The 72,089-nt window shown below is 45.1% G+C and overlaps 1 protein-coding gene and 2 pseudogenes across 1 annotated transcript; 2 read left to right on the top strand and 1 right to left on the bottom strand.

The window, feature by feature from the left end:
- Positions 1-31,590: 31,590 nt before the first annotated feature.
- Positions 31,591-34,211, top strand: LOC147988268 (protein FAR1-RELATED SEQUENCE 5-like; annotated as a pseudogene).
- An 8,331-nt stretch (positions 34,212-42,542) lies between these two features.
- Positions 42,543-42,641, bottom strand: LOC125533308 (small nucleolar RNA Z247; annotated as a pseudogene).
- Positions 42,642-43,733: 1,092 nt separating this feature from the next.
- LOC147988267 (uncharacterized) lies at positions 43,734-50,306 on the top strand. Its single transcript, XM_087534416.1, has 5 exons — positions 43,734-43,796; positions 46,440-46,472; positions 46,591-46,692; positions 47,032-47,082; positions 49,104-50,306. The coding sequence occupies exons 1-5, from the start codon at positions 43,734-43,736 to the stop codon at positions 50,304-50,306; spliced, it is 1,452 nt and encodes a 483-aa protein (XP_087390542.1).
- Positions 50,307-72,089: the final 21,783 nt, after the last annotated feature.

The raw sequence follows: 72,089 nt of genomic DNA, 5'->3' as shown, positions 1-72,089 counted from the left end.
TTTAATCCTATGTGGACCGCACGATGAGCAATAAATCGTGCAATTACGATATCTTACACTGGGCAGATGGCTGCGGCATATGCCAAGTCAGCCTTTCGTGGGACGAAGTAATACAGCTTGAACTTGCTGAGAAACTTTGCTCTACTCTGCTGTTTGGAGCCCCGCGGAAGGATGTCGTGAAAGAATTTTTTTGGATAGTAGGCCTCCCCGATGGCTGCTGCTCTGCCCTGGGAATGTCTTGTGATTGTTTCTGCAGCTGTGTTGTACTGTACTTCTGTCGCTCTCAATGGAGAATAGTTGGGGCCTGTGGTGTGGTGCGAAAGCTTGGCGTCGATTCAAGTCGGGCATCGCTAAAGAGCAATACATCGTGCAATACATCGGGAAGATGTGTTTCCGGCATGTAAAATCATCCTTCCGCAAGAATATAGTTTGGAGCCATCGGGAAGGATGTTTGTATGAGTTTAATGGATAACAAGTAGGCCTCCCTGATGGCTGCTCTGCTCTGCTAGAGTTCTAGGAGAATGCTGGCTTATCATTGCTTCTACAACTGTACTGAACTATCCTGTACTATACTGCAGTCGCTCTCGATGGAGAATTGTTGGAGCCTGCAGTGTAGGGCAACTTCTTGGCTTCAGGACAAGCATCACTAAATCATATCCCATATCCCAGCCGACACCATCTGCTCTGGATTTGGTTTTCTGCTGGTCAATTGGGTCAGCACCAGTTTTCGTCTGTCATGTTCTTTGCTGTAGCCCAGTGTAGTGTTATAGATATCTGAATAATTTGTTGGCTTTCTTACTAGGGAGGGCATGCATGCTGGTGCAGGAACCAAAAGAGAGTATGCGCAGGGAGGAGGTGCCGTTGGGCGCCGTGGTAGCGTCGACAATAGCTAGACCGAGCAAGGTTGATGCATCAGTACAGTTCTGAAGATGGAGCGGTGGCAGTTGGCGGCGGCGGCCTCTGAGAGCACGCCGGAACGGCGAGACCCATGCCCGGCAGTCGTCCTGAATGGGTCCTCAGGTCTTAGATGTTAGGTTTGGCTGCGATGTCTGTTTGGTATTAGGCCCGGCTATCTACGCCCCATCATCAACTGGATAGGTGTAGCGGCAGTTTGTTGCTTATACGGCACCTTTAGTCTTAGTGTGGTATTACTTTGTAAGGTCTTGTGAGAATAACTAATAAAGTGGCCGTATGCATCGCCCAAATGCAGAGGTCGAGGTCATCCTCCTTTTCTAAAAAAAGTCATTGAAGAAGCAACGGAGGTTCGGTACTAGTATTATATAAGATTTTGTGTCCTTTGGTTGCTTTTCGTGCAGCTTCAGTTGATTTACCACTGTTTCTTAAGTTTCTTTATTATAGCCTCATGTAAACAGTCAGTGAGTCCTCTGCGTTTCATAAACTTACTGTTATTAGTAACGCCCTTCATCCCAGAATATTCATTTTAGATCTTGTTGCATGTTGTGCCATATGTATGCAAGAAGTGGATGTGTCGGGCACCACCTAGCTGTGGTGTACTGACCAATTTAAACTGGGATTGAACAGTCAGCATAGCATGCAGTGGGTGGGTTAACATCACTGATCATAGTTGTTAACATTGGGAGTGAACTTTCAGCACTGCAGTGGGTTAGTAGCCCTTTGAGTAACAAGTAACATGTGTCACTTCCGCTTTGGTAGACCCCCTTAAACACATTAACGGTTGAGATTATCTCATACCCCTTCATAATAAAGGGCACGATGATCATTTTGAAAGTACATCACCTTTGTTTTGTTTTTTTTGAGTAATTACTATGTCAGCACGATGTGTTTAATCCTATGTGGACCGCACGATGAGCAATACATCGTGCAATTACCATATCTTACACTGGGCAGATGGCTGCGGCATATGCCAAGTCAGCCTTTCGTGGGACGAAGTAATACAGCTTGAACTTGCTGAGAAACTTTGCTCTACTCTGCTGTTTGGAGCCCCGCGGAAGGATGTCGTGAAAGAATTTTTTTGGATAGTAGGCCTCCCCGATGGCTGCTGCTCTGCCCTGGGAATGTCTTGTGATTGTTTCTGCAGCTGTGCTGTACTGTACTTCTGTCGCTCTCAATGGAGAATAGTTGGGGCCTGTGGTGTGGTGCGAAAGCTTGGCGTCGATTCAAGTCGGGCATCGCTAAAGAGCAATACATCGTGCAATACATCGGGAAGATGTGTTTCCGGCATGTAAAATCATCCTTCCGCAAGAATATAGTTTGGAGCCATCGGGAAGGATGTTTGTATGAGTTTAATGGATAACAAGTAGGCCTCCCTGATGGCTGCTCTGCTCTGCTAGAGTTCTAGGAGAATGCTGGCTTATCATTGCTTCTACAACTGTACTGAACTATCCTATACTATACTGCAGTCGCTCTCGATGGAGAATTGTTGGAGCCTGCAGTGTAGGGCAACTTCTTGGCTTCAGGACAAGCATCACTAAATCATATCCCATATCCCAGCCGACACCATCTGCTCTGGATTTGGTTTTCTGCTGGTCAATTGGGTCAGCACCAGTTTTCGTCTGTCATGTTCTTTGCTGTAGCCCAGTGTAGTGTTATAGATATCTGAATAATTTGTTGGCTTTCTTACTAGGGAGGGCATGCATGCTGGTGCAGGAACCAAAAGAGAGTATGCGCAGGGAGGAGGTGCCGTTGGGCGCCGTGGTAGCGTCGACAATAGCTAGACCGAGCAAGGTTGATGCATCAGTACAGTTCTGAAGATGGAGCGGTGGCAGTTGGCGGCGGCGGCCTCTGAGAGCACGCCGGAACGGCGAGACCCATGCCCGGCAGTCGTCCTGAATGGGTCCTCAGGTCTTAGATGTTAGGTTTGGCTGCGATGTCTGTTTGGTATTAGGCCCGGCTATCTGCGCCCCATCATCAACTGCATAGGTGTAGCGGCAGTTTGTTGCTTATACGGCACCTTTAGTCTTAGTGTGGTATTACTTTGTAAGGTCTTGTGAGAATAACTAATAAAGTGGCCGTATGCATCGCCCAAATGCAGAGGTCGAGGTCATCCTCCTTTTCTAAAAAAAGTCATTGAAGAAGCAACGGAGGTTCGGTACTAGTATTATATAAGATTTTGTGTCCTTTGGTTGCTTTTCGTGCAGCTTCAGTTGATTTACCACTGTTTCTTAAGTTTCTTTATTATAGCCTCATGTAAACAGTCAGTGAGTCCTCTGCGTTTCATAAACTTACTGTTATTAGTAACGCCCTTCATCCCAGAATATTCATTTTAGATCTTGTTGCATGTTGTGCCATATGTATGCAAGAAGTGGATGTGTCGGGCACCACCTAGCTGTGGTGTACTGACCAATTTAAACTGGGACTGAACAGTCAGCATAGCATGAAGTGGGTGGGTTAACATCACTAATCATAGTTGTTAACATTGGGAGTGAACTTTCAGCACTGCAGTGGGTTAGTAGCCCTTTGAGTAACAAGTAACATGTGTCACTTCCGCTTTGGTAGACCCCCTTAAACACATTAACGGTTGAGATTATCTCATAACCCTTCATAATAAAGGGCACGATGATCATTTTGAAAGTACATCACCTTTGTTTTGTTTTTTTGAGTAATTACTATGTCAGCACGATGTGTTTAATCCTATGTGGACCGCACGATGAGCAATACATCGTGCAATTACCATATCTTACACTGGGAAGATGGCTGCGGCATATGCCCAGTCAGCCTTTCGCGGGACGAAGTAATACAACTTGAACTTGCTGAGAAACTTTGCTCTACTCTGCAGTTTGGAGCCCCGCGGAAGGATGTCGTGAAAGAATTTTTTTGGATAGTAGGCCTCCCCGATGGCTGCTGCTCTGCCCTGGGAATGTCTTGTGATTGTTTCTGCAGCTGTGCTGTACTGTACTTCTGTCGCTCTCAATGGAGAATAGTTGGGGCCTGTGGTGTGGTGCGAAAGCTTGGCGTCGATTCAAGTCGGGCATCGCTAAAGAGCAATACATCGTGCAATACATCGGGAAGATGTGTTTCCGGCATGTAAAATCATCCTTCCGCAAGAATATAGTTTGGAGCCATCGGGAAGGATGTTTGTATGAGTTTAATGGATAACAAATAGGCCTCCCTGATGGCTGCTCTGCTCTGCTAGAGTTCTAGGAGAATGCTGGCTTATCATTGCTTCTACAACTGTACTGAACTATCCTGTACTATACTGCAGTCGCTCTCGATGGAGAATTGTTGGAGCCTGCAGTGTAGGGCAACTTCTTGGCTTCAGGACAAGCATCACTAAATCATATCCCATATCCCAGCCGACACCATCTGCTCTGGATTTGGTTTTCTGTTGGTCAATTGGGTCAGCACCAGTTTTCGTCTGTCATGTTCTTTGCTGTAGCCCAGTGTAGTGTTATAGATATCTGAATAATTTGTTGGCTTGCTTACTAGGGAGGGCATGCATGCTGGTGCAGGAACCGAAAGAGAGTATGCGCAGGGAGGAGGTGCCGTTGGGCGCCGTGGTAGCGTCGACAATAGCTAGACCGAGCAAGGTTGATGCATCAGTACAGTTCTGAAGATGGAGCGGTGGTAGTTGGTGGCGGCGGCCTCTGAGAGCACGCCGGAACGGCGGGACCCATGCCCGGCAGTCGTCCTGAATGGGTCCTCAGGTCTTAGATGTTAGGTTTGGCTGCGATGTCTGTTTGGTATTAGGCCCGGCTATCTGCGCCCCATCATCAACTGCATAGGTGTAGCGGCAGTTTGTTGCTTATACGGCGGCTTTAGTCTTACTGTGGTATTACTTTGTAAGGTTTTGTGAGAATAACTAATAAAGTGGCCGTATGCATCGCCCAAATGCAGAGGTCGGGGTCATCCTCCTTTTCTAAAAAAAAGTCATTGAAGAAGCAACGGAGGTTCGGTACTAGTATTATATAAGATTTTGTGTCCTTTGGTTGCTTTTCGTGCAAGTTCAGTTGATTTACCACTGTTTCTTAAGTTTCTTTATTATAGCCTCATGTAAACAGTCAGTGAGTCCTCTGCGTTTCATAAACTTACTGTTATTAGTAACGCCCTTCATCCCAGAATATTCATTTTAGATCTTGTTGCATGTTGTGCCATATGTATGCAAGAAGTGGATGTGTCGGGCACCACCTAGCTGTGGTGTACTGACCAATTTAAACTGGGACTGAACAGTCAGCATAGCATGCAGTGGGTGGGTTAACATCACTAATCATAGTTGTTAACATTGGGAGTGAACTTTCAGCATTGCAGTGGGTTAGTAGCCCTTTGAGTAACAAGTAACATGTGTCACTTCCGCTTTGGTAGACCCCCTTAAACACATTAACGGTTGAGATTATCTCATACCCCTTCATAATAAAGGGCACGATGATCATTTTGAAAGTACATCACCTTTGTTTTGTTTTTTTGAGTAATTACTAAGTACGGATATGGTGAACAACTGGGGCCGGTCCATCAGGCGAGAGGCCACTTGCCATTTTGAGCGCGCACGAGGTAAAATTGCTGAAAACATTAAGAAAACTAGCATATGGGGTCGAACTCATAACCTCATCGTCCAGTTCAGGGGAGCAAGCCAATAGACTACGCCACCGATGCTGTAAATGCAAATCACGAAATATTATTGCTCCCTGTAGTCCTTTGTACTACTTAAGTTTTTTTTTTTTGAGAATCTTTGTACTACTCAAGTTGTTCAAGGGTTCCGTGTGTGTATATTTATTTTGTGTGGAGAAACGTAGTAAGTACCACTTGCATGCATGTGCAAATCTCAAATCGATTTGTGTAAGCTATATTTGTACACGTGTGTGCGTGCATGTCATTTCTGCTGATTTCTTCGTGATAGATTCATGCATGTAGTCTAGTGTATGTGTATGTGTCTCCAAGCAGCCATTGTATCATGTATGTATGTTCCCATTTTTTATATTTTTGTTCCCAAATTTTAAAAATGATTGCTTTTTGAAAAAGTTGATGAATTTTTTAAAAAATACGTAGTATGCAATTTGTCTTCAACATAAATTATTAGGAATTTGTTAAGAATTTTGGAAAAATGTTCAGCTTTATAATTTTTTCATACACAATTTAAAACTTCAAAATTATTGACAAAATTTCAAGAAGTGGTTACGATATGAGAAAATATTCATGTTAATTGATAATGATGAAAACTGCAAATAACTAAAGCATTCAAATTAGGAAAAACTACATGCTTAGAGATCCATCCGTCTGGCCTAATCTAGCACACTCCTCTCAACTGGTGTTTTTTTAGACCATGGATAAATGACCCCAACTTCTGGCAGCAGCCTGACACGAACATATGAAGCATCCGAGCTAGGTTTAAACAACTTCTGCCACTGTTTGCACGTTGCCATACGCCCGGCAAGATATCAGACCATTTTCATCAAGAAAACTCCAGAAAATACAAAATTGGTCAAGAATCCAAACGACTTGGCATAATTCCTTGAATTGGTCACATAAGTTGGTGAAAAAACTAGGACATTTGACAGATGTGGAAAGACAACGTGTTTTAAAACAGACTCTTCTAGCTACGAAACACCCTCCGTTGAACATGATCTAATTTTGGACATTCTTAAAAAATGACCTCAGCTTTTGCAAGCAGGTGGGCCTGTCCGTGGTACACATCCATGCATGGTTTAAATGATCTCCCACACCATATGCAAGTTGCGAGACATCTGGTCATTTATCTGCCTTTTTGACTTAGAGAACTCCAGAAGATGCAAAAAAAAGTCGAAGACCAAAACAACTTGGCAATGTGCCCTGAATAGGTCATAGTTGATGGTAGAAATTATTTCGGGGCCATTCGAAGGATGTCGAGATACAACGTGCTCACAGATGGAAAAAAATAACTTGACATGATGCCTTGAATTTGTCATAAAAATTCATGGAAAAATATTATGGTCATTTAAAGGATGTTGGGAAACAACGTGCTCTGAGGCGGAGCCTTCTAGCCTAACCGAACACCATCCCTTAAACATTGTCTATGTTTGGACATTCTTCAAATGACCCCAACTTTTGTAAGCATATGGGCATGCCAATGGTTGGCATCCATGTCAGGTTTCAACGACTTCCAATGGTTGGCATCCTGCCATTTTTCGTTCTTTTTTTGACCGAGAAAATTTCAGAAAATGCAAAATTTTGTCGAAAACCAAAATAACTTGGCATTGTGCCTTGAATTGATCATACAAGGTCATGGAAAATTTGGGCCATTTCAAGGATGTCGGGATACAGGGTGCTATCAAGCGAAACCTTGTGGCCACCCGAACACCCTCCGTTGAGTTAAAAAAAAATTGCCATTCATGAAATGGCCTTAACTTTTGCTACCATGTGAGCATGGCCATGATAGGCATATATGCCAGGCTTGACGTAAAAATATATTTAAAATTACTCCCTCCAGTCCTTTTTAGTTCGCATATAAGATTTGACCAAAGTCAAGCCTCGTAAAGTTTGACCAACTTTATAGAAAAAAGTATCAACATTTACAATCTGAAATCAATATCAATAGATGTGTCATGACTTAAAGTATCATATCATATAAATTTAGCATGGCAGATGTTGATGTTTTTTCATATAAATACGGTCAAACTTTGTGAAGTTTGACTTCAGAGAATTCTAATATGTAGAGTAAAAAGGACCGGAGGGAGTACTATCTAAAAAAGTAACCAAGTTTTAAGACAATAATAAAGTTCAAAAGGAAGAAAAATGAATTAACATGAAAAGAGAAGAAAAAATATAAAAGAAAAGAATGCTTAGGCTTTGGCCCAACTACGCAACAACATTGCTCCTGTTAGGCGCCTATTAGGCCGGCCTAAGGGTTCGCAGATTTTAAAAAAGCACATCAATTTTTAGAAAAATGTTCATGGATTTGAACTTTTTTTATAGATTAAAAAAAATTACCAAAGAAAGATGCAAAAAGATCTTCCGGATTTCGGGAACCTCAGCTTGCCAGCTGGATTTAAAAAAACCTCATCGTATGTGAAAAAAGGTTCATCAATTTTGAAAAAGGGTTCACGGATTTTTTTTAAATAAGGATTCAAAAAAGTTCACAGATTTTGAAAATATTTCGTAAATTTAATAAAAGTTCATGATTTTTAAAAAGAAAGAAAAATGGGAAAAAATAGAAAAAACAGATGAAAACTCGGCAAAAAAAATGGAAAACCACTGCGTATTATAACTAAGATACCTGACATACCTATAAATGTCACAGCTAGGAACGTGGTCTGTTGGTTACCTTGCTGGCTGCACTTATTTATACATTTGAAAAAAATGTGAAACTTTAAGTGAAGAGAAGAAAAAAGATAAACATACTGGCCTATACGTATATACATACCTACGATGGCTTATTATTCGAAAGTGTGAAATGTCCATATTAGCCTTTATACGGTTTGTAGGGGAGGTCTACCCTCAACATATGTGTTAGAATAAATCCGAGGCGCTCCGTCGATCTACCGAGAATCAAGCAATCACACAAGCACGACACCGAGGTTTGTTAACGAGGTTCACCGATCTGGCTACATCCCCGGGGCATGACTACGGGCGCTCCTTCCCATGACACCATCACAATACTGCACCCCGGCCGCCCGGGCGCCGGCACACGCCGCCGGCTCCCCCGCGTGCCTATGCTATTATGTTGGCATAGGTTACATCGTGTGTCTATCCCCGATATATATGAGAGGCCTAGGATACAGGTGTCCTATTAGGACACAACTCCTACCTTGTCTACACACAGTCCAAACCAAGTCCAACTGTAACCTACCTTGTACAATAATATTCGATATAATTCTAACAAACTCTACCTTGGCGAATATTCTTCACCATCTTGGATTCATTCATGCGTCGAACCTCCATGTACATTGGACTTGAGACACGCCATGAGCACCGTTGCTACTCCCAGACTCCATGTGACTCCACCTGCAACTATAGTCCCTTCTCATCTTCTTAGCAGTCAACTCTCGAGCAAAATTAAGTTCCTCGTTACTCTACCTTGTGCTCCCAACTTCCGGAGTATCCGTCCAATGCCATCACACACCGATCAATGTCTGCGTGAAAATGAACAACTCACATATTGGATGCCACATATAAGAGTTAACCGAACTCAACGTCATCGCTCTCCCTGACTGTCTGTCTGAAACTTGAAGGAATTTCACCGTCACCCTGTGTCATCCTGAGTCAAATTCGCAGTTGTCTCATCTTTTTTTCCCGGATAGTCTCTGGCATGTCCCACAGCTATAGCACTCCACCTCCTTCTGTCTTGTCATCCACACTTTGCCATGTGCACCGAGCACCACAGAATATACGGCCATGTACTCTCTCCGTTTTGACAATTTTAGACTTTCCGCCACTTTCTAAGATTCTCCACGGTCAACTCCTTTCCATCAACCAGCGTCGATAGACCCAATCACCAACTTGAATCTGGTACTTGTCAACACTGCTTCAGCACCCTCTGCACACTTTATCTGACCACATGTCTGATGACCAATGCCTTGGCCTGTCACTGTGTCCCGTGCTTACCGCATGTCTCGTCGATATCACCTCGCCGAGCCTCTGCTGTCCTGGCCGAGTCTCCCGGGTAGCTAGCCCCCAATTCCTCAACCCCCACTGCAGAGAACCACCGATCATCACCGACCGATGCTGAGTATCATGTCTCCATCAGACCATTGGGCCCCAGTCCGATCCACGTGTCTCTCGCTATCCCGCTAAAATAGGCTTCGACTCTCCATGCATTTACGCCGTAGCCCCTCCATCAGCACAGAGTGTAGTCCACTAGTAGAAAAAGGGTCAAACGTGAAGCACATTAGTGCCGGTTTGAATTTGAGCCGACACTAATGTGTACATTAGTGCCGGTTCCAACGGCTAGCCGGGCCGCTCTCATTAGTACCGGTTCGTGGCGAACCTTTAGCACCGGTTCGTGCCACGAACCGGTACTAAAGTGAGTGGTGGCAGGATGTTGTCAGTCCGGGGCCCCTCCAGCACCTTTAGTACCGGGTCGTATCATGAACCGGTACTAAATGTCGTCCTACATAGACCCTTCGTCCACCCGAGCTCGCTCTGTTCTTCCCCTTTCCCCTCTCCTCTCTGTTCTTTCCCCTCTTCCTCTCAAGCTCATCACACATTTTGCCCAAGATTTGAAGGCCCCCATCCATTCAAATAATCACAAAGGTTAGCAACTCTTTCCTTTCACCTCTCATTGCTAGATTAGCTCGTGCAATGCTTTATATAGTGATTGATTTTTGAGTTTAGTAATTTGGGAGGAATTATATATATATGTGCTAATATTTGATTTATATGCAATTTGAGGTCAAAAATAAGACTTAGTTTTGCATATGTAGGTGTGGTTTACTTAGTACCTTCTAAATCTCCGTCGTAACCACCGTCGATCGCTCGCAACGTCCCGTCGCCGGCACCACCTTGTGGTGAGCCTCTTGTTCATGAAGTTTTATAGAAAAAAATGATGTTTGTGTGATTTGGATATATAGTTACTCGTATAATTATCTTACCCATACGTTGTTTGTTATGCATAGTGCCATGGTTTTGATATCCGTCCCCGTCGGCCCTCGTCCGGGTTATGATTCGGATGTGGTATATTCTCTTTTAAAACTATTCATTGCATTTCGTGTTTATGACAAATTATGCCCATCAAGTTGACATAGATATTTGTATGTAGGAGGTAGTTGAACCCGAAATTCCAACCGACCCTATTGTCGAGAGGTTAAATTTAGTTGAAAGAGAAAACGAGGATTTGAAGGAAAAATTGAAAAGAATTGAGGGGGAGAAGATGGAATTGGAGTTGCATGTTGCCGATGTCGTCGATGATCACAAGATTAAGATGGAGAAAATGCGCTTGAAGATTAGAAAGATTAGAAAATATGCCATTCATAGTGAGGCTTGGTATCATTATGCTGTTGGATCAATTGTTACCTTAGTTGCGATCTTGATCGCATTTGTTGTTGCATTTAAATTCTTTAGCTAGAGAGTTATTTGTTTGTTGCATTGAAGTGTTGTATGCTCTTTATGTATGAACTTTATGTATTGTATTAATTTGATGTTTTCGGTGCTGTGTATTGAAGATGAGCCAGCAATGGATGTACGATGACCGATGCTCTCCCGAGTTCATTAATGGCGTGCGTACTTTTCTGCTTGCGCCTGAGGCAAACAAGAGAGCGGATGGTTTTATGCATTGTCCATGTGCTGGCTGTAAGAATTGTTGCAATTACTCTACGTCAAGAACCATTCACGTCCACCTGTTTGAGTCCGGTTTCATGCCCCACTATAATGTTTGGACCAAGCATGGAGAAAGAGGGGTTATGATGGAAGACAATGAAGAAGAAGAGGACGACGACAGCTATCTTGGCCATGGGTTCCCTGAATACGATGATACAACAATGAGGGAAGAAGCTGAGCCGGTAATGCGGGAAGAAGCTGAGCCGGCAATGCGGGAAGAAGGTGAAGAAGAGGCATCGGATGAGCCCGTTGATGATCTAGGTCGGGCCATTGCCGATGCAAAGAGAAACTGTGCAAGTGATTTGGAGAAGAAGAAGTTGCAAAGCATGTTAGAGGATCACAAAAAATTGTTGTACCCGAATTGCGAAGGTGACAAGAAAAAGCTGGGCACCACACTGGAATTGCTGCAATGGAAGGCAGAGAATGGTGTATCTGACAAGGGATTTGGAAAGTTGCTGGTAATGATAAAGGATATGCTTCCAAAGGACAACAAATTTCCTGAGAGTACGTACCAAGCAAAGAAGGCTGTCTGCCCTCTAGGGTTAGAGGTGCAGAAGAAACATGCATGCCCTAATGATTGCATCCTCTACCGCCGTGAGTACGAGGATTTGAACGCTTGCCCGGTATGCGGTGCATTGCGCTATAAGATCAGCCACGATGACCCTGGTGATGTCGAGGGCGAGCGCCCCAGGAAGAAGATTCCTGCCAAGGTGATGTGGTATGCTCCTATAATACCATAGTTGAAACGTTTGTTCCAAAACAAAGAGCATGCCAAGGCGATGCGATGGCACAGAGAAGACCATAAGAAAGACGGAAAGTTGAGAGTACCCGCTGACGGGTTGCAGTGGAGAAAAATCGAAAGAAAGTACGGGAAGGAGTTTGCAGATGACGCAAGGAACGTATGGTTTGGTCTAAGCGCAGATGGCATTAATCCTTTTGGGGAGCAGAGCAGCAACCATAGCACCTGGCCTGTGACTCTATGTTTGTATAACCTTCCTCCTTGGTTGTGCATGAAGCGGAAGTTCATTATGATGCCAGTGCTCATCCAAGGCCCTAAGCAACCGGGCAACGGCATTGATGTGTACCTAAGGCCATTAGTTGAAGAACTCTTACAACTGTGGAATGGAACAGGTGTACCTGCGTGGGATGAGCACATGGGGGAAGAATTTGACCTAAAGGCGTTGCTGTTCGTGACCATCAATGATTGGCCTGCTCTCAGTAACCTTTCAGGATAGACAAACAAGGGATACCGCGCATGCACGCACTGTTTGGACGATACCGACAGTATATATTTGGCTAATTGTAAGAAGAATGTGTATCTGGGACATCGTCGATTTCTTCCGAGCAGGCATCCCGTAAGAAAGAAAGGCAAGCATTTCTCCGGTGAGGCGGATCACCGGACGAAGCCTCGCCACCGTACTGGTGCTGATGTACATGATATGGTCAAGGATTTGAAGGTGGTCTTTGGAAAGGGTCCTGGTGGACAACCTGTTCCGAATGACGCTGACGGACGCGCACCCATGTGGAAGAAGAAATCTATATTTTGGGACCTGCCCTATTGGAAAGACCTAGAGGTCCGCTCCGCAATCGACGTGATGCACGTGACGAAGAATCTTTGTGTGACCCTGCTTGGCTTCTTGGGCGTGTATGGGAAGACAAAAGATACACCTGAGGCACGGGAGGACCAGCAACGTATGCACGGAAAAGACGGCATACATCAGGGTCATGCAAGCTACGCTCTTACCAAAGAAGAGAAGGAAATCTTCTTTGAATGCCTGCTTAGTATTAAGGTACCGTCTGGCTTCTCGTCGAATATAGAGGGAATAATAAACATGGCAGAGAAAAAGTTTCAGAACCTAAAGTCTCATGACTGCCACATGATTATGACGCAACTGCTTCCGGTTGCATTGAGGGGGCTTCTACCGGAAAACGTTCGATTAGCCATTGTGAAGCTATGTGCATTTCTCAATGCAATCTCTCAGAAGGTAATCGATCCAGAAATCATACCAAGGTTAGAGAATGATTTGGTGCAATGTCTTGTCAGTTTTGAGTTGGTGTTTCCACCATCCTTCTTCAACATCATGACGCACGTCCTAGTTCACCTATGCGACGAGATTAACATTTTGGGTCCTGTATTTCTACACAATATGTTCCCCTTTGAGAGGTTCATGGGAGTCTTAAAGAAATATGTTCATAACCGTGCTAGGCCAGAAGGAAGCATCTCCAAGGGCCATGAAAATGAGGAGTTCATTGAGTTTTGTATTGACTTTATTCCTGACCTTAAGCCGATTGGTGTTCCTGAATCGTGGCATAAGGGCAGACTGGATGGAAAAGGCACGCTAGGAGGGGAACAAATAATATGTATGGACGGACATTCTCTCATTGAAGCACACTACACAGTTCTACAGAATTCCGCCTTGGTGGCTCCGTATATGGATGAACACAAGAATTTGCTACGCTCCAAACACCCGGAGCGGTCTGATGACTGGATTACATGTGAACAAACTAGGAGTTTTGCCAGCTGGTTGCAGACACGTACCATGTATGACACCTCTATTGAAGATGACCTGTACTTGCTGTCCCAGTTACCATCTTCGAATATAATGACTTTCAAAGGGTACGAGATAAATGGTAATACATTTTACACGATCGCCCAAGATAAGAAGAGCACCAACCAAAACAGTGGTGTCCGCTTTGATGCAGAAACCAAGACAGGAAAGGAAACATATTATGGTTATATACAGGACATATGGGAACTTGACTATCGACGTGGTTTGAAGGTCCCTTTGTTTCGGTGCAAATGGGTCAATATGAAACGAGGCGGGGTAACGGAAGACCCGCAGTACGGAATGACAATAGTGGATCTCAACAATCTTGCGTATGCAGACGAACCATTCGTCCTAGCCAATGATGTGGCACAGGTTTTCTATGTGAAGGACATGTCTACCAAGCCAAGAAAAGGAAAAGATAAGGAAGCGAATGCATCGTACGATGAGCCAAAGCGGCACATAGTTTTTTCTGGGAAGAGAAACATCGTGGGAGTGGATGACAAGACAGACATGTCAGAAGATTATGAAAAGTTTGATGAAATTGCTCCATTCACAGTGAATATTGACCCGAGCATCCCGTTAAATGATGAAGATTTTCCATGGTTACGGCACAAAGGGACACACGCGAAGAAAAAGTTTCACACCCAAAGATCTAGGATGTGATCGGCTTCACTATCATCACTTTCTTCTGTGTTTCACACCCAGGAGGAATCTCTGTAATAGTTAGGGTAGTTATGTGTTTTGACATTTGAAACGCAAAGAAATTTTATGTGCAAACAAATTCTTTCATGCCTTTACTGATTTTTTTAAGCTAAATGACCCTGAAATTGAAAAGCATTTCAAATGAACTCAGAAAAGGTTGAAAGTTGGCATGGTATCATAATTTCACCCACATAGCATGTGCAAAAAAGTAGATAGGGTTACCGCAAAAATTGGATGCACTTCGTGTACTAAATGGACAATCTCTTTCGAAGTATCAGGGTTTCAGACGAAAACTCATCCGTTACAAAAGGCATTTCATTTTTTAAATAACCTAAGCATTAACAAATTGAATATGATGATAAAACACACTAATATTAAACATAAGAAAAAAGAATCACTGAAAAATCTATTCTCAAAGTTAAGTTATTCACAAACTAGTGATTCACACAAATTTCAAATAAATCAAAATTTAAACTATTCAAATTTGTAAACTACCGGTACTAACATAAAGTTTGTAACTTTTTGTACCTAAAGCAAAAATATTCACAAAGAAACTCTAAATACAGCAAAAAAACAACTCAAACAAAAATAAATAAAGCAAAAAAATAAGAAAAAAAGCCCACCTACTGCGCCACAGCGGCCTGCATATGACTAGAAACCCAACCTATTGTTGGGCCAGGATGCAGGCCCGCAAAGGCCCAGTAGGCCCACAGGGCAGAACAGAACATTTAGGCCCAGTAGGCCTGCTTTGGAGAGGAGCTCGAGGGAGCTACCGCACTGGGGCTTATAAACCAGTGCGGACGCCCCTCGGCTAGAGAGGTGGGACTAAACATTTCGCACCGCACCTGCGTCAGCGCACCCCCTTTAGTGTCGGGTGGTAGCACCAACCGATACTAAAGGGGGGGCCTTTAGTACCGGTTGGAGCCACCACCCGGCACTAAAGGGGGTGCGGTTCCCGCCGCTTGGCCTGGCCAAAACAGGCCTTTAGTACCGGTTGGTGGCTCCAACCGGTACTAAAGGTCCATCCTATATAACTAAACACTTCAAAAATTTCAGTTTCTCCTCTGCTTCTTCTCCTCTACCCTGTCGCCCGCCGCCCCCGTCTCCATAACCCTCGTCCCCGCCCCGTCCCCGTCGTCGCCGCCACGTCGTCCCCGTCCCCGTCGTCCCCGTCGTCACCGCCGCGCCATCCCGGCTCGTCCCGCGTCGTCCCCGTCCCCGTCATCGCCGCCCCATCCCCGTCGTCGCCGCCCCGGCCCGTCCCCGTCGCCGCCGCCTCGTCCCTGTCCCCGTCGTTGCCATCCCCGTCGTCGCCGCACCCGTCGCCGTCCCCGTCGCCGTCCCCGTCGCCGTCCCCGTCCCCGTCGCCGCCCCCCGTCGCCTCTCGCCTCACCGGTGAGCACACACAGACACACAGACACACACACATAGCATTGTTAGAAATTTTTCTTTTTTTAGTTATAGAAATAGTTAGTTATATAGCATTGTTAGAAATGTTAGAATTGTTAGAAATTTTTCTGTTTTTTAGTTATAGAAATAGTTATAAAATAGTTAGAATTGTTAGAAATTTTTCGGTTTTTTAGTTATAGAAATAGTTATAAAATAGTTAGAGTTGTTAGAAATTTTTCTGTTTTTTAGTTATAGAAATAGTTATATATAGAAATGTTATAATTTTTTCTATTTTTTAGTTATAGAAATATTAGAAATGTTATAGAAATGTTAGTTATATATAGCATTGTTAGAAATGTTATAGGAATGTTAGTTATATAGAAATGTTAGAAATTTTAGTTATCAAAATCCAATCATTAAAAAAATGTTACTTTTTGCGGGCATATAGCTAGTATTTGTTCTCGACGATGCCCGGCCCGCATCCTCGTCGTCGACCCGTCTGCGACGACGTCCGGCTGACCCATGTCCGGGACTGGGCTCCGCCGGGCTGGCACTGGGAGGTGCTGCCTGGAGGGGCACGCCGCTTGATGAGGAACCCGGCCCCGGGTCCCGTCGTCGACCCTGATCTCGTTTGGTGGCGTTCGCGTGGGCCAGTGTCGGTGCGGAGGGAGCCGGCCCCGCCGGAGGTGGTACGTCGCCGTGTCAGGGAGGAGGAAGAGCACGTCCATCGCTACATGGTTGCGTTAGAGGGCGGCAGGTTCTCCAATACCTGGCAGTTTCTTCAGGGATCTCACTTCAGCTATGATCCTCTGAGGTTCCTTCTCTTTGGGTGTCCACCACTCGCGCCGCAGGAACCGCGAGTGTCCTAGATTCTTCTCTAGTATTCGATCTTTATTAGCTACCTAGCCAGTGATGTACTCGATATATAATATTCGAGACGATGTATTCGAGATTATATATTATTTGAGACGATGTATTCGAGATTATATCTATTATTCGAGACTATGTATTCGAGATTATATCTATTATTCGAGACGATGTATTCGAGATTATATCTATTATTCGAGACGACGTATTCGAGATTATATTCGATGATGCTTATTATGTACTATGATTGATTCAGTTTTTCCTTATTAATTGATTGCATCCATGCATTGTAATTTGAATATATTTCTTTTGGATTAGTTAAACAAAACCTATGGCGGACAATACCGGCAGAGAGGGAGAAGAGGCCCTGTTCAATATCATACGCAATCCTCGGGGGCCAGATGATGATCAGAATGAAGAAGATTATGACGGCTCCGAATATCTAAACAACACCGGGGAGGGTTATATGATATTCGATCGCGACGACCGAATTGATGAAGTCGTGAACTATGAACATGACGAAGAAAATGTTGATCTTGAAACAACAAAGACTAGCGAGGTATATATATTTATATAAGAAGGCATCTGGTGATCATCACATGTTTTATATGACTTGAAGATATATTAACGAATCGATCTTTCTTCTTTCAGCCATCCGGATCGAGCAAATCTTCAGGCAATAGGACGAAACGAGGCCCGAACAAAAAGTTGAAGGAGGGCGTAAAGTACAATATTGAGGCAATCAGACCTAATGGCGAACCATTCGCGCCTAAGAAGATTGCGGACAAGTTCGTTCGTCAGTGCGGAGTTCTTGTAAAGGACCAACTCCCGATCTCCCTTCAAGAATGGAGAGAGCGATCAAAGCCACGTCCAGGAGTTACTTTTGTTGACAACAGACAAAAAAAGTTGCTTTGGGAAACGCCCATTGAACATTTCACCCTACCAGATCATTTCACAGATGCAGATGTGGAGAAAGTCAAGGACGCTGCTCTTAGGAAGATAGCGGTTGCATTCAAGAACCACAAGATTCGTGAATGGGCCAAGTACGTCAACGGAGGAAGGAAGACTACAATATTCGAGGGAACACTAGAGAACCAAAGTGCTCATTGGGACGATTTCGTGAAATTCAGGGATTCAGAATTATCTAAGGAACGGTCGAGAATAAACAAGGCCAATGCCGCAAAAAAGGATAAGTTCCATAAGCTGGGGCTAGGTGGCTATGCGGTGGGATTGCCTAAGTGGGATAAGTCTGAGAAAGAGATGCTGGATGCAGGTGTCACTCCAGAAACATTGCGCTGGCCCCCCAGGAGCAGGACTTGGTTCTATGCGCATGGGGGGGAGTTGGACCTGAAGATAGGAAAAGTTTCCAAGAAGGCATGTCTGGACGGAGCCGAAGATAAGCTATTTGTTGCAATAGAAGAGGCTCGATCCGGGTTGTTCGAGCCCAACAGAGAGAACGACGAGCTTACGCGTGCCCTGGGAAATCCTGAACACCCGGGAAGAACACGAGGCATGGGCGCTATTCCGTGGTATGAGGGGTTTCCGGACTGGAATGCCGACTACAGAACCCGTGTGAGAAAGAAGATTGCGAAGGAGAAGAAGAGGAAGATGGAGGAGGAGCAGAGGAAGCTAGACTATGAACGCCTTCAAGGCCTAGAATCAGCGCACGCAGACTTGGATATCAAATTCCAGCGGCAGCAGGAGCAGATCGACTCACTTAGCCAGCAAAGAGGGTCTCAGCAGCTAGCGGAGGATCCACCAATGGATAGCACCGTCCCATCCATACCGAGAAGCAGCGTGGGTTCCGCCCCGGGCAACGCATTGCTGGATAGCTACCCAGTGGATGACATCATGGAGAACACTAACTCCGAGCTACACTTCAAAATGAAGAACATATTGATGGGGAACGTAGTAATTTCAAAAAATTTCCTACGCACACGCAAGATCATGTGATGCATAGCAACGAGACGGGAGAGTGTTGTCTACGTACCCAACGCAGACCGACTGCGGAAGCGCTGACACGACGTAGAGGAAGTAGTCGTACGTCTTCACGATCCAACCGATCAAGCACCGACGTAGAGTTCGAGCACACGTTCAGCTCGATGACGATCCCCGGACTCCGATCCAGCAAAGTGTCGGGGAAGAGTTCCGTCAGCACGACGGCGTGGTGACAATCTTGATGAACTACAGCAGCAGGGCTTCGCCTAAACTCCGCTACAGTATTATCGAGGAATATGGTGGCAGGGGGCACCGCACACGGCTAAGGAATAGATCACGTGGATCAACTTGTGTGTTTCTGGGGTGCCTCTGCCTCAGTATATAAAGGAGCCAAGGGGGAGGGGGGCGCCGGCCAAGGAGGAGGGCGCAGGAGGAGTCCTACTCCTTCCGGGAGTAGGACTCCCCCCCAATCCTATTCCAACTAGGATTCCCAAGGGGGGGAAAGAGGGAGAGGGGTGGCCGGCCACCTCTCCTAGTCCTAATAGGACTAGGGGAGGGGGGAGGTGCGCAGCCCCCTTGTGCTGCCCCTTTCTCCTTTCCACTAAGGCCCATGAAGGCCCATATGGTTCCCGGGGGGTTCCGGTAACCTCCCGGTAACCCGGTAAAATCCTGATTTCACCCGGAACACTTCCGATATCCAAACATAGGCTTCCAATATATCAATCTTTACGTCTCGACCATTTCGAGACTCCTCGTCATGTCCGTGATCACATCCGGGACTCCGAACAACCTTCGGTACATCAAAATGCATAAACTCATAATATAACTGTCATCGTAACCTTAAGCGTGCGGACCCTACGGGTTCGAGAACAATGTAGACATGACCGAGACACGTCTCCGGTCAATAACCAATAGCGGGACCTGGATGCCCATATTGGCTCCTACATATTCTACGAAGATCTTTATCGGTCAGACCGCATAACAACATACGTTGTTCCCTTTGTCATCGGTATGTTACTTGCCCGAGATTCGATCGTCGGTATCCAATACCTAGTTCAATCTCGTTACTGGCAAGTCTCTTTACTCGTTCTGTAATACATCATCCTGCAACTAACTCATTTAGTTGCAATGCTTGCAAGGCTTAAGTGATGTGTATTACCGAGAGGGCCCAGAGATACCTCTCCGACAATCGGAGTGACAAATCCTAATCTCGAAATACGCCAACCCAACATCTACCTTTGGAGACACCTGTAATGCTCCTTTATAATCACCCAGTTACGTTGTGATGTTTGGTAGCACCCAAAGTGTTCCTCCGGCAAACGGGAATTGCATAATCTCATAGTCATAGGAACATGTATAAGTCATGAAGAAAAGCAATAGCAACATACTAAATGATCGGGTCCTAAGCTAATGGAATGGGTCATGTCAATCAGATCATTCAACTAATGATGTGACCTCGTTAATCAAATAACAACTCATTGTTCATGGTTAGGAAACATAACCATCTTTGATTAACGAGCTAGTCAAGTAGAGGCATACTAGTGACCCTTTGTTTGTCTATGTATTCACACATGTATTATGTTTCTGGTTAATACAATTCTAGCATGAATAATAAACATTTATCATGATTATAAGGAAATAAATAATAACTTTATTATTGCCTCTAGGGCATATTTCCTTCAGTCTCCCACTTGCACTAGAGTCAATAATCTAGATTACACTATAATGATTCTAACACCCATGGTGCCTTGGTGCTGATCATGTTTTGCTCGTGGAAGAGGCTTAGTCAACGGGTCTGCAACATTCAGATCCGTATGTATCTTGCAAATCTCTATGTCTCCCACCTGGACTAGATCCCGGATGGAATTGAAGCGTCTCTTGATGTGTTTGGTCCTTTTGTGAAATCTGGATTCCTTTGCCAAGGCAATTGCACCAGTATTGTCACAAAAGATTTTCATTGGACCCGATGCACTAGGTATGACACCTAGATCGGATATGAACTCCTTCATCCAGACTCCTTCGTTCGCTGCTTCCGAAGCAGCTATGTACTCCGCTTCACATGTAGATCCCGCTACGACGCTTTGTTTAGAACTGCACCAACTGACAGCTCCACCGTTTAATGTAAACACGTATCCGGTTTGCGATTTAGAATCGTCCGAATCAGTGTCAAAGCTTGCATCAACGTAACCTTTTACGGTGAGCTCTTTGTCACCTCCATATACGAGAAACATATCCTTAGTCCTTTTCAGGTATTTCAGGATGTTCTTGACCGCTGTCCAGTGATCCACTCCTGGATTACTTTGGTACCTCCCTGCTAAACTTATAGCAAGGCACACATCAGGTCTGGTACACAGCATTGCATACATGATAGAGCCTATGGCTGATGCATAGGGAACATCTTTCATATTCTCTCTATCTTCTGCAGTGGTCGGGCATTGAGTCTTACTCAACTTCACACCTTGTAACACAGGCAAGAATCCTTTCTTTGCTTGATCCATTTTGAATTTCTTCAAAATCTTGTCAAGGTATGTGCTTTGTGAAAGTCCAATTAAGCGTCTTGATCTATCTCTATAGATCTTAATGCCTAATATGTAAGCAGCTTCACCGAGGTCTTTCATTGAAAAACTCTTATTCAAGTATCCCTTTATGCTATCCAGAAATTCTATATCATTTCCAATCAGCAATATGTCATCCACATATAATATTAGAAATGCTACAGAGCTCCCACTCACTTTCTTGTAAATACAGGCTTCTCCGAAAGTCTGTATAAAACCAAATGCTTTGATCACACTATCAAAGCGTTTATTCCAACTCCGAGAGGCTTGCACCAGTCCATAAATGGATCGCTGGAGCTTGCACACTTTGTTAGCTCCCTTTGGATCGACAAAACCTTCCGGTTGCATCATATACAACTCTTCTTCCAGAAATCCATTCAGGAATGCAGTTTTGACATCCATCTGCCAAATTTCATAATCATAAAATGCGGCAATCGCTAACATGATTCGGATAGACTTAAGCATCGCTACGGGTGAGAAAGTCTCATCATAGTCAACCCCTTGAACTTGTCGAAAACCTTTCGCGACAAGTCGAGCTTTGTAGACAGTAACATTACCATCAGCGTCAGTCTTCTTCTTGAAGATCCATTTATTCTCAATTGCTTGCCGATCATCGGGCAAGTCAACCAAAGTCCATACTTTGTTCTCATACATGGATCCCATCTCAGATTTCATGGCTTCAAGCCACTTTGCGGAATCTGGGCTCACCATCGCTTCTTCATAGTTCGTAGGTTCATCATGATCTAGTAGCATGACTTCCAGAACTGGATTACCGTACCACTCTGGTGCGGATCTTACTCTGGTTGATCTACGAGGTTCAGTAGTATCTTGTTCTGAAGTTTCATGATCATTATCATTAACTTCCTCACTTATTGGTGTAGGTGTCGCAGAAACAGATTTCTGTGATGTACTACTTTCCAACAAGGGAGCAGGTACAGTTACCTCGTCAAGTTCTACTTTCCTCCCACTCACTTCTTTCGAGAGAAACTCATTCTCAAGAAAGTTTCCGAATTTAGCAACAAAAGTCTTGCCTTCGGATCTGTGATAGAAGGTGTATCCAATAGTTTCCTTTGGATATCCTATGAAGACACATTTCTCCGATTTGGGTTCGAGCTTATCAGGTTGAAGCTTTTTTACATAAGCATCGCAGCCCCAAACTATCAGAAACGACAACTTTGGTTTCTTGCCAAACCATAGTTCATAAGGCGTCGTCTCAACGGATTTTGATGGTGCCCTGTTTAATGTGAATGCGGCCGTCTCTAGAGCGTATCCCCAAAATGATAGCGGTAAATCAGTAAGAGACATCATAGATCGCACCATATCTAGTAAAGTACGATTACGACGTTCGGACACACCATTACGCTGTGGTGTTCCGGGTGGCGTGAGTTGCGAAACTATTCCACAATTTTTCAAATGTACACCAAACTCGTAACTCAAATATTCTCCTCCACGATCAGATCGTAGAAACTTTATTTTCTTGTTACGATGATTTTCCACTTCACTCTGAAATTCTTTAAACTTTTCAAATGTTTCAGACTTATGTTTCATTAAGTAGATATAACCATATCTGCTTAAATCATCTGTGAAGGTGAGAAAATAACGATATCCGCCACGAGCCTCAATATTCATCGGACCACATACATCTGTATGTATGATTTCCAACAAATTTGTTGCTCTCTCCATAGTACCGGAGAACGGTGTTTTAGTCATCTTGCCCATGAGGCACGGTTCGCAAGTACCAAGCGATTCATAATCAAGTGGTTCCAAAAGTCCATCAGTATGGAGTTTCTTCATGTGCTTTACACCGATATGACCTAAACGGCAATGCCACAAATAAGTTGCACCATCATTATCAACTCTGCATCTTTTGGCTTCAACATTATGAATATGTGTATCACTACCCTCGAGATTCAATAAGAATAGACCACTCTTCAAGGGTGCGTGACCATAAAAGATATTACTCATATAAATAGAACAACCATTATTCTCTGATTTAAATGAATAACCGTCTCGCATTAAACAAGATCCAGATATAATGTTCATGCTCAACGCTGGCACCAAATAACAATTATTTAGGTCTAATACTAATCCCGAAGGTAGATGTAGAGGTAGCGTGCCGATCGCGATCACATCGACTTTGGAACCATTTCCCACGCGCATCGTCACCTCGTCCTTAGCCAATCTTCGCTTAATCCGTAGTCCCTGTTTCGAGTTGCAAATATTAGCAACAGAACCAGTATCAAATACCCAGGTGCTAATGCGAGCATTGGTAAGGTACACATCAATAACATGTATATCACATATACCTTTGTTCACCTTGCCATCCTTCTTATCCGCCAAATACTTGGGGCAGTTCCGCTTCCAGTGACCAGTCTGCTTGCAGTAGAAGCACTCAGTTTCAGGTTTAGGTCCAGACTTGGGTTTCTTCTCTTGAGCAGCAACTGGCTTGCCGTTCTTCTTGAAGTTCCCCTTCTTCTTTCCTTTGCCCTTTCTCTTGAAACTAGTGGTCTTGTTGACCATCAACACTTGATGCTCTTTCTTGATTTCTACCTCCGCAGCTTTCAGCATTGCGAAGAGCTCGGGAATAGTCTTGTTCATCCCTTGCATATTATAGTTCATCACGAAGCTCTTGTAGCTTGGTGGCAGTGATTGGAGAATTTTGTCAATGACGCAATCATCTGGAAGATTAACTCCCAATTGAATCAAGTGATTATTATACCCAGACATTTTGAGTATATGCTCACTGAAAGAACTGTTCTCCTCCATCTTGCAGCTATAGAACTTATTGGAGACTTCATATCTCTCATTCCGGGCATTTGCTTGAAATATCAACTTCAACTCCTGGAACATCTCATATGCTCCATGACGTTCAAAACGTCGTTGAAGTCCCGATTCTAAGCCGTAAAGCATGGCACACTGAACTATCGAGTAGTCATCAGCTTTGCTCTGCCAGACGTTCATAACATCTGGTGTTGCTCCAGCAGCAGGCCTGGCACCCAGCGGTGCTTCCAGGATGTAATTCTTCTGTGCAGCAATGAGGATAATCCTCAAGTTACGGACCCAGTCCGTGTAATTGCTACCATCATCTTTCAACTTTGCTTTCTCAAGGAACGCATTAAAATTCAACGGAACAACAGCACGAGCCATCTATCTACAATCAACATAAACAAGCAAGATACTATCAGGTACTAAGTTCATGATAAATTTAAGTTCAATTAATCATATTATTTAAGAACTCCCACTTAGATAGACATCCCTCTAATCCTCTAAGTGATCACGTGATCCAAATCAACTAAACCATGTCCGATCATCACGTGAGATGGAGTAGTTTCATCGGTGAACATCATTATGTTGATCATATCTACTATATGATTCACGCTCGACCTTTCGGTCTCCGTGTTCCGAGGCCATATCTGTATATGCTTGGCTCGTCAAGTATAACCTGAGTATTCCGCGTGCGCAACTGTTTTGCACCCGTTGTATTTGAACATAGAGCCTATCACACCCGATCATCACGTGGTGTCTCAGCACGAAGAACTTTCGCAACGGTGCATACTCAGGGAGAACACTTCTTGATAATTTAGTGAGAGATCATCTTATAATGCTACCGTCAATCAAATCAAGATAAGATGCATAAAAGATAAACATCACATGCAATCAATATAAGTGATATGATATGGCCATCATCATCTTGTGCCTGTGATCTCCATCTCCGAAGCACCGTCATGATCACCATCGTCACCGGCGCGACACCTTGATCTCCATCGTAGCATCGTTGTCGTCTCGCCAATCTTATGCTTCTACGACTATCACTACCGCTTAGTAATAAAGTAAAGCATTACATCGCGATTGCATTGCATACAATAAAGCGACAACCATATGGCTCCTGCCAGTTGCCGATAACTTGGTTACAAAACATGATCATCTCATACAATAAAATTTAGCATCATGCCTTGACCATATCACATCACAACATGCCCTGCAAAAACAAGTTAGACGTCCTCTACTTTGTTGTTGCAAGTTTTACGTGGCTGCTACGGGCTTAAGTAAGAACCAATCTCACCTACGCATCAAAACCACAACGATAGTTTGTCAAATAGACTCCGTTTTAACCTTCGCAAGGACCGGGCGTAGCCATACTTGGTTCAACTAAAGTTGGAGAGACAGTCGCCCGCAAGCCATCTATGTGCAAAGCACGTCGAGGGAACCGGTCTCGCGTAAGCGTACGCGTAAGGTTGGTCCGGGTCGTCTCGTCCAACAATACCGCCGAACCAAAGTATGACATGCTGGTAGGCAGTATGACTTGTATCCTCCACAACTCACTTGTGTTCTACTCGTGCATATAACATCAACATAAATAACCTAGGCTCGGATGCCACTGATGGGGAACGTAGTAATTTCAAAAAAATTCCTACGCACACGCAAGATCATGTGATGCATAGCAACGAGACGGGAGAGTGTTGTCTACGTACCCAACGCAGACCGACTGCGGAAGCGCTGACACGACGTAGAGGAAGTAGTCGTACGTCTTCACGATCCAACCGATCAAGCACCGAAACTACCGCACCTTCGAGTTCGAGCACACGTTCAGCTCGATGACGATCCCCGGACTCCGATCCAGCAAAGTTTCGGGGAAGAGTTCCGTCAGCACGACGGCGTGGTGACGATCTTGATGAACTACAGCAGCAGGGCTTCGCCTAAACTCCGCTACAGTATTATCGAGGAATATGGTGGCAGGGGGCACCGCACATGGCTAAGGAATAGATCACATGGATCAACTTGTGTGTTTCTGGGGTGCCTCTGCCTCAGTATATAAAGGAGCCAAGGGGGAGGGGGGCGCCGGCCAAGGAGGAGGGCGCAGGAGGAGTCCTACTCCTTCCGGGAGTAGGACTCCCCCCCAATCCTATTCCAACTAGGATTCCCAAGGGGGGGAAAGAGGGAGAGGGGTGGCCGGCCACCTCTCCTAGTCCTAATAGGACTAGGGGAGGGGGGAGGTGCGCAGCCCCCTTGTGCTGCCCCTTTCTCCTTTCCACTAAGGCCCATGAAGGCCCATATGGTTCCCGGGGGGTTCCGGTAACCTCCCGGTAACCCGGTAAAATCGCGATTTCACCCGGAACACTTCCGATATCCAAACATAGGCTTCCAATATATCAATCTTTACGTCTCGACCATTTCGAGACTCCTCGTCATGTCCGTGATCACATCCGGGACTCCGAACAACCTTCGGTACATCAAAATGCATAAACTCATAATATAACTGTCATCGTAACCTTAAGCGTGCGGACCCTACGGGTTCGAGAACAATGTAGACATGACCGAGACACGTCTCCGGTCAATAACCAATAGCGGGACCTGGATGCCCATATTGGCTCCTACATATTCTACGAAGATCTTTATCGGTCAGACCGCATAACAACATACGTTGTTCCCTTTGTCATCGGTATGTTACTTGCCCGAGATTCGATCGTCGGTATCCAATACCTAGTTCAATCTCGTTACTGGCAAGTCTCTTTACTCGTTCTGTAATACATCATCCCGCAACTAACTCATTTAGTTGCAATGCTTGCAAGGCTTAAGTGATGTGTATTACCGAGAGGGCCCAGAGATACCTCTCCGACAATCGGATTGACAAATCCTAATCTTGAAATACGCCAACCCAACATCTACCTTTGGAGACACCTGTAATGCTCCTTTATAATCACCCAGTTACGTTGTGACGTTTGGTAGCACCCAAAGTGTTCCTCCGGCAAACGGGAGTTGCATAATCTCATAGTCATAGGAACATGTATAAGTCATGAAGAAAAGCAATAGCAACATACTAAACGATCGGGTGCTAAGCTAATGGAATGGGTCATGTCAATCAGATCATTCAACTAATGATGTGACCTCGTTAATCAAATAACAACTCATTGTTCATGGTTAGGAAACATAACCGTCTTTGATTAACGAGCTAGTCAAGTAGAGGCATACTAGTGACACTTTGTTTGTCTATGTATTCACACATGTATTATGTTTCCGGTTAATACAATTCTAGCATGAATAATAAACATTTATCATGATTATAGGGAAATAAATAATAACTTTATTATTGCCTCTAGGGCATATTTCCTTCAAATATCCATGAAGGTGGCGGACGCCCTTGCTTTTACAAATCCCCCCGAGGCAACCTTCCATTGCAACCCGATTCCAGCGGGCTATGCTCGTGTCTTGGTTGATGAGGTGGTGGACCAATATTCGGGGCTGGAGCTTGACATTCCTGGAGGTGACGATGAGCACACACTAGGAGAGGCCAACCATCGTATCATCCTATGGAGAAAGGATTGCATCATCTTTTGAAGGCCACCGACACCGCGTCATCCGACTCCTCGTCGCAGTCCGCCACCGAGTCAGCAGACTCCTGCTCCTCCAAGTCCACCAACGCGTCAGGCCACTCCTCCTCCAAGTCCGGCACAGCTTCAGGCCACTCCTCCTCCAAGTCCGGCAAAGCGTCAGGCCAGTCCTCCTCCAAGTCCGGCACAGCTTCAGGCCACTCCTCCTCCAAGTCCGGCACAGCTTCAGGCCACTCCTCCTCCTCCAACTCAGCCACGTCAGCCGTCTTCGCCGCCTCAGCAATCACGGAAGAGAGCCGCCTCAGCTATGGTGCGTAGCGGTTCAAGTCGAGGTAGTACTGCAGGTACAGGCGGAGGCAAGCGATTTCAATATGGTCCAAGCCTCGTGCCTCTTCTGTAGAGGCCTTACGACAAGTCCGAGGAGGAAAACGTAGCCATATCGAAGGCCGAGGTGGAAGCCCATTTTGCACCGAAACCGCCACCGCCGCCAAGGGAGAAAGTGCCTGTGGAAAAGATTGACCACTTCATTCGTATGGCTAAACCACCAGGTCCCAAGCCTGTTGACACAGACTATGAGGGCCACCTCAGGAAGTTAAATCGAGCACGTCTACAGAAAGAGGCGAGCTCGAGCTCGAGCAAATCAGCTGGCAAAAGGAGCGGTAAAACCGTTCCCCAGCTGGGAGAACAGGCTACGCAATCAATCCCCCCGCTTGTTGTGCCAACAACACATGAGAGTAGGCGCGCCCAACATTATTGTGGGCAAACCGTTAACGTTCCCGGGGTGGGCGATGTGGTAATAACCGAGGAGCATATTGCGCAGGCTCAATCGATCGGGATCACTGTTGGACAACTCCTCGATAACGAGCCCATGTCTCCGACTAGAGAGGAGGAAATAAAGCGAAAATATGCCCGGGGCCAACCTTTGGTTGAGCCAGAGGAGGTCAATAAGCTCCCAACGAGAATGTATGAATTGCATCAATGGTACATGGACATTACCAAGATTTCCAATCAAGAGTCCCTCATGGTGAATGTCAATGAGGAGCATTACTACCATAAGAAAGCTGTGACCGTTGAGTATTCAGAACTTTTTCAGCTATACAATAAAGATGCACTCGACAAATCTATCGTTAGTTGCTATTGTCTGTAAGTGATTCCTTTCTATAATTTAAGTCTCAAGCTAGCTGATCATTTTGATCAATCATTACCTGTAATTATCCTCACTATATTCTTTTCTGTGGTATTATGCAGGATGAAGATTTATGAAATGAAAAAAGGTGGACGCTATGGCATTGGGTTCGTTGACCCAAATACCATTAATGAATACACATGGAAATTAGATCCATATCACGCAAAATGTGTAGAGGAAAGTATGCTACAGTTCTTCAAGGAACTCAAATACAATGAAGATATACTACTTCCTTACAACTTCCAGTGAGTCACACTGTCTTGTACTATAAATTCTGTTTTTCCATACTAGCTATAGCTACATGTTTTTGCTTACATATGTCCGCTTAATTAAGACATGCAAACGTGTGTGCATGCAGATATCACTGGATCTTGTTAATCATTAAAGTTGATGAAGGAACAATTGAAGTACTAGACTCGCTACTTAAGAAAGCAAGTGACTACACCATCGTGAATGGGATAGTCAACAGGTAATTTCAATCATTATTAACTATATCTCGGCCTATTTAATTAGTTCGTCATTTCCTGATAACAACTATTTAATAACCCATTTATTCATTTTCTTTGTCGGCGGGCAGGGCTTGGGCAAAGTTCATCAAGGTCACTCCAAGCCCATGGAAACAAAGTCTGAAATGGTATCGACCCAAGGTAAGTAATTAAGTAGTACTAGCTAGCTGTCATCTCTTTAATTATCATGCTTGATTAATTATTATCTGATCAAATTCCATTCTCGTATAGGCCCTGAGGCAGGCGCCGGAGAATGATCTATGTGCATACTACGTTTGCGAGAACATTCGCATGATGGCGTCCGAAAGGAGCAAATCTCAAAGACAGGAGTGGGTACGATATCGATTGTCAGAACACTATTCACAATTTTTACACCATTATCGATATCTAGTCACACAACTAATACACATGCATATTGATCTCCTTCTTAACAGTTCAAAGAGGTGCGGGACAAGCTCCTAGCACAGGACCGCATGAAGCAATTCAAGAGGAAATAGCGAGATTTTTGCTCGACCAGGTCATAGATTCCAAAGGAGAATACTATTACCCGCTACCGCCCCCATGAACCACTTCCAATTGTTATCGTGCTCCGAAGGCACCAATTAGCTAGGCTAATGCCACTGGCTCCGAAGGCACCAATTAGGAGAAATTATATATACATACATACATACATACATATATATATATATATATATATATTATGATCGGTTCTACTAGAAATTCTATTTGTATATATGCATAACGTGTACAATATGTAGTATCGTCAAACGAAAAAGAATTAAATGGAAAATACAAAATTAAATGAAAAAGAAATCATAAACCCACCCCCCCCCCCAACATTTTAATACCGGTTGGTGGCACCAACCTGTAATAAAGGGCTTCCTGCCCCCGAAGCTGGCTCGTGCCACATGGTTGCCCTTTAGCACTGGTTCGTGCTGAACCGGTACTAAAGGGGGGGGGGCTTTAGTGCCTACATTTTAGCGCCGGTTACCAAACCGGCACCAAAGGGCCTTACAAACCGGTGCTATTATCCGGTTCTGCACTAGTTGTCCTCCATCAGACTCCAACTCCACCTTCAACATGACTCCATGGTAGTTCTACGTGCCACCCTCCCGTGCCCTGTCGACTTCAAGCTCTCCTGTGCACCGTCTTGAATCAACCCCGCGCCATAGTCTGTTGAAAACGCACAAGCCCTCAGGCCTGCATCACGTGTTTTCACGCCCCAGAAGTCGGCCATCATCAGCATCACCCTCCTATGTCGTCGTCACTGAAATCACCACCGTCCTCTGCTTTGACCAACATCCATGTCAATCCATCAGACTGTCTAGTCCGACCCAGCCGACCTTGTCCGACTGCAACCATGCTCCACCCTGCATCGTGTCCGCCCGCACATGTTCGTTCCTTGCTTAACGCCCTGTGTATGCATGATCTCTTCCACAACGCACTCTATGCTCTAAACCCCATGCGTGTCACCAACCTGCAAACCTCCTGGTAGAACCACGTGCAATTAGCAATACTTCCAAAGGAAAATTACTTCCTGTAGCTCCCGTACGTAGGTGTGCTCAGCGTGTACCCCACACCTCCCAATGCCTTTTTCCTTAATCATCATTGCCAACTCATGCAACGCATAGTACCATCTTATGCAGATTACCATTTTTTTATACCAACAAATCTCACGAACCAGCCTTCCCGCAACCACGAGCACGTCCAGCTCTCTGGGCCTCACAGCCTAGGCCTTGCGCCTGCTGGACCGCGTGCCGCCCACTCCTGGACACGCGTGAGCTGCACCTGCTGCCCGCGCATGCACCTGCATTGCTGCCCTTGCATGTTACACCACCGCCGCTTGCGGGTTCGGCTCCTCTGCAGTACAGCTATTACTGTACATGTGCTGTAGCGTCTAGCATCTGCCGTCTATTTTAATCGGATGGCTCTCCTTTCTCCCCCTTTAATTCTATGAATAATTAGAACAAAAATCCCTATTAGTCCGGAGGAAAATCTCCCACGGTTGTACAATTGCCGCCAAACACATAAACGCTGGCGCCAAACTGAGCGAGCTGATAGTTTCTTGGCGCCAAAATCCTCCCACTCGTCCTCTTCCTCCTGATGGTCCTCCTCGGAGAAAAAATGAGACCAAGGTATGCTGATCTGAACGTGTTGTAGAGATCTCGCTTCTGCTGAACTAACGTTGTGGCCAATCAGAACGTGTTGACAATTTCCTCGGCGCCTCCTCCTGCTCGTCTCCCTTGTTCCTCCCACTCGTCCTCTCTAGCGAGAACAAGACCAAGGTACATTGGTGTGTGCCTGTTGTAGATGATTTCCCTTCTATCTTACTTTTGTCCTGATCGTCCTCCTTGTAGCTAGGACAAGAACAATATATATTGAGTTGTAGATGATATATAGGTGCCTGTGATGTACTCCCTCCGTTCCGAATTACTTGTCGCGGGAGTAATTTGGAACGGAGGGAGTACATGCTAGCAACAAAAATAAAGACGTCAATCTCAAAGTATATGACATATGTTTCAATTGTATTCATGTTGGCAGCAACAAAGATCTCATGGACTGAGTTTGCTATCATAGATTATAAAAGAAAAACACAAAGTGTAATGGAGAATATGATTAACTCCACCAACGAAGGTTCTAACAGATACCAATAATTTTATTCAATTCTTATTAGGCCATGTCATCTTATGATTGTAGTGTAAGCAGAGAAACAAATAAGTTATGCTTAATTTGTGCAGCACAAATGTGGTTCCTAGTTGGATGCCTCAGATTGGTATGAAGTTTAATTCCACAAAAGTGGCTTGGAACTTATGGACATGTTATGGAGGTCATACTGGTTTTGATGTAAGGGTAAATTATGAAAACAAGAGCAAACTTGACAGAGTAATCACTTCTGCAAGATATGTTTGTTCTAATGAAGGGTACAGAAGAAAGGACAAAAGGGATAATAATACAAAGCGTCCTCGTGCAGAAACAAGGACCGGCTGCAATGTTCGAATGGGAATCACTATAGACCGAGAAGCAGAAAATTATGAGGTGCACGAGTTAGTTGTTGAACACAACCATGTCTTGCAATTACCTGGGACAAGCCACTTGATGCCGTCACAACAGAAGATTTCGGCCTTGCAAGCATTTGAAATTGAAACAGCAGATGATTCAGAAATTGTACCTAAAAGAGCCCATGAGTTAGCAAGTCGACAAGTTGGTGGTCCACTGAACCTTGGCTACACATGTCGTGATCGCAAGAACCACTTGCGAACCAGGCGTCAAAGGGACTTGATGTATGGTGAAGCTGGAAGTATGCTTAAGTACTTCAGAGATAAAAAGAATGAGAATCCTGCATTTGAATATGATATGCAACTAGATTGCAATGAACAAATAGCGAATATCTTTTGGGCTGATGCAAAGATGATCATTGACTATGCTCATTTCGGTGATGTTGTTACTTTCGGTACACCATTTGGGACAAACAAAGAGTACAGACCCTTCGGTGTGTTTGTTGGATTCAACCATTTTAGAGAAATGGTCATTTTTGGTGCTGCACTTTTATATGATGAGACATTTGAATCATTCAAATGGTTGTTCAACACGTTCCTATCATTGCATAACAAGAAGCAACCTAGAACAATCTTTACTGATCAAGATGTAGCAATGGCTAATGCAGTTCAGGCGGTATTTACTGAAGCATGGCATGGATTATGCACTTTTCACATAATGCAAAATGCCATTAGGCACTTACCTTATAAGAAAAAAGACGAGGCGGGACCAAATGTACTTGCTGATTTCAGTGCTTGCATGTACAAGTATGAGGAAGAGGAAGCCTTTGTAGAAGCTTTCAATGCCATCAGAAGCAATGTGGATACACAAACTTGGTTGGACAGCATCTACAAAGTAAAAGAGAAATGGGCAAGATGTTACATGAGGAATGCTTACACTATAGGCATGAGAAGCACACAATTAAGTGAGAGCTTGAACAGTGACTTGAAAGACCATCTAAAGTCTGATCTTGACATCCTTCGGTTTTTCAAGCACATAGAGAGGGCTGTGCAAGAGAAAAGAGATAACGAGGTAAATGAGGAATATGAGTCTAGGAAAAAATTACCTAGAGTCAGAATGAGGACTACTATGGTAATACAAGCGAGCAAGGTTTACACACCGCGCATATTTGAAGATTTTCAGAATGAATATGAAAGATCCATCTCAGCATACATCAAGCCATCGATGGAACACAATGCATATATTGTTGCAACTGCAAGTCTTGACCCAGAATTCACATATGAAGAAGAGTGCAAAGTTGTGGTTGATTATGAAGAGCAAAAAGTTTTCTGCGATTGTGGGCAATTTGAAAGAGTTGGTATATTGTGTAGTCATGCTTTGAAAGCACTTGATGTCATGAATATTAAGTACCTTCCAGGACACTATATTTTGAAGCGATGGACTCGAGAAGCGCAAAGCGGCACTATACAAAACAGCCATGGAAACATTGTTTTGGAAGATCCTAGATCAGAAGATAGACAACAGTTGAAGTTTTTCATGCACGAGTTCCTTGGCATAGCTTCACAGGCAGTTACATCAGAAGAGTGTATCAAACTAGTAGATGATGCTTTGAAGAATCTTAGGAAGCAAGTTGAAGAGAAAACTCGTACTACTACGTGCAGAACTGAAGATATATCTAAAGAACCAGACGATTGTTTAAAGGATGCTTGCCTAAAGAAAAAGGAAATTCCAAAGAAAAATTCAAGAAGAAAGAAATCATGGCTTGACAATCAGCACCCAAATAAAAAGAAGAAGGAGACAACTAAAGCGGTACCCAAAAATCAAAATCATTCTGTAAATCTCTTGCACATGTCTAACTGGACTACTTATTAAATAGAGTAATATAGTAACAACTCAACTAACATTGGTTTTGTTTTGTTTTTATTTTTGCATAGGGAGGAAAGAATGACATTTCAGTAGCACAATACCAAGCACCTATAGAGCAAATGGCTGGAACAAATGCAAATGGTTTGCAAGAATATGGGTACTATGCTCATTTACTGACGGTATTTCCACCTACCATGTCTAAAATTCATAAAATTCATTGTTAAGCAATATGATACTTCATATAATCAGTTATATATCCCTTAATTTGCAGAGTGAAGCCGATGATCTTTGGAACTTACAAAACTATCATGGGATAGGTTGATGAATATGTGTTATTTTGTCTTGCTAGATCGACAGATTATGCAGAAGGAATATCTGAATCAGCACACATGGGAGCCAATCTGTTGAGTGTTCATTATTTCACTGCAATCGGTTTAGTCTCAGTTCACTCCTAGTTTCCGAAGACAGAACAATCAGTTTAATTTCGGTTTACTACAACAATGACCTGTTGATTACTTATCACTTTTAAATATTCTAGTGAGATGGTTACAACTATGTACCACAATAGGTTTTTATCTCTCCATGTACGGTGTACAATCATATACAACATGGACTGCTAGTGGCACTATTTGATCATCAGCACAAGCACTAATTCTTCAGGTAGTGATCTGAATAATTGGACAGAGACGCAAGTGACCACTGTCACAACATAACTGTAATTAAACTCAGCACACATGCATGTACTCTCTACTGGCTATTGACTAACCATATTGCCATGAAAGATTAATAGATAGTCAAACAAGCACATGTTCTCGAACTAATGATGAAAAAAATGAATAAATTAGTTCTAAGTAATTCACCTTGGGTTTTGCTAGTGGGGCTACGCCGGGCAGGAGGGCGCCGAGGTCGACCGTGCTGCTCCGAGACATCACCGTCGTCCTATTCCTCGTCGAGCTCGTCGGGGGAGACTCCAGCTTGCCGTTGTCGTCAGGCTCGTCGATTTCGTCGTTGCTCTGCTGCTTGTGTAGTTCGTCGTCTCCCTGCTACTAGCAGCCAGAGACATGTGGCGGTGCAGCAGCGGCGTATTCGGTCGGCTCCCGCAGCAGTGCGCTCTCCGGCCATCCCTTGCAGCTGCCGGTAGAAGCCATGGGGCACGGCCGCACGGGGATGGATAAGAAGCAGCGCGCAGAGAGGCAGGGATATAGAGGGAGGGAATCGCCAGAGCAGTTCGGGGCGAGCGAGTTTGGCCGGAGCAGCGGAGTGTACCTGGATTTCGCTCGGCCGGAGCTTCTCTAGACGAAAGAGATAAGAGAGAGAGAGAGTGGGGAATGGTGAGGCCGTCTGGGTCTCTTCTAGTTTTCTTTACTTTTTTATATGAGCCCAGCGATTCTTTGTTGGAGCCATCCGATTAAAATTAAACGGCAGATGCTAGACGCTACAGCACGTGCACAGTAATAACTTTACTGTAGAGGAGCCGAACCCGCCGCTTGCACGCTTCCAATCGGGATCCGATCCGAGCGCTGTTGCCTCCGCGTGTTTGCCTCGCACCGGACTCGACGTGTCCTAGCGCTCTGCCTGCAGCCCCGCTCCTATAGGTCACGTCGCCATACGACCGATCGATCTCCTGCCTTACACACGCGTATGCGCATGCTGCCGCCGCTAGTCGATCTGGCCGCTGCCCCGCGCCCGTCCGTGGCCTCGCCTGCTGCTTGCCTGCCTGCACGCGGGAGCTCCCGGTCGCTGCTCGATCCAATTCCCCGAGAACATAGTTGCTGCTGCACGTTCCGCCGCTTGATCTGGATTGCTTCACCGATCTCAATCTCGTCCGGACACGACAAGACGACTTTCACGGAAGAGATTCTTCAACCGACTGACTTCGATCAATTCTCTCCCATGCCGTCTTCGCAATGAACTTGATAACGATCCGTCCTCTAGATCGACACACCACGCGGTCTCCTCAAAACCTTGCTCATGATACCACTTGTTATAATAAATCCGAGACGCTCCGTCGATCTATTGAGGATCAAGCAATCACACAAGCACGACACCAAGATTTGTTAACGAGGTTCACCGATCTGGCTACATCCCCGGGGCATGACTACGGACGCTCCTTCCCATGACACCGTCACAATACCGCACCCCGGCCGCCCGGTCGCCGGCACACGCCGCCGGCTCCCCCGCGTGCCTATGCTATTATGTTGGTCTAGGTTACATCGTGTGTATACCCCCAATATATATGAGAGGCCTAGGATACAAGTGTCTTATTAGGACACAACTCCTACCCTGTCTACACATAGTCCAAACCAAGTCCAACTGTAACCTACCTTATACAATAATATTCGACATAATTCTAACAAAATGTTTGTCTGATGAGAATTAGCAAGTAAGCGTCTTTACGAGAGCAAGTGTGTCGAGGGAGGTTGAACCTTACTTACTCTTCATCTCATATGTACACAGCTGAACTGTGGATAGATTGGTTGTCTAGATCAGTTTTGCCTGGCTGTTGTAGATTTGAATTGGATGGTGGTCTCTTTCATGAGCTGTTTTAGCAATGGAATCTTGTTGTTTAGAACTGACTTTTGTTTCATCTTCAGTAATACAGCAGTAGAACTGTAGAACTGACAGTGTGATTGAGATTTGTAGTTTGATTACTTGTGGCCTGGTGAATTCAGGCTTCCGTTGATGGTTTGCATACGGAAATACAACAAGTAGGAGATGGAAGGGAAGTGTTTCTCGTTGTCGCTGGAAGAGAAAGGCTTGGCTGATGAGGTGAGTTTTGTTTGGTTGTTGCAGATTTGAATCGAATGGTGGTCTATTTCATGAGCTCTTTTAGGAATGAAATGCTGCTGTTCAGAACTGACTATGTTTTACTCTGAGTAATGCAGCAGTAGAACTGACGGTGTGATTGAGATTTATAGTTTCTGCCAGGCGGATTCAGGCCTTGGTAAACGGCTTCAGTTTATGGTTTGCATACAGAAACTAAGCAGGGGTAAATGGCTTCTTATCAAGGATTTCTGTAGTGTTTATTATCTTTGCAGGCTCATGTAGGTAGTCAATGCTCTGCTTCTATAGCATTGTTTGTAATGCTACACAAACTTGCCGTCGCTGCCGCCTGGGATGTGGGCAGCTAGTTAATGTCAGGTTATATCCTTGTTTCTTCAATTAATTAACCTCTTATGTTTTAGCAATGTAATGTAATGTTGTTGTTTGAGAGCTGCAGCTAGAATTGACTTTGTTTCATTCTGAATAATGCAGCAGTGGCTTGAATGTTGGGCACGGGACACATCCCTAGAGCCATGCATTTGCGTACTATACTTTTCCAATATCTTACGCTTCTTTATTTTTGACATTAACATCTTAGGCTTCTTGGTACACCTATTTAGCATTTTCCTGTCTATTCTAAGACCATCTCTACTCTTTGTCATGCAGTTGTCACATGTATGCAAGTAGCTCTAGTATGTCACACAATTTTGTTGCGTACTCACATGACAAACAAATGATAACGGCTCCTGAATTCATGCTTAACAGTAAACACATGTCACACGCTTATACCTGGATGTAACAAGATCCTAACGAAGACTGCAGTATATATAAGCTAGGCTTGTATGTACTCGATCACATGACTTGTCTTAGCTAGGATGCAGAAGTGAGTGTTATATGAGAAGTTCCATATTTACTGTATGCACTATTCCGTTTCTGTCAATTTGTTTGAAATATTGGAGAAAAACAAAAGATCAAGGTAAGAATGTGATTATATATGTATAGCTTCATCGAACAGAATGTTGTCAATTTCAGCCGATTAGTGATTTCTTAGTGGCATGTTACTTATAGTTCTTCAAACCTCTTATCTCCTTATTTAATCTTTACCAAATGAATTTAGAGCACTTAATGCTTGTGTTTGACTATGGTTAGTGTCTTTCTTTAATCATTGACGATTACTATTGGGGTAATGCCATACATTTTGTTGTCTTATGTTTAACTGGGTAATTAGACCAATTTTGGACATACTATAGGTCATCAATGTTGTGTGAAATAAGTAAATATCCACATTTCGGGAGTAAGAATCTTCATATTATAAATTTACTACACCAACCAAACCTCTTTAATTCTGATATACACCAATAAGACATGATCCCAAACACAAAGCCAAACATACATCTTAAAACAACAACAAACTGTCGCCATGGATCTTTGGATTGATGGAATATCACCGGCTAGAAATCCACGGATTATTTGAAAAGAAAACACTGACAAGATCATCACAAAGCTCCTTTCACAGCTACCCATGGTGGTTGTCCATGTAGTTTTCAAACATATTACTGGATGGTGGGGCCAGCTATAGTGCCCTGGAAAAAGAAAAGGAATCCCCGGTAATATCAGCATTGCTACATTTAATAAGAAACTATGCATTAAGGTACTAATAATGAAGTTTATCAAGTAATAATAAAAATTCATAATTTTCATCTGGGTGAGTCTAACTAGCTTTCTTAGTGAACTAAATAGATGTGCAATTTAAATGCCCTTTTACTGCAGTGAAACTAGCATTATACTTTCTGAGGCCCCAGAATTATAATATTCCCTCCGTTTCTGAATATAAGACTTTTTAGAGATTTCAATACGGGCTACATACAGATGTATATATACGTATTTTAGAGTGTAGATTCACTCACTTTGCTCCGTATGTAGTCTGCATTGGAATCTTTAAAATGGCTTATATTTAGGAACAGAGGGAGTACATTTTAGGCTTTGCTCTGCTCTGAAGCAGGAAGTGGTTGTTGTTTGGTTGTAATATTGGTAAAGGTGAGAATTATCTGCCATTTATATATGAAGGAAAACTTTTTGGCTGATGAAGAGTCGAGGAAAGGAACTGAATTAGATGTAGAACAGTGACCAGCTATGTACGCTCTCGCTTGTGAGTGTTTTGCTTGGCTGTTATATATAATATTCATGCTTAACATGCAGTTTACCGGCGTGTTTTTCTTCATTCCATCCTTGAATTGGTCTTAGCGCCTATCTATCTCCTTGTTCCTTTATTGCTGGAAACTGTGATTTGGGATATAAAATGGGATTTTAAACTTTAGTTTCTTCTGATTTCCTATGGTATTTGGAATTGCACACTTTTGCTCACCAGATCAGTAGCTCAGCCATTCTACTATTTGCTCCCAGCAGTCAAACAACGCAGCACACAAGTGAGTGAAAAGTTGAAGAGTCTGGACAGCATGCTAGCCATGAATGATTCGAAGATAAACATCAACAAACAACCATGTGTGGAATTGCAGGAAAACGGGATGCCTTCTCAGGTCCCGGTTGCATGTTAATATAGATGGGAAGAGCCCCCATTGTGGCATTACAGAGGAGACCGATCGTTGGTGTACTACACCATACGAAAGGTTTAGAAACGTACGCACGGTTCAGTTACAAGAAGTCCAACACCCCCCTTAATCTAAACTTTGGAAAGGTTTAGATTACGCCTAAACTCATAAAATTGCGGAACAGGTAACTCCTTGGTAAAACCATCTGCAATCTGATCTTTGCTAGAGATAAACCGAATATCTAGCAATTTGTTGGCAACCCTCTCATGGACAAAATGAAAATCAATCTCGATGTGTTTGGTGCGGGCATGAAATACTGGATTTGCAGACAAGTATGTAGCACCAAGGTTGTCGCACCACAAAAAAGGTCTTTCGTTTAAGGGAACACCAAGTTCTTTGAGTAAGGCCTCAACCCAAATTAGCTCAGTAGTGTCATTACCCATTGCTTTATATTCTGCTTCAGTACTAGAGCGAGATACTATTGCTTACTTGCGAGCACTCCAAGAAATGAGGTTAGGACCAAAAAAGATAGCAAAACCACCTGTAGAGCGTCGATCATCAAGACATCCTGCCCAATCCGCATCGGAGAAGGCACTAAGAAGGGTAGACGGGGCCTTTTCAAATGTGAGGCCAACAGACAAGGTACCCTTAACATATCTCAAAATTCTTTTGGCTGCTGTCCAATGTTGTTGTAGGTGCATGAAGAAACTGACAAACTTTATTGACTGAAAAAGATAGATCAGGTTGTGTGAGGGTTAAATATTGCAAAGCACCAATAATACTCCTATAGTGTGTAGTATCATCAGTACCAAGAGGTGTGCCATCTGTAAGTGACAATTTTTCTGAAGAAGATAGTGGTGTAGGACATGGTGTACAATTATTCATGCCCACTCTATTAAGCAAGTCAGCAGCATATTTTTCTTGCGTTAAGACCAATATACCATGAACTTTCTTAACTTCCATGCCCAAAAAGAAGTGCAGGTCACCACGTGATGTAGAAGATCCGGGGGAGGGAGAACCCCGAGGTGTCCTGTCTGATGACATGGAGACGCTTGATTCGCGCGCAGAGGAATGCATGGGCGAGCGGGACACGGTCGGCCCATTGGATGCTGGGTAACGTGACATGGCACCGCTGGACACATCAGTCTGCTGCAAGGAGAATGTTTTCTCCTGATCCGAGGCAGAATCTTGAGCAGAATCAGCATGGGGATTGTTGGGAGGCTGAAAAATGCTAGATGCACCCAACTCTTGGTCAATTTCTGAGTTTGCTTGATTATTTCCTGTATTTTCTTCACTGGTTTCTTCTGTATTTGTATCAGCGGATGCCTCAGACATTGTAACCTGTGGATGGTTAGCAACAGTAGGAACAACAAACATGTGGTCATTGTTAGTGTGCACCCCCTCATTATCGGATGGACTGTTATGTGGTAATAAAAGGATTTCTTCACGAAGACGAGAACCAGCATTAGGATTAAGAAGAGCAAAGGGAAAAACATTCTCATCAAACACAACATCACGTGAGATGTAGACACGACCGCTGGATATATCAAGACATTCACCCCCTTTATGTCGAGGACTATAGCCTAAGAAAACACATCGCTTGGAGTGAAACGAGAGTTTACGTTTGTTATAAGGGCGAAGGTTTGGCCAACATGCATACCCAAACACACGAAGAGATTCATAGTTGGGTTTGACATGGAGTAGTACTTCCGTAGGACTCATGTGATTTAGTACCTTGGTAGGGAGCAAATTAATGAGATATGTGGTGGTGAGAAAGGCTTCATCCCAAAATTTAAGAGGCATGCATGCATGAGAAAGTAAGGCAAGGCCAACCTCAACAATGTGTCGATGTTTACGTTCAGCTGAACCATTTTGTTGATGGGCGTGAGGACAAGACACATGATGTGTAATGCCAACTTTTTGGAAGAAGACATTGAGTTTGTCATATTCACCGCCCCAATCAGTTTGCATGGTAATTATTTTGCGACCAAATTTCCGTTCAACAAGTTGTTGGAAATTAAGAAAGACCTGATAAACATCAGAACGCTTCTTAAGCAAATATACCCAAGTAAATTTGCTAAAATCATCAATAAAACTCACAGAATATAAGTGTTTCCCAACAGACGCTGGAGCAGGACCCCATACATCAGAGAATATTTGTTCCAAGAGAACAGTAGACACACTAGTAGAGATGGGATAGGAAAACTGATGGCTTTTAGCTTGCTGACATGGATCACATACATAAGGATTTATTTGTGGATCACAAGGGAGGTTATTCTTCCGAAGCACTTGTTGAACAATAAAAGAGGATGGATGTCCTAGACGATTATGCCATATGGATGAAGTGGGTTTGATGGCGATGAAGGCACACTTGGGAGACCTCGTGAAGAAGGGCATAATCGGGTAGAGACCACCATGGCAAGGGCCTTTAAACAGTGTGTCCTTCGTGACCTGATCCTTGATTAAAAAGAAGAAAGGATGAATTTCAAGAAATATATTGTTGTCCAAGGCAAGTTGATGAGCAGATAAAAGATTTTTGGATGCACTAGGAACATGCAAAATATTATTAAGAGAAAGAGAATTATGAGGGGTGTGCAAAGTAGAATGACCAACATGTGTTATTGCCATACCATTTCCATTTGCCGTATGGACTTGATCACGTCCATTGTAATTTTCCCGAGTGGTTAATTTGCGTAATTCTCCGGTGATGTGACTTGTTGCTCCTGTATCCACATGCCAGTTTGTATCCACTCCATAAGATGCAAGATGCGCACCCTTGTCATCCGAGTGAGAGTCATCATCATCACCATTGTCAGAATACCTCCACCAACAATCACGTGCTGGGTGCCCATATTTTTTGCATATCTGACATGTAATATCCCGGCGAGGAGAAGGTATGCGGCCACGGCCACGACCACGACCACCTCTCTGTGGATTACGACCGCGTGTTGGATGTGTCTGCTGCGGACGACCACGGTATTGGCCATATCCACCATGAGAGTTTTGCCGATAATTATTATTGAAGGAACGTCCGCGTGTAGCAGCATTAGTGGAAGACTGAAAACTCCCAATGGTTTGATCTGACTCGGCAAGCATTTGCTGCTTGTAATCATATGCCGTAAGCTGTGCACAAACGTCAACAAGAGTTGAGGTAGGAACAGCGTTAATAGAAGCAACCACAGAGTTATATTCTCCATCAAGACCACCAAGGATATACTCCTTCAGTTCATCCTCATCAATTAGCCGACTAGCTGCAGCAAGTTCTGAAGCAAAACTTTTCATCAAAGCAATATATTTATCTGCAGCCCTGCAGGCATATCACGCTTCTTTGTATTCACAAGTTTTCCACACAACATATTGATGCGTGCCTTGGATTGTGAGGAAAACGAGGCTTCAATTGCAGCCCAGATTTCAGCAGTATGTTCTAACCCCAAAAATTGAGCAAGAACATCCTTACTTATTGATTTTGTGAGATAGCTCATGACTTGTTGATCCCTCTCAATACAGGCTTCGTAGGCCGGATTCGACACAGTGGTCCTCGTGCTGTCAGCCTCAACCTCCAGCATTTTTGCAGGTGCTAAGTCGGAACCATCAAGTAGCCCCATGACCCGAGCACCGCGAAAGGTGGGAAGAACTTGCATCTTCCAGTAGATGTGATTTTCCCAAGATTGTTTCTCCGAGGGAGGAGATCCCAGAAGCGCCGCCAGAGATGGTGCTGAGGACGAGGTTGCCATGGGGAAGGAGGGAAGGGATCGATCGATGATCTTGACCAGCGATCAATATTTTTTTGTGAGTTTGGCTAGATCAGATCGCTAGACATTGGAAGAGGTGGCTCTGATTCCATGTGGAATTGCAGGAAAACGGGATGCCTTCTCAGGTCCTGGTTGCATGTTAATATAGATGGGAAGAGCCCCCATCGTGGCGTTATAGAGGAGACCGATTGTTGGTGTACTACACCATACGAAAGGTTTAGAAACATACGCACGGTTCAGTTACAAGGAGTCCAACACAATGCACTTGGGAAAAAAAGGGACAAAAAATAAAGTGAAATCAATGCAGCCTAATCATCACATCATGAAACACACATGATAAGCAGTTGCTGGATGGTCTGCTCAATACATATTCCATGCTCACATTTTTTTTCTCTCCCTAAGAGCTAACAAAAACTAGTGGTGTATAGAATGCTATATATACCGCTGCCTTTAGGATTTCAGAGCAAGCTTGATATGAGTTCAAACTTGGGTGCCCCTTCTTCCAGCCTGCAAGAAGATCTGAAATATTAGAGAAAAACAAAAGGAGCATGGTAGCAATTACAGGGAGAAGCTAAAGCTGTGAATGGATGGAGCTGTCGTGTTCAACTATGAGTTCTGTACTGAGTTGTTCGACAAGACGCGGAAGGTGAAGCTTGTGGGCGCAGTGCGAGTTGTAATTCTGTGATAGGAAGAAGGGCCAAGGAGTATACCCTGCTTTGGTTGGCCTGCGACATTGCTGAGAAGCTAGTGGGCTACCACGTGTCGGAGGAGACCCTGCTGCCAACGAAGCATAGCGATATGTTACGAGAGCACGTGTACCCAGGGAGGCTGAACCTTACTTATTCTGCCTCTCATATGTACACAGCTGAACTGTGGATAGACTTGTTGTCTAGATCTTTTGCCAATCGCCAAACTGAGATGAATACTTTTTCGCTTTTGCTTTGGCAAAATGTTTAGCCACAGAAGAAAACCCTTATGGGTGTGGTGAGGTGAGTTCTTTGCCTGGCTGTTGTAGACTTGAATTGGATGGTGGTTTCTTTCATGAGCTGTTTTAGCAATGGAATCTTGTTGTTTAGAACTGACTTTTGTTTCATCTTGAGTAATACAGCAGTAGAACCGTAGAACTAACAGTGCGATTGAGATTTGTAGTTTGATTACTTGTGGCCTTGTGAATTCAGGGGCCTTTTTCACTATTCTGACCCTTTCAGCGAACTTTGTCACAAAATGAACTTGACGCGAAAGTATTTCACGATCTGACCCTTTTAGCAACGCCATAGCCCGCGGCGTTTCTATCCAACATAAAAACGCCGAGCTAGCTAGCGTTTTTGACCAAAGAAGAAATATCGAAGTCGCTCGGCGTTTTTCACCAAGTAAGCAACGCCAAAGTTCATTGCTTTTGTGACCAAGTAAGAAACGCCAAAAGGCTTGGCGTTTAGGCCCTGGTTATGAAGCAGTTTTTTACCTTGGCGTTTCTACGAAGGCTGGAAACGTCGCCGACCTTGGCGTTTCTAGCCTGACGTCTCTGGCGGCTGAGGAGAAAGACCCCGACGGGGCAGCGGGTGGGCTGGGTGCCAGCGAAGAAACGCCAAGCCCTATGGCGTTTCTTACCTGGTCCGCAACGCTAGCTATCTCGGCGTTTCTTATTTGGACAAGAACGCTAGCTAGCTCGGCGTTTCTTATTTGGACAAGAACGCTAGCTAGCTCGGCGTTTTCATTTTGGGCAGAAACGCCGCGGGCTATGGCATTGCTAAAAAGGTCAGATCGAGAAATAGTTTCATGTCGAGTTCACTTTGTGACAAAGTTTGCTGAAAGGGTCATAATAGTGATTTCGGCCGAATTCAGGCTTCCGTTGATGGTTTGCATACAGAAATACAGCAAGTAGGAGATGGAAGGGAAGTGTATCTCGTTGTCGCTGGAAGAGAAAGCCTTTGGCGTGGTGAGGTGAGTTTTGCTTGGTTGTTGCAGATTTGAATGGAACGCCGGTCTATTTCATGGGCTGTTTTGGCAATGGAATGCTGTTGTTCAGAACTGACTATGTTTCGCTCTGAGTATTGCAGCAGTAGAACTGACGGTGTGATTGAGATTTATAGTTTCTGGCCAGGCGGATTCAGGCCTCGGTAAACGACTTCAGCTTTTTGTTTGCAAACAGAAATTAAGCAGGGGTAAACGGCTTCTTATCAAGGATTTCTGTAGTGTTTATTATCTTTGCAGGCTCATGTAGCCAGCCAGTGCTCTGCTTCTATAGCATTATTTGTAATGCTCCACAAACTCACGGTCGCCGCCGCCTGTGATGTGGACAGCTAGTTAATGGCAGGTTATATCCTTGTTTCTTCAATTAATTAACCTGTTATGTTTTAGCAATGTAATGTAATGTTGTTGTTTGAGAGCTGCAGCTAGAATTGACTTTGTTTCATTCTGAATAATGCAGCTGTGGCTTGAATGTTGGGCACAGGACACATCCCTAGAGCCATGCATTTGCGTACTATACTTTTCCAATATCTTACACTTCTTTTTTGACATTAAAATCTTAGGCTTCTCGGTACACCTATTTATCATTTTCCTGTCTATTCTAAGACCATGTCTACTCTTTGTCATGCAGTTGTCGTCGCCCAAGTACAAAGCTATTCATGATATTTTTTCCATTAAACCATATGGTCACTTGTACTCCCTCCGTCCAAAAATAGTTGTCATCAAAATGGATGGAAAGGGATGTATCTAGAACTAAAATACGTCTAGATACATCTCCTTTAATCCATTTTGATGACAAGTATTTCCGGATGGAGGGAGTATGCAAGTAGCTCTAGTATGTCACACAATTTTGTTGCGTACTCACATGACAAAGAAATGATAATGGCTCCTGAATTCATCCTTAAGAGTAAACACATGTCACATGCTTATACATGGATGTAACAAGATCCTAACGAAGACTGCAGTATATATAAGCCAGGCCTGTATGTACTCGATCACATGACTTGTCTTAGCTAGGATGCACAAGTGAGTGTTATATGAGAAGTTTCAAATTTACTGTATGCACTATTCTGTTTCTCTCAATCTGTTTAAAATATTGGAGGAAAACAAAAGATCATGATAAGAATGTGATTATATATGTATAGCTTCACTGAACAAAATGTTGTCAATTTCGAAGCCGATTAGTGATTTCTCAGTGGCATGTTACTTATAGTTCTTCAAACCTCTTATCTGAAAATAATTCCTTCTTTAATCTTTACCAAATGAATTTAGAGTACTTAATGCTTGTGTTTGACTATGGTTAATGTTTTTCTTACTACAGTCAACTTCCCTGCAGCTGCTCCCACCACCTCAGGTAATATCTTGCTTAATTCGGTTTTGGTTCCAAAGAGTTATTTTAGAGAACAGAATTGATCTGATCGATATTTTAGTTTCCTCTGCTGCACTGGATGATATTTTGCAACAATTTATAGGGTTGGGAACTTAGTGACACAATGTGGGTTCAGAATCAACAACAATCTGACGCTTGCAATGTGGCTGGCAGCCGTCTTAATGTAGTTTCAGTCACTGCCGATGTAAGTCTCTTGCCCTTGGACCCATTTCACTAGCACTATGCTTGGACTGTTGTGCTTCCAAGTGCAGTAGAGCATAACCGTATTATACTTCAATCTTTTTTCCTCTGTGTTACAAGAAAATACAATTTGTTTTTTCACTATTCACGTAACGAAACGACATCTAGCTAGAAGGATCGACTGAGTGGATGCTAGTGTAGATGAAGCTCAAGAGACAATTGAGCCGAAGGGACAAGGGTTGATGAGGTTGGAACATTCGTGCCACACACTTACCATCTTCCTTTTTCTGGTTCTTAGCACTGTTAAGTGAAGCAATGATACAAAATTAATTTGTATTTGTAGGTTACAGTCATCCATTTGGATCTGAGTACTTTCCAGACAGAATTACAAGAGGTTGGTCATACACCTCTGATTAGGAAGGAGCACTCCAAAATTTCGCTTTTGGTGGGTGTTTTGGGATTCCAAGTAGGGGGCGAAGCACCAAGGAGCAGTAGTTCTCTACAATGTAGGACTTGAAATTAACTTGGAATTGTCCAGGTAAATACTGCAGGTGCAGCAATCCGAATGTTGTGATTCACCCCTGCAGGTCATCCAAAACAGGGGATCTTAGTTTGAGTTTTGGCGAGTTCTCCATGCAGCTGAATCTGGGGATGCAATCTTAATCTGGCACTATCATTCGGGATACATATGTTCTTTAGAAAGTTATTTTTGATGGTCCAAAGTAATTTACGAAAATAATGAGAGATAAAAATTGGGGGCATGCGCAGCTGTCACCATGTGTAGAGAGTTAATTCCGTAAATATGTAAGTGAACATAGCTTTTGTGGGACTCATGTGCACTTTTTTTATTTTTGTTAACACAGTAAGTAAATGTATCTTGTGTCCTTATGCAATCATGGTTTTAAGACCGCTCACTACTTTCAAGAACAGGCAGGCGGCAATGAACAATGAATAAAGATAAGAAAATGAATATCTGTTCACAATTGGTGTGCAACTTCTTCAAGTGAATGCCATTTGATGGGAGGTTAAAACTTAGATAAATGTGAGCAATTTCGATTTCACCTGTTTTCCATGATTCAATGGACTTGGACTATTCTCTTCGTCCTTGCCAATCAAGTGGTGACACTCACGCGTGATCACAACTAGTTGACAAAAAAATTATGTTAATCTCTACTTCTTGAAAGTTGGTGACTCGACTCCGGGTCATTCAAGACTAACTGTTTTGCAGATGCAGTTGTCATTCAACTACTCACAGATTTATGCTCTTCTCGCAGCTCTTTTAGTGTGAGTTCTCCTCTAGCCAAACACATTGTTTCCGTTCACTTCGTTCCTGAGATCAAAAACTGAACATGCAACTCAAATGGTCACATGATTCTGCAGTGTACTCACAAAAATGACATGACAAATATTTCCTGAATGGCTTGCTCACACCTATCGCATGCTAACACTATTTTGTTTTCATAACAAGAGCTAACTAAGAATATAGATGTATGGAAGTCCTATATATATATACCTTATGCCCTGGGATATCAATGAAGTGAGTGGAATATGATACTAATTTTTTTTATCTTTGTATCCATCTTCAAATCATATGGAATATTGGAGGAAAACAAAAATATCATGGTAACATTTACTTACTGTAAATCTGTATTCACTCTTCATATTGAAAATAGAGTGTCTGCCAGTGGTTCCAATGACTGTTCTTGCTGAAATCTGAGATGGGCTCTAGGCCCATATTGCAATTTCTGAAAAATCTCTAAGGGCCCATGTGGGTTATATGGCACTAGGTGAAGTGGGAAGTTTAGTCCCACCCTGGAAGTGGAAGGAGAGTTGGAGTGGTTTATAAGGTTTTCTCTTCTACATGCTATTGGAGCTTGAGAAGAGAAGAGGCCCTCGCGCACTCCTCCTCCGCCGCCCGCCACGCCACGCCTCGTCACGACGCGCCGTGGGTTGCGGGATTGAGCCGAGCCGAGCTCACACCTACGCGCTTATTTTTGCCAGTCACTAACGGAGAGTTTTCTGACAGCTGGGCCACGATCTGAGACGTCGGATCATGGGCTGTCACGGACTCGGATGTGGGTCGAGCCCACGTCTCTCCACGCGGCTGCGCCTATAAGTATGCGGTGTCTCCTAACCCTAGCCGCCACGAACAGATCACATCTGCTCACGCGCACGCCCACCGTCGTTCCTTTGGTGCTGCTGCCACCGGTGACTCCATCCCGTCCGCCGCGTACACGGTCGACGGGAGAGCAGGTCTCCGAAACCACGCCCTTCTGGTTCCTGTACGGGGTGAGGGGCGAATAGGTTTTTAGGCAGCGATTACGCGACTGCTCGCTTCCGATCGTCTACTTCCTCTACGTCCGCGTCGCCTTCATCATCACCATGTCCACCGCCGCCGACCGTGCCGCCGCCGAGAAAGCTGAAGCCGACAAGAAGGCCGCCGAGGACGCCGCTGCTGCCACCAAAGCCGCGGCCTCTGCGTGGCCTACTGGAGGGTATAACTCGTTTATCCCGCTCCTGATTATTTTCATATTAGCAGTACTAGCAGTATGTGTAGATTTGTCTACTGTTTGCTTAGTATGTGCATGTTTAGATCAGAGTCAGTACGTCATCAACTTAGTCAATGCCATGCTAGTGATTTACTCATGGATTAATTTAATCGAGAAATTTCGTATTTACTCAACAATCCAAAAACCTATTATGTGTAGGAATTTCTCGGCAAGTGGCTTTGCCGCTGCACTGAAACCGGATAAGTTTACCGGTACATACTTCAAGCGTTGGCAGACTAAGACCACGTTATGGCTCACGGCTATGAACGTGTTCTGGGTCACCGGTGTCTCCACGGGAACGATTGCTCCTGAACAGGAGAAGGCGTTCAAGGAGGCTACCGTTGTGTTTCTCGGAGCAGTTCTTAGCATGATCGGAGATAAACTGGTCGACGCATATTTACATGTGCATGTCGCCAAGGACTTGTGGGAGGCGCTCGAATCTAAATTCGGGGCCGCCGATGCAGGGAGCGAGATGTATATTATAGAGCAGTTCCACGATTATAAGATGGTTGAAAACCGTCCTGTATTGGAGCAGGCTCATGAGATAATATGCATTGTTAAGGAACTTGAGCTTCTCAAGTGCGAGTTACCGGGCAAGTTTGTCGCGGGCTGCATAATCGCTAAGCTCCCTAATTCCTGGAGGAACTTTGCCACCACTCTGAAACATCAGAGGCGTGAATTCTCTGTGGAGGATGTTATTGGCCATCTGAGTGTTGAGCAGAATTCGAGGGTAAAAGACTCGCACGGAAAAGGGGCCGAAGGGACTTTTGTTGCCAACATGGTGAACCAGAAGAACTTCAACTCCCACAAGCCCAAGGGAAAGAACGGTGTCCAACACAATACCGACTTTAAGAAGAAGGGCGAGAAGACCTTCAAGAAGAACAAGAAGGACGAGGGCTGCTTTACTTGTGGTTCGGTTGAACATTGGGCCAACAAGTGCCCAAACAAGTACAAGAAGTCAGGACAGGACTCCAAGTCTGTCAACATGATTGTGGGCAACAATGAGAATGGTGCATCTGGGTACGGTAATTTATTTACTGTTTTTTCAGTGTTTCAACCCAACGATTGATGGGTGGACACAGGTGCAGGTGTTCATGTGTGTGCTGACATTTCATTGTTCACTTCTTACCATGTCACAGGTCACTTGTCCGTATTGATGGGGAATGGCGCGAGTGCTTCTGTTCATGGTGTTGGCACGGTCGATCTGAAGTTTACTTCGGGAAGGATCGTGCAGCTAAAGAATGTGCAGCATGTCCCCGCCATCAAGAAGAACCTCGTTAGTGGCTCCCTTCTATGTAGAGAAGGGTTTAAGTTGGTTTTCGAGTCTAATCAATTAGTTGTTACAAAATATGGACTCTTTGTTGGAAAAGGTTACGAGAGCGGAGGGATGTTCCGCCTTTCCCTCGCAGATTTTTGTAATAAAGTCGTGAACCATATTCATTCGAATGTTAATGAATCTGAAGTTTGGCATTCACGTCTTTGTCACATTAGTTTTGGTGTTATGACGCGGCTAGCCAAGTTGGATTTAATCTCGAGTTTCACTTTAGCCAAAGGTTCTAAGTGCCTTTCATGTGTGCAAGCTAAGCAACCTCGCAAGCCTCATAAGGCCGCGGAGGAGAGACACCTGGCACCATTAGAACTCATACATTCTGATCTTTGCGAGATGAATGGTGTGTTGACTAAAGGTGGAAAGAGATACTTCATGACATTGATAGATGATTCCACTAGATATTGCTATGTGTATCTGTTAAATACTAAAGATGAGGCTCTACACTACTTTAAAATCTATAAGGCAGAAGTTGAAAATCAACTTGAAAAGAAAATTAAACTAGTCCGGTCAGGTCGTGGTGGAGAGTACTTCTCGAGTGAGTTTGATTCGTTCTGTGCGGAACACGACATTATTCATGAGATGACGCCTCCCGATTCACCCCAGTCAAACGGGGTTGCCGAGCGGAAAAACCGTACTCTAACTGATTTGGTTAACGCCATGTTAGATACATCGGGTTTATCCAAGGCATGGTGGGGGGAGGCTATATTGACCGCATGTCATGTCCTGAATAAAGTTCCGACAAAGGATAATGAGATCACTCCCTATGAGAAATGGGCAAAGAGAAGGACGATACTCTCGTACTTGCGCACTTGGGGCTGTTTGGCGAAAGTCAACGTGCCGATCCCCAAAAAGCGTAAGCTTGGATCCAAGACCGTGGACTGCGTTAATTTGGGCTACGCTAAGAACAGCGTTGGCTATAGATTTCTAGTAGTGAAATCCGAGGTACCTGACCAGTAGATGCTACATTCTTTGAGGATATTTTTCCTATGAGAGATATGCAAAGCACTTCTAGACAGGAATCTGAGGAAACTCCTGAACCTGCCATCCCTATGGAATATTATGAACAAACACATGATGAAAATCCTGAGGAGGATGACGAGGAAACCCTTGGTAGGGGCAAGAGACAAAGGACTGCAAAGACCTTTGGTGATGATTTCTTCGTGTACCTCGTGGATGATACTCCCACTTCTATTTCAGAAGCGTATGCCTCTCCAGAAGCTGACTACTGGAAGGATGCGGTCCGTAGCGAGATGGATTCCATCATGGCTAACGGGACATGGGAGATCACTGACCGTCCCTATGGTTGCAAACCACTGGGATGTAAGTGGGTGTTCAAAAAGAAGCTTAGGCCCGATGGTACGATTGAAAAGTACAAGGCTAGGCTTGTGGCCAAGGGCTATGACCAGCAAGAAGAGGAAGATTTCTTTGATACTTATTCACCTGTGGCTAGACTGACCACCATTCGAGTATTACTCTCGTTGGCGGCCTCACATGGTCTTCTCGTCCATCAGATGGATGTTAAGACGGCTTTTCTAAATGGAGAGCTGAAGGAGGAAATCTACATGCAACAGCCTGATGGCTTTGTGCTAGATGGTCAGGAAAGAAAGGTGTGTAGGTTGAAAAAATCTTTATATGGCCTGAAACAAGCACCTAAGCAATGGCATGATAAGTTTAATACAACTCTGACATCTGTTGGTTTCGTTGTTAATGAGGCTGACAAATGTGTATACTATCGCCGTGGTGGGGGCGAAGGAGTTATACTGTGCTTGTATGTTGATGACATACTGATATTCGGAACAAACCTCAAAGTCATTGAGGAGGTCAAATCGTTTCTATCTCAGAACTTTGAGATGAAAGACCTTGGTGTGGCTGATGTTATCTTGAACATCAAGCTACTGAGAGATAATGAGGGTGGGATCACACTTCTGTAATCCCATTATGTTGAGAAGGTGTTGAGTTGTTTTGGATATTCGGACTGCACACCATCTCAAACACCATATGATCCTAGCGTATTGATTCGAAAGTCCAAAGGCATGGCTAAAGATCAATTGAGATACTCTCAAATCATTGGTTCACTGATGTACCTAGCGAGCGCAACGAGGCCTGACATCGCGTTTGATGTGAGCAAACTGAGCTGGTTTGTTTCCAAACCGAGTGATGTACATTGGCATGCTGTTGAGAGAGTTATGCGCTATCTGAAAGGTACTATGAACTATGGACTTCACTATACCGGATACCCGTCGGTACTTGAAGGGTATAGTGATGTGAATTGGATCTCTGATGCTGATGAGATGAAGGCCACAACTGGGTATATGTTTACTCTTGGAGGTGGCGCTGTTTCCTGGAAGTCTTGCAAGCAAACGATCTTAACGAGATCGACAATGGAAGCAGAATTAACGGCATTAGACACATCTGGTGTTGAAGCTAGATGGCTTCGAGATCTTTTGATGGACTTGCCATTGGTTGATAAACCGGTTCCGGCTATCCTTATGAACTGTGACAATCAGACTGTCATCACCAAGGTGAAGAGTTCAAAGGACAAAATGAAGTCCACCAAACACATAAGAATGAGATTAAAAGCTGTCAGAAAATTAAGAAACTCCGGAGCGATAGCGTTGGACTATGTCCATACGGCTAAGAATCTGGCAGATCCCTTTACAAAAGGGCTATCACGTGTTGTGATAGATAATGCATCGAGGGAGATGGGTATGAGACCCACATGAGTTGCCATGGTGGTAACCCAACCTATGTGATCGGAGATCCCGTGAACTAGGACCTGGGAACACAAGCCAGTGGTGAACTGAGGAGAGTAACTATACTAACCCACTCCGTTGGAGATGCAATACTCTCGATACTGTATGGTAGGATGACTACGGTCTCAATGTGTTCCAAAGCTTATAAAAGCAAGATGCTATCCTACAGAGCGATCTTTGGAGGAACACACCTATATGAGCCCGACTGCTGGTCACAGTCTATGAGATTGGGGTGATCTCTAGTAAGCTCATGAATAGGCCAGGAGTGTGACTTATATGCTCCACCCGAGGGGTCAGCCTTCGGCAGCCTAGTACTAGTAAGACATGTAGTGAAACTTCTTTATGCCAAACTGACAATTCAAGGCATAGTCCATTGTTCAGTTGTGAAGGAGTGTAGCCACTTATTCTAGGTGAAGTTCAACCTTAACAGGTCTTCACTGAAACACTGGTATATCAAAACAGCAATTGGAACAGAGGACACAATGGGCCCTCGAGATCTGGTGGGGGATTGCTGAAATCTGAGATGGGCTCTAGGCCCATATTGCAATTTCTGAAAAATCTCTAAGGGCCCATGTGGGTTATATGGCACTAGGTGAAGTGGGAAGTTTAGTCCCACCCCGGAAGTGGAAGGAGAGTTGGAGTGGTTTATAAAGGTTTCTCTTCTACATGCTATTGGAGCTTGAGAAGAGAAGAGGCCCTCGTGCACTCCTCCTCCGCCGCCCGCCTCGCCACGCCACGCCTCGTCACGACGCGCCGTGGGTTGCGGGATTGAGCCGAGCCGAGCTCACACCTACGCGCTTATTTTTGCCAGTCACTAACGGAGAGTTTTCTGACAGCTTGGCCACGATCTGAGACGTCGGATCGTGGGCTGTCACGGACTCGGACGTGGGTCGAGCCCACGTCTCTCCACGCGGCTGCGCCTATAAGTATGCGGTGTCTCCTAACCCTAGCCGCCACGAACAGAGCACATCTGCTCACGTGCACGCCCACCGTCGTTCCTTTGCTGCTGCTGCTGCCACCGGTGACTCCATCTCGTCCGCCGCGTACACGTTCGACGGGAGAGCAGGTCTCGGAAACCACGCCCTTCTGGTTCCCGTACGGGGTGAGGGGCGAATAGATTTTTGGGCAGCGATTACGCGACTGCTCGCTTCCGATCGTCTACTTCCTCTACGTCCGCGTCGCCTTCATCATCACCATGTCCACCGAGGCCGACCGTGCCGCCGCCGAGAAAGCTGAAGACGACAAGAAGGCCGCCAAGGACGCCGCTGCTGCCACCAAAGCCGCGGCCTCTGCGTGGCCTACTGGAGGGTATAACTCGTTTATCCCGCTCCTGATTATTTTCATATTAGCAGTACTAGCAGTACGTGTAGATTTGTCTACTGTTTGCTTAGTATGTGCATGTTTAGATCAGAGTCAGTACGTCATCAACTTAGTCAATGCCATGCTAGTGATTTACTCATGGATTAATTTAATCGAGAAATTGCCTATTTACTCAACAGTTCTCTTAGATACTCATTTCGAAAAGCTTTTCGGAATTCCAGAACCCGTTGACAGTTTCTTTAGCCTCTCTATCTCAAGAGCGGATTGTTCCACAGGTTATGTTCTTTCACATTTCCTGTACTTACAGTTTCATGTTTTGCCATCATATCTAAAGCTTGCACAATAATTTGCAGGACCAGCGACTCGGTATGTATGGCTGACAAAGCATGAGAGTTATGATGATCTGAATGTATGGCTGTGTACATCGCATGATGTGGAGGCCAGGGGTCATCCTCCTTCTTGAAGAACAAGATGATGCTCTCGATGCAGAGCAACATTAAGGATAGAAGATTAATTACTTTCTCAATTACTGAGAAGCATCAAATTAGTACTTCTTTTGTTTCTCAAATACCGAGCACTCCTGATACAACAAAAGAAGTTAGGATATTGTTGGAACAATCCACCATGCAGGAGTAAACAGTGTGGAAACCACGTGGAAAGAGCATGGATTTTGTTGGCTTCAAATAGTGTACTAGGTGATTGTTATGTGCTTGGTTGAACTTTGACCTGTATCTTCTTTGTCTCCAGGTATACTTGTAATGTTAATTAGTTCATCTCCTTGAACATTTCCTAGGTTTAGCAGAAGTTGTGATATGTACTCACACCTGTGAGATATCTATGTTTGCATCTAGTTTTAGTGTTGTTGAGAAGGCCTTGGCCTTGAGCTGCATGTTGAGAAACTTTTGGAACTGTTGCCTTTTCTGGGCATGGAGGTATAGACCGAGGACCAAGTCCCAGAATTCGGCTTACTATTTTCAAGTTTGTTTCTGTTGAAAGGAATCTATGTGGTAACTTTTGGATCTGTCAATTCCACACTTCCTTGATCGGCTTACTATTTTCAAGTTCATTTCTGTTAAAAGGAATCTATGTGGTAACTTTTGGATCTGTCAATTCCACACTTCCTTGATCCAATTTCAAAAGGACCAGCAGCTTGTTATAGAAAATTGAGGCGTAAACTCTGACGTCTATCTTTTGGATCTCAATACACACTTGCCTGGAAGGATGTGCAATTTATTATTGCTCCTTTTTTGTTCTAACTGGTATTCTGTAATGCTGGTGAAATACGTAGAAGTTTATCTACCAAATGGATTGTTTCCCGTGAAATGCATGGAAACATATTGTCGGATTTCCATGCTCCAAATGGATCTTAAACTGCCAAATGAGTTGTGACCTTTTCTAGAGAAGACATAGCCTTATTCAAACTGTAAGGATGTGCCCTTTTGCAGCCGAGTTTCATGTGTAAAAAACGGAGTAACTGATGCACATTTTGTACAACAGGCACTTACTATTAATGTCACATTTTGTGACTCGCTTTCTCCAATGTTGTCTTCTTAATTTCTTCATTATGTGATGTTGATCTTGAAGGGGAGCCAAAAACTTAGCTTAAATCAGACAATTTTCATTTCATTCAACTTTCATGACGCAAGCAATGGAAATGGACAACTCTCTGTTTTTACATTTCAGTCATGTGCTGGTAAATATTCCAACTATACTCTTTGGAGACACAGAGGAGTCTATGAGGGCGACTGGACGGGTGACTTGACGGGCGACCGTGCGCCCAACCGCGACGGCGCAGTCCACAGCCCAAGATCGCCGGCGCGTCGGAGGGTGGTTCTGGGCTCTCACTGAGTCCGACGAGGAAGACGCGGACGACGATGGGGATGCATCCGCGGCAGGGTCGCCGTCCTCACCGACACCTTCGGATCTCATTTGCGATCTATTCCATGCAGGCTATAGCGAAGATGAAGTGGCCATGACGATCGATCAGGTCTTGCCACCGGACGATCCGGCGCGTATCGGTCTTCATGCGGGCGAGAAAAATGAGATGATCCGACGCGTTGTTCATCGGAAGACGGTGGCATTGGCGCTCAAACCTTGGAAGGGTCCCCTACCTAAGGTGAGTCTTCCAAACCTTACGTTATTCGATATGATCAGGCCGGAGTCATGGATTACTGTGAAGAAGAAGAAGAATGCGAGGCGGCCTGCCGTTCGACAGGCACTGGCGGCGCTCGTGATGGCCGCGTCGGCGACAGAGATCTCGAACGCGAGATCACTGATGAGTTGTGATGGGCCGGTTCGGACTGAACCGGGTCCGCACGGAGTTGGGCCAGAGTCAGATGGGTATGAGGCCCATGCTGGACCGGGCCATACTCCTGTCCACATCGTTATCCCATGCACGTACAAGGGTGATCACGATTCTATCTCTCGTGCGCCGTCGCTGCCAGGTTCTAGGGTTTGCAAGCACGGGACGAGAGGTTTCCCGGTCTGTGGAGCTCATCGGGCAAGGAGGATCTGACCACTCTTGGATATGGCCGGGCGCGGGGCTGCGCCGCTGCCAGCCAAGTCATCTGGTCCAGCGGGACGGGGTGGGGCGGTTCCGCCGGCGGCGGCGTGTGCCGGGCGTGGATCCCTGGCGCCGCCTGGCCAGAGGCCGCCGGCAGGCAGGGGTGTGGTTCAGGGTAACCCGGGCCGTGGCTTTGGCCACTTGGGCGTTCGGCCACCTGGGTAGGTGCCCTTAGCTGCAGGACGGGGCGGGCTGAGGCCACCGGCGCCGGCTGCGGCGCCCGTCCCTCCGCAGGCCGCGGGTCATGGTGGACCTCGGTCTCCAGCGCCAGGCGTGACTGGTGTGGCTCTTGCTGGCCGCGGTGGTACTGCCCTTGGGGTTGGGCCGACGCCTTCGGGCAGGCAGCCGCGTGCCGCTCCTCCGCCCCACTACGTCGCGAGGCCGGCTCAGAACCGGACGGGTCCGGCACAGACGAGGAAGATTTCTAGCAATAGAGAGCCCAATGATCCGCCCCGAGACCAGTAGGGGGATGATGGGTTTGATGCGTATGGTGATGGACAGCATCGTGGTTCCTCTTCCACGGGAGGAGGTCATGGCTATGCCTAGCAGAGTGATGGGTCTGCTGAGAGACCGTTTCTCGGCCCTCCAGGCAGATTTGTTGAGGGAGCATCAGGCCCGGACCACCGCCAGAGAGGAGGCTATCGTGGCCGTCATGGTGGTCGGGGTGGGGGCCGTGGGAGGTTTCGCCGACCGCCTCCGCCTCCGGCAGTTGTTGACCATGCTGCGTCAGCAGTGGAGACCGACCACACCTCCACAGATCTTCCTACCCGGGCGATGGAGGTGGTGACAGCCTTGGCCAGTGTTGAGGTTCCTGAGACTGGAACTGTGGCCGACAGGTCTGATGCAGAGCGGGCGTCCAAGTATGCGCGTAAGAAGGAAAAGATGCTTTGTTACCGTTGTGGTGAGAAGGGCCACTTCATTGCTGAGTGCGTGGCCGAGCTGTGTGAGTCGTGTGGCAAGCCAGCACATGCCTCGGGGGAGTGCCCGTTATTGCGTGACCAGGCTCCGTTGCTGACTATGTATGGAGTCTATTGTGCCGAGTTTATGTTCTTTGAGTCACCGGCTGCGAGAGAGATCCCGGAGGAGACCCTAAGCTTAACCACCGGGATTGTGAAAGCTACCCAGGGCGAGGTGACTGAGTCTTAGATTGTGCGCAGGCTTCAGGAGCTGGTTTCGGGGGACTTTCGTTGGGAGCTGGTTCTACTCGAGAACAATGTTTTTAAGGTTGATTTCCCCACGGTGGATGATTTGCAGAGATTGCTGAGCTTTGGCTTGTGTAGAGTTCCTAGCACGAAGTGCATTCTAGAGTTTCATGAGTGGAAGAAGGTGGAGCCTAAGGGAAAGCCGCTTACGCAGGTCTGGTTGCGGTTTTCAGGGGCTCCATCTAAGCCTTTGCAGGATGCTCGAGTTGTGGCCAGTATGGGTATTATGGTTGGGAAGACGGAGAGAGTCGACATGGCTTTTACCCATGCTCATGGGGTGGCCCGGATTTTAGTGAGTGTCCTGGATATTGAGTTCGTGCCTGATGTGGTCAACTGGACTTATAGGGGAGAGGTGTTCCCGCTAGAGATCGAGTTTGAGGACACTGAACTGTTTGCTGATGTGGTTAATGGGAATGATGTTGATATGCACGAGGGTGACGGCAGTGCGGGAGCCAATGGGGCACCGACTGATGAGTCGACACATGAGGGGTCTTTCGGATCTCGCCCAGATGCTCAGTTGCCCGGGGATGGGACCGGGGTTGAGCCGGCAGCATCGCCATCGGTGCCTATGACTTCGTTGCGGTTTGGGTCCTTTGAGCCAGCATCAGCGCCTCCCAGACTCTAGAGTGACCGGGTAGACTCTGATGATATGTTTGAGCGCACGCTTCCTTTGTTGGAGTTTGAGGGGGCTGGCGGATCTGTGCCTGGACGCTTGGTGAGGGCCTCATGGGCGAGGACTGTGGATGGAGTTGGGGTGGGGGAGCCGGAGATTGCTTCTCTTTCCCTTGCTCTTCCTGTGGTCGAGGCTCCGGCGTAGATGGCTGCGTCTGAGTTGGTGCTGGGGGGAGGGGGTTCGGGGCAGGAGGCCTTGACTTCTCCTCTCCATATCCCGACGCCGGTGACGTCGGTCACGCTGGGGTCGGTCAGCGCTGGGGGAGGGAGCCCGAGGCAGGCGTCCTCGGCTCCTACTACTCCGGTTGTGGCGGCAATACCCACGCCAGCATCAGCGCTAGGGGGGGGGGCTGGGGCAGGTGGCCCTGGCTCCTCCTTCATCTTAGGCGGTCAGGAGGACCGCGTCTCCGATGCCGACGACGCTCCACTCTGCGCCGGTGGGTGGGGCGGGAGGAGGGAGCGGACAGGCGGCCCCCGCCATCCCCTCTCCTATCGTACCTGTGGATGTGGACCCCGGCGTGGGGCATTTGTCTGAGGGGCTTGGGAGCCCACAGCCGCCTCCTCCGGTAACCTCGGTTAACCCTTTGAGGGACTCAGCACGAGGCTTTACTAGGGAGGAGGTCGTTGCTTTTGGCGGGATTCCGGACCCCGTCTCGACGGGGATACGGATGAGTGCTCGTATCCACGAGCTCTAGGAGGTTGATGATATGCAGCAGCGGTGCGCTATGAGGACGGCCAAGCTTCAGGAGGCTGCGATCTCTTCTGGTATGTCCGTCAACATATCTAATTATTTATTGCATTTTTCTAATGAGGAGATTATAAATAATGCAAACCAATTAGGAGTTTCACTAGGTGCTACTGATAGTGAGATTTCCAATTCGGTGAATGATTTGTTAGATTTGGAGGCGGAGCGTGCCTTAGAGACTATTCGTAATCTTGCAGCGGTTAAACCGATGAATGATGATGAGATTGATGCGTTAGGGGTTAGAGTGCTCCATACTCTGTGTGCGGATCTAGCACCCCCAATCAGGAGTGAGGACGATGATGTGCCCCCTAGAGAATGCCGATGGCAGTATCGTTCAACCCGGTTATGAGGACCGGGCGTCAGAGCCTAGTAAACCAATGCGCAAGTGGAAACGGAAGATCTATCCCGATTCTGCAGTTCGTAGGAGTGCTTGGATTCGGACTACTAAAAATTTCCAAGACGAAATATGAAAGGAATCTTTTGGAATAGCAGAGGTCTAAAGGACTTGGCTAAAAGAAGGTTTCTTGCCGAGGCATCTTTAGAGCAGCGTTTAGATTTCATTGCTCTATCGGAGACTAGTAGAGAAAACTTTGCGCCCCAGTTTCTGTCCTCTCTTGCGGGTGGTATTTGTTGAGGAATGTAGTAATTTCAAAATTTTCCTACGCACACGCAAGATCATGGTGATGCATAACAACGAGAGGGGAGAGTGTTGTCTACGTACCCTTGTAGACCACTCGTGGAAGCGTTATATCAACGCGGTTGATGTAGTCGTACGTCTTCATGATCCGACCGATCCAAGTACCAAAAGCACGGCACCTCCGAGTTCTGCACACGTTCCGCTTGGTGACGTCCTCGCCTTCTCGATCCAGCAAGAGGGGCGAAGTAGTAGATGAGTTCCGGCAGCACGACGGCGTGGTGACGGTGTTGGTGAAGAACAATCTCCGGAGGGCTTCGCCTAAGCACTACGAAAACTATGATGGAGGATAAACTAGAGGGGACGGGGTTGCCGGCACACGGCTTGGTGTTTCTTGATGTGTCTTTGGTGCTAGCCCTACCCCTCTATTTATATGTTGAGCCCTGGGGTCGAAACTTGGAGTAAAAGCCTCCTCAAAGTCGGTTTCACCCGAAAAGCAAGAGTCATGCTCGGACTCCAGGGCAAGACGCAGGGTTCCCGGCGTCTACCCCCTAGACGCCAGGGTTCCTGGCGTCTAGCCTCTGGTCTCCGCAAAACTTCCTTTTGCACTTTCCAAAAGCCTCGTGGGCTTTCCCCTTTGGCCCAAATAAAGTGTTCTTGTGCCCAAACATTTCAGGGAACATCTGGAACCCCTTCCTGTGAATTCCGGAACCCTTCTGGAGATCAAACACTACTATCCACATATCAACCTTTACTTCCGGACCTTTCCGGAGTTCCTCATCATATCTGTGATCTCATCGAAAACTCCGAACAACATTCGGTCACCAACATACATAACTCATAGTACTATATCATCAACGAACATTAAGCGTGCGGACCCTACGGGTTTGAGAACTATGTAGACATGACCGAGACACCTCTCTTGTCAATAACCAATAGCGGGACCTGGATGTCCATATTGTCTCCTACATATTCTACGAAGATCTTTACCGGTCAGACTACATAACAACATACGTTGTTCCCTTTGTCATCGGTATGTTACTTGCCCGAGATTCGATCGTCGGTATCTCAATACCTAGTTCAATCTCATTACCGGAAAGTCTCTTTACTCGTTCCGTAATACATCATCCTGCAACTAACTCATTAGTTTCAATGCTTGCAAGGCTTATAGTGATGTGCATTACCGAGTGGGCCCAGAGATACCTCTCCGACAATCGGAGTGACAATTCCTAATCTTGAAATACGCCAATCCAACAAGTACCTTCGGAGACACCTGTAGAGCACCTTTATAATCACCCTGTTACGTTGTGACGTTTGGTGGCACACACAGTGTTCCTCCGGTAAACGGGAGTTGCATAATCTCATAGTCATAGGAACATGTATAAGTCATGAAGAAAGCAATAGCAACAAACTAAACGATCAAGTGTTAAGCTAACAAAATGGGTCAAGTCAATCACATCATTCTCCTAATGATGTGATCCCATTAATCAAATGACAACTCTTTGTCTATGGCTAGGAAACATAACCATCTTTGATCAACGAGCTAGTCAAGTAGAGGCATACTAGTGACACTCTGTTTGTCTATGTATTCACACATGTATTATGTTTCCGGTTAATATAATTCTAGCATGAATAATAAACATTTATCATGATATAAGGAAATAAATAATAACTTTATTATTGCCTCTAGGGCATATTTCCTTCAGTCTCCCACTTGCACTAGAGTCAATAATCTAGATCACATCGCCATGTGATTTAAAATCAATAGTTCACATCACCATGTGATTAACACCCATAGTTCACATCGTCATGTGACCAACACCCAAAGGGTTTACTAGAGTCAATAATCTAGTTCACATCACTATGTTATTAACACCCAAAGAGTACTAAGGTGTTATCATGTTTTGCTTGTGAGAAGTTTAGTCAACGGATCTGCAACATTCAGATCCGTATGTATGTTGCAAATTTCTATGTCAACAATGCTCTGCACGGAGCTACTCTAGCTAATTGCTCCCACTTTCAATATGTATCTAGATTGAGACTTAGAGTCATCTGGATCAGTGTCAAAACTTCCATCGATGTAACCCTTTACGACGAACCTTTTATCACCTCCATAATCGAGAAACATATCCTTACTCCAGTAAGGATAATTTTAACCAATGTCCAGTGATCTACTCCTAGATCACTATTGTACTCCCTTGCCAAACTCAGGGCAGGGTATACAATAGGTCTGGTACACAGCATGGCATACTTTATAGAACCTATGTCTGAGGCATAGGGAATGACTTTCATTCTCTTTCTATCTTCTGCCGTGGTCGGGCTTTGAGTCTTACTCAATTTCACACCTTGTAACACATGCAAGAACTCTTTCTTTGACTATTCCATTTTGAACTATTTCAAAATCTTGTCAAGGTATGTACTCATTGAAAAAACTTATCAAGCGTCTTGATCTATCTCTATAGATCTTGATGCTCAATATGTAAGCAGCTTCACCGAGGTCTTTCTTTGAAAAACTCCTTTCAAAACTTCCTTTATGCTTTGTAGAATAATTCTACATTATCTCCGATCAACAATATGTCATTCACATATACTTATCAGAAATGCTGTAGTGCTCCCACTCACTTCCTTGTAAATACAGGCTTCACCGCAAGTATGTATAAAACTATATGCTTTGATCAAGTTATCAAAGCGTATATTCCAACTCCGAGATGCTTGCACCAGTCCATAGATGGATCACTGGAGCTTGCATATTTTGTTAGTACCTTTACGATTGACAAAACCTTCTGGTTGCATCATATACAACTCTTATTTAATAAATCCATTAGGGAATGCAGTTTTGTTTATCCATTTGCCAGATTTCATAAAATGCGGCAATTGCTAACATGATTCGGACAGACTTAAGCATAGATACGAGTGAGAAACTCTCGTCATAGTCAACACCTTGAACTTGTCGAAAACCTTTTTGCGACAATTCTAGCTTTGTAGATAGTAACACTACTATCATCGTCTGTCTTCCTCTTGAAGATCCATTTATTTTTATGGCTTGCTGATCATCGGGCAAGTCAACCAAAGTCCACACTTTGTTCTCATACATGGATCCCATCTCAGATTTTATGGCCTCAAGCCATTTCGCAGAATCTGGGCTCATCATCGCTTCCTCATAGTTCATAGGCTCGTCACGGTCAAGTAACATGACCTCCAAAACAGGATTACCGTACCACTGTGGTGCGGATCTCACTCTGGTTTACCTACAAGGTTCGGTAGTAACTTGATCTGAAGTTTACATGATCATCATCACTAGCTTCCTCACTAATTGGTGTAGTAGTCACATGAACAGATTTCTGTGATGAACTACTTTCCAATAAGGGAGCAGGTACAGTTACCTCATCAAGTTCAACTTTCCTCCCACTCACTTCTTTCGAGAGAAACTCCTTCTCTAGAAAGGATCCATTCTCAGCAATGATTATCTTGCCTTCGGATCTATGATAGAAGGTGTACCCAACATTTTCTATTGGGTATCCTATGAAGATGCACTACTCCATTTGGGTTTGAGCTTATTAGGTTGAAACTTTTTCACATAAGCATTGCAACCTCAAACTTTAAGAAACGACAGCTTAGGTTTCTTGTCAAACCATAGTCACTGGTAGAAAAAGGGCCTATATTCCCGGTTCGTAAGGGCCTTTAGTCCCGGTTCCGGAACCGGGACTAAAGTGTCGGTACTAATACCTCCCCCCTTTAGTCCCGGTTCAATCCAGAACCGGGACTAAAGGCCCTCCACGTGGGCAGTGCGCAAAGCCCAGTCAGGAGACCCTTTGGTCCCGGTTGGTGGCACCAACCGGGACCAATAGGCATCCACGCGTTAGCATTTCTGTGGTTGGGGTTTTTGTTTTTTTTTTTGAAAGGGGAGGGGTGGGGTTGGGGGTTTTGGGGGGTTAATTTAGGTGTTTCATATATTGTGTTAGCTAGCTATAATTAATAGAGAGAAGTGTCCTCTCTTATGTCCGTGCTTGGTCGATGCTACGTACTATACATACGTATAGAGAGGACTAGACACGCTGGCTAGCTAGTAAGCAAACGAAGGAAACAGAAGATCGTCATGAACATATATGCATACAGAGAGAAGCGATATCGACCACCTCTCCTTCTCTGAGAGATTGGTCGAACAACAAGTTCTCGTATATCTATTTGACACTACCGGCTACATATATACAATAATTATCTCTTACAAATATAATCATACGGACTCAGGGTCCACATAGAATTCTCCGTCTTCAGGGATTACGTGGTCAAGAAAGAATGCCGCCAATTCCTCTTGAATTGCTCGCATGCGAGCTGGTGCTAGGAGTTCATCCCGCTTCTGAAACATCTAATTTGAAGAAGGGGGTCAATACATATATATATGAATGAATGAAACTCAACACAAATGATGGTAATAAAATAAAATTGTGAATGTTGTTATTTACGTACTTCATATTGTTCGTTAGAGTACCCGCCCCGCTCACAGGTCGTGTGGCGGATGGACTCGCAGATGTAGTATCCACAGAAATCATTCCCTTGTTCCTGCCACAACCACTTTACAAGAAATAGAGGTCAATCAAACTGATAAGCAAGAATGCTAAATGGTATTGATGAAACTGGCGCTTGAATCACTAGGAGATGCGCGGAACATGCTACTATAGTACTTACTTTCGGGTGTCTAAATTCTAGCTCCTTCGGCAGTCCCGGAACTGTTTTGGTGAATTTTCTCCAAACCCTGCCGGACAAAGAAAACAATTACTTGATATCAGGAAATGAACAAAGTTGCTGATATGGTGGATAATGATCGATTTAACTTACTTCTGGAGTATTTGAGTCATGTCTGCATAGTCCTGGGGATCTTTTCGTTTAGAGTCTAAGACGGTTACTACTCCCTGCTCAAGCTTAATCTCTAGGAGAATATAGTGAAAACTGCACACACATGCATAACTCATCAATTACATTACTATAACCTTGACTAATATATAAGGGAAACCGAATACGCACAAGATAGTAACACTCACCTGAAGTTGTAAGGAAAGAGTATTATATCTTTGTTTTGATTTGTTACGAACGATCGTAGAAAGTTAGCCTCGGTAGCTGCGGCATGAAGTTTAACCTCAGTTGCATCTATGAGATATGTGTTAATGAACCCAATATCACCGACTTGTCTTTTCTTCAATTCGGCGATCTTCAATCTGCATAATATAGTGAGGATGATTATAAATACATGCAATGAAAGAGCTAAGCTATATAGAGAAACTTAATGACAAAAGTAGTACTACTTACAGACAGTAGCAGGCGACCGTTGTTTTATCGAGGGCCAATTGATTGAAAAACTGATAGAACTCCTCAAATGGAATAGGCAACAGATCAATTCCAACGAGGTCATGCTCCTTTTTCACTTTCACATACAAAGTACTCCTCCCCCCAGAGTCTGTGCAGATTTTCAAGTACCAATCATGCAATCTTCGCATCATCGTTGATAGAGATCTTTCATCTTTGACGAGAGGCTTCCCGTACTCGTATCTTTGTATCTGCACGTCCATGGGTTCATAATGTACTTCATCGGGCAGGTAATCTGCAAGATTGCTATAATCGGGCACCATCCTCATATCATTAGCGACGTTGTGGCTAGGCACCTTGAGCGGGGGGCACGATTGCTTCTCTTGTTCGCCGAGCTGGGCAATTTGTTTCCCAGCTCGTCGTTCTTTCAGCCTTTGATCCCTGACAGTACTTCCCGACCGCTCCGGTTCGGCAAATTCCTTTCCAATAATGCGGTCATAGTTTCCTTTCGGCGGATCAGACTTCGGTGGTTTTGTCAGGGCAGCCAGAGTGCGCTTCACTTTCACCCGATCTACCTTCTCCTCCGGAGGTGGATGTTTCTTTGCTTTCACCCCTTCAAAGAAGTTCCTCACTTCTTCTCGCGCGATCTCGGCGTTCTCCTCCAGGGTCCTCTCATATGGTAACTTCTCTGGAGTCTTCAGAGAAGGACCGAATCTGTATGTCCTCCCGCCTCTGGTTGTACTGCTAGACGCCGACCGAGCAGACGTAGCGGTTGTCTTCTTTACTTTCTTAAGAGGTGGAGGAGAAGGACTACGACGCGCTGGAGCAGCTGGAGCGGCGGCAGGTCTCTTCCGCCCTTGCTGACGAGGCGGAGGAGGCTGGCTGCTCGGGCGTGTCGGCGCAGGCGGAGAAGGAGGCGGAGTGCCGCCACGCACCGGAGAAGGAGCCGGCCGAGGGCCCTGATCGTCACTCGCCGGAGGAGGAGGCGGTGGAGGCGGAGTGCCCTGACTCGCCGGAGGAGGAGGAGGAGGCGGTGGCGTCCAGTTCGGAAGGTTGATGAGCTCCTTCCGCCATAGGCATGGAGTCTTCAGAGCAGACCCCATCCGAGTCCCCCCTTCACCGGTAGGGTGGTCAAGCTGGAGGTCCTCAAATCCCTCCGTTATCTCATCCACCATCACCCTAGCATATCCTTCTGGAATCGGCCGGCTGTGAAAAGTTGCGCCGGGTTCAGTAGGATAAACAGAGCCAACAGCCGCCTTGACCTTCAAATTCATCCATTGCGTCATAAGGTGGCAATTTTGAGACTCCGTTATAGCATCCACGGGATAGCTGGCAGGAGCCATCAAGGCATGCTCCGGCTGAAGCAGCTCGGTGGAAGCCACACTGCTTCTGCGCTGAGATGGCGGGGTAGCTTCGGGGGAGGCTTCGGCAGTACGTTTGCTGCGATTTGCTTCTCATTCCTCTATCGCGTCTACCCTTGCTTGCAGCGCCTGCATTTGGGTCTGCTGCACTTTTTTCTTCCTCTCATGGGATTTGTAACCGCCTGCGTCCGGAAACCCAACCTTCCACGGAATGAAGCCTGGCATGCCTCGTGTCCGTCCAGGGTGCTCAGGATTCCCGAGGGCCATTGTGAGCTCGTCGTTCTCTCTGTCTGGAAAGAACGTCCCTTCCTGCGCTGCTTCGATATACTGCTTAAGCTTACTGACTGGTATGTCCATTTGATCGTTCATCCAAATGCACTTCCCTGTTACAGGGTGCAGGATTCCGCCAGCCCCGAAGAACCAAGTCCGGCAATGGTCTGGCCAGTTAATTGTCTCTGGTTCGATCCCTTTATGAACCAGATCATTCTCAGTCTTGGACCACTTAGGCCGGGCTACGAGGTAGCCACCTGACCCCGTGCGATGGTGAAGCTTCTTCTTCGCAGCATTTTGCTTGTTTGTCGCCGACATCTTCTGACTCTTTTCCGATGTCTTGTGGGCCACAAATGCGGGCCAGTGATCTCTGATCTTCTCATATCTGCCCTTGAATTCTGGTGTCTCATTATTTTCGACAAACTTATTCAGCTCTTTCTTCCACCTCCTGAATAGTTCTGCCATCCTCTTCAGAGCAAAAGACTTGATTAATTTCTCTTTAACTGGGTTCTCTGGATTATCCTCAAGCGGTAGGGTGAAATTTGACTTCAGCTCAGTCCAAAGATCATTTTTCTGCATATCATTGACATAAGAGACCTCAGGGTCTTCTGTAGCCGGCTTAAACCATTGCTGGATGCTTATCGGGATCTTGTCCCTAACCAGAACCCCGCACTGAGCAACAAATGCGCTCTTTGTCCGGAGGGGTTCAATAGGTTGGCCGTCGGGCGCGATTGCTATGATCTCAAACTTTTCATCCGAGCTCAACTTTTTCTTCGGGCCTCGACTCTTTACCGAAGTTGTGCTCGATCCGGAGGGCTAGAAAAAAGAACAAAGACTTAATTAATATGTGTACATACCAAAACAATGAATGCATCAATCAGCTAGTCAGCATAGGCTTAACTAATATATATACCTGGCCGGACTCGGTTCGGTCGCCGGAGCCGTCATCACGGTCTCCTTCTTGCACCGGCATTGGGTCACCGGAGCCGTCCTCATGTTCTTCTTCTTGCACCGGCATTAGGTCACCGTAGCCAGCTTGTTCACCCTCTCCTTCCAGACCATCGGTTTCGTTGAGAAACAACGAGATGGCATCACTTCCTTCTGCGATTATGTCCCTCAACAACGCTTCTTTTGTTGATTCGTCTAGGGCGGTGTCCATAGTTTCTACAAATATTTACAACATGGCAATTATTATTCAAACATGACAGATGGATATATTAGTGCCAAACATAGAACTAGCTACCTAATCATAGTAAGCTATCGGGAGGGGGTATATATCGACAACGATGACACTACATCTATGTCCCTCGACGACCCTCGTTCCCGATAAAAAAAAGAGGAAGCAGAAGAAAAAAAAAAGAGGAGAAGAAAGAATAGAGGAGAAGAACCCTGGAACCCTCGACCCCTAGACGACCCTCTTCTTCCTCTCATGTTCGAGAGGATCGCCGAGGGGTCGGGAGGTTGCCTAGTGTCAAAGGATTCAACAAAACCATGTCTTCATCATTAGGCGAAAGTAACATCTGCATGATGGTACGAAGCTCTTCAAAGTTGTTCTGGAAAGGAGTCCCAGATAGGATAATTCGCTTTTTGGTACAAAGTTCAGCAAGAGCCTTCCGAATATCGCTATTTGGAAGGCCTTTGCTGAATTCGTACCAAAAGGCGGATTATTCTATCCGGGACTCCATTCTAGAACAACTTTGCAGAACTTCGTACCAACATGCCCTGGTTACATCCGGCTAATGATGAAGGCATGGATTTCTTCAATACTTTGACACTAGGAAACCTCTTAACGACCCTCGACCCTCTACCCTAGTTCCCAACCCTCGACCCCTCGAAGAGGAGAAATAAATAAGAAGAAGAAAAAAGAAGAAAAAGAAGAGGAGAAGGAAGAAAGGAATAGTGGAGAAGAAGAGAAAAATAGAATATTCTATTTTCTTCTTTTCCTCTCCTCTTCTTCTTTCTTTCCTCTTCTTATTTTCTTCTCTCCTATCCTTCTTTTTCTAAAATTGTAATTTTTGCATATATAAAACTTTTCTAAAATTTTAACTTTCTATATAAAACTTTCCTATCAGGAGGGGGAGAAGATCGAAGAAAAAAAAGAAGAAAAAAAAGAGGAGAAGAAGAAAGGAATAGAGGAGAAGAAAAAATAGAATTTTTTTCTATTTTTTCTTCTTCTCCTCTATTCCTTTCTTCTTCTCCTCTTCCTTTTCTTCCTCTCCTCGTCTTCTCCTCCTTCTTCTCCTTCTTTCTCTACTTATTTTCCTTTTCCTTATTTTACTTTTTCCTCTCCACTAACATAAAATGCACTAACCTAAAATGCAACAAACATAAAATGCACTAAAGAGGCTCAACTAACCTAAAATCAGTGATAAAATGCACTAACCTAAAATCGATATCTACTAACAACTTAAAAAATTAGTACATATATGAAAAATGCATATATGAAAAAAAACATCATCATATCATCAACAGAAAAAAAACATCATCATATCATCAACAGAAAAAAAACATCATCATATCATCATATCATCAACATCATCAACCTAAAGGGCCGGCGCCGGCGCGGGGCGACGACGGGCTCGGGGCGGCGACGGGATCGGGGCGGCGACGGGGCGGGGCGACGGCAGCGGGCTCGGGGCGGCGACGGGGCGGGGCGACGGCGGCGGGCGCGGGGCGACGACGGGCTCGGGGCGACGGAGCGGGGCGATGACGTACGGGCTCGGGGCGGCGACGGGGCGGGGCGGGGCGACGACGGGGCGGGGCGATGGCGGCGGGCGCGGGGCGACGACGGGCTCGGGGCGGCGACGACGACGACGAACGGCCTGGGGGCGTCGGGGCGAATGGGAGGCGGTTGGCCAAAATTTCACAAGTGTTGGCTTATATAGCCAGAGCAATGGTCCCGGTTCGTGCTACGACCCGGGACTAATGCTCCCTTTTGTCCCGGTTGGTGCGACGAACCGGGACCAAAGGCCAATTTTCGGCAGCCGAAAGGGCGGGAAGCGAAGGCCATTGGTCCCGGTTGGTGGCACCAACCGGGACTAAAGGGGGGCAATGGTCACGGTTGGGGCCACGAACCGTGACCAATGCCCCCTTTAGTCCCGGTTGGTGCCACCAACCGGGACCAATGGCCTTGTGCTGCCCCGCGCCCAAAAGTTTAGTCCCACATCGCTAGCTGAAGGGCGCCGGCACTGGTTTATAAGCGCTGGTGTGCCTCCCCAGTCGAGCTCCTCTCTAATGCAGGCTTTCGGGCCTAAACTTGCTACTGCCTATGGGCCTATTGGGCCTTCTGCGGGCCTGAATCCTGGCCCGTGTAGGGTTTCTAGTCGTATTCAGGCCGTGGAGGCCCAGTAGGAGGCATTTTTTTTCTATTTATTTTTTATTTATACTTACAACTAAATACTTATAGTTTTTTAGTGATTTCTTTTTGTTTTTAGGTCACAAAAATTATAAACTTTCTGTTAGTGCCATTAGTTTTAAATTTTGAATAGTTTAAATTTGAATTTTTAAAAATTTGTGTGAATCACTAGTTTATAAATAACTTTACTATAAAAATAGATTTTTTTTCTATTTATTTTTTATTTATACTTACAACTAAATACTTACAGTTTTTTAGTGATTTCTTTTTGCTTTTAGGTCACAAAAATTATAAACTTTCTGTTAGTGCCATTAGTTTTAAATTTTGAATAGTTTAAATTTGAATTTTTAAAAATTTGTGTGAATCACTAGTTTATGAATAACTTTACTATAAAAATAGAATTTTTTTTCTATTTATTTTTTATTTCTACTTACAACTAAATACTTACAGTTTTTTAGTGATTTCTTTTTGCTTTTAGGTCACAAAAATTATAAACTTTCTGTTAGTGGCATTAGTTTTAAATTTTGAATAGTTTAAATTTGAATTTTTAAAAAATTGTGTGAATCACTAGTTTATGAATAACTTTACTATAAACCTCTCAAAGGGGAAGATATTGTGGTTAAGGACATATTTCTTTAGGACTCCCATGAACCTCTCAAAGGGGAACATATTGTGTAGAAATACGGGCCCCAGGATGACAATCTCGTCGACTAGATGAACTAGGACGTGCGTCATGATATTGAAGAAGGATGGTGGGAACACCAGCTCGAAACTGACAAGACATTGCGCCACATCACTCCTTAGCCTTGGTACGATTTCTGGATCGATCACCTTCTGAGAGATTGCATTGAGGAATGCACATAGCTTCACAATGGCTAATCGGACGTTTTTCGGTAGAAGCCCCCTCAATGCAACCGGAAGCAGTTGCGTCATAATCACGTGGCAGTCATGAGACTTTAGGTTCTGAAACTTTTTCTCTGGCATATTTATTATTCCCTTTATATTCGACGAGAAGCCAGTCGTGACCTTCATACTGAGCAGGCATTCAAAGAAGATTTCTTTCTCTTCTTTCGTAAGAGCGTAGCTGGCAGGACCTTTATACTGCTTCGGAGGCATGCCGTCTTTTTCGTGCAAACGTTGCAGGTCCTCTCGTGCCTCAGGTGTATCTTTTGTCTTCCCATACACGCCCAAGAAGCCTAGCAGGTTCACGCAAAGGTTCTTCGTCACGTGCATCATGTCGATTGAGGAGCGGACCTCTAGGTCTTTCCAGTAGGGTAGGTCCCAAAATATAGATTTCTTCTTCCACATGGGTGCGTGTCCCTCAGCGTCATTCGGAACAGCTAGTC

The sequence above is a fragment of the Triticum urartu genome, chromosome 1A, assembly GCF_056163025.1.
Source record: "Triticum urartu cultivar PI428250 chromosome 1A, HENAU_Tu73, whole genome shotgun sequence".
NCBI classification, from domain to species: domain Eukaryota; kingdom Viridiplantae; phylum Streptophyta; class Magnoliopsida; order Poales; family Poaceae; genus Triticum; species Triticum urartu.
The sequence above is the reverse complement of the archived record's forward strand: the minus strand, read 5'-3'. Positions and strand labels throughout refer to the sequence as shown.

Excerpts from the sequence above, each read along its gene's own strand:
- LOC147988267 (XM_087534416.1), top strand. The coding sequence starts at position 43,734 with ATGGATGGAGCTGTCGTGTTCAACTATGAGTTCTGTACTGAGTTGTTC. Across the intron at positions 46,473-46,590 it reads AGCTGCTCCCACCACCTCAG|GGTTGGGAACTTAGTGACAC; the intron begins GTAATATCTTGC and ends AACAATTTATAG. Across the intron at positions 46,693-47,031 it reads TAGTTTCAGTCACTGCCGAT|GTTACAGTCATCCATTTGGA; the intron begins GTAAGTCTCTTG and ends TTGTATTTGTAG.